The 72,089-nt window shown below is 38.9% G+C and overlaps 1 protein-coding gene and 1 pseudogene across 2 annotated transcripts; one reads left to right on the top strand and one right to left on the bottom strand.

Moving 5' to 3' along the window:
* Positions 1 to 18,161: 18,161 nt before the first annotated feature.
* Positions 18,162 to 61,342, bottom strand: ankrd24.L (ankyrin repeat domain 24 L homeolog). Of its 2 annotated transcripts, XM_041561163.1 has the most exons (19): positions 61,266 to 61,342; positions 59,889 to 60,019; positions 59,639 to 59,727; positions 42,274 to 42,338; positions 41,432 to 41,489; positions 39,594 to 39,664; positions 39,392 to 39,498; positions 38,984 to 39,284; positions 38,671 to 38,754; positions 37,681 to 37,863; positions 33,819 to 34,013; positions 31,204 to 31,401; positions 30,231 to 30,407; positions 29,710 to 29,764; positions 28,667 to 28,749; positions 27,086 to 28,579; positions 22,836 to 23,027; positions 22,676 to 22,741; positions 18,162 to 20,018 (listed from the first exon to the last, which is right to left on the bottom strand). In XM_041561163.1, exons 1-19 carry the CDS (start codon positions 61,299 to 61,301, stop codon positions 19,953 to 19,955), a joined length of 3,651 nt encoding a protein of 1,216 aa, XP_041417097.1. In that variant the 5' UTR covers positions 61,302 to 61,342; the 3' UTR covers positions 18,162 to 19,952. The 2 variants fall into 2 exon arrangements, with proteins under 2 accessions (XP_041417097.1, XP_041417101.1); XM_041561167.1 differs by lacking the exons at positions 59,639 to 59,727; positions 59,889 to 60,019; positions 61,266 to 61,342 and adding an exon at positions 48,776 to 48,834.
* Positions 61,343 to 61,498: 156 nt separating this feature from the next.
* LOC121401241 lies at positions 61,499 to 62,306 on the top strand (annotated as a pseudogene).
* Positions 62,307 to 72,089: the final 9,783 nt, after the last annotated feature.

Raw genomic sequence — 72,089 nt, 5'->3', positions numbered from 1 at the left:
TGTTCCTAACCTTTAAGACCATTATATGTGGCACTAAAAATCCCTGTGTCATTCTGACACGGCGCATGGGCCTTGTGAGCAAAAGGCCCTTTGATTTACTTTTCCACTTTGTCATGTTTGCCGCACTAGAGCTCAACTGCTCCTCTGTCATCCCGGTCATTCCTTGCAATGCAAAGCTTTTTATTAGCCCTTTGACATGTTCCCTCTACCTGGTAATCTCTGCACGGTGTTTACTCACTGCTATGGAGACAATAGTTCGAATAACACAGCTGCAGGGTACATAGTAAGGGGGCAGCACTGAGCCAGAGAATGAGTAAAGTTACTCAATGCTTTCCGTATACTCTGTCACAGAGCACTTCATTCCCTCCTTGCAGCGTACACATGTAAAGAGGGGGCAGCATTGAGCCACTAAGTGACTATGACCGAACACATTTTAGGACATCCTGCAGCGAAATACCTGTCCTTCATGCGATGTCCTATGCCTTCAAAATGGCATATCGGTTGCTTTTACAGTCACTCATCGTCCAAATCTGCAGTCACACCTCCGTTGTCTACCCCCTTCACAGCAGTCAGTCATACCAACTCCGCCCTCAGTCCTCCATTCTCAGCCCTCTGCCTTCCACCCTCCACCGTCTTTCCTCAGCACCAGGCTCGGACTGGCAATCTGTGTGGTCGGGCATTTGCCCTAAGGGCCGCTCTATATTTTGCTTAAGTGGGCCGCTCCTGAGAAATAATATTTATTAGACTTTACTGTACCTTTCAATGCATCTGGAGGGCTCTAGGACCGCTCCTCCGTCCTAGCTCCCACTGTGGCTCCGCCCCTCCCACGTCTCTCCGTTCTCTGCTGCTGCTGTTGCTGCGTTCACAGTGGAAGTCGGAGGAACAGGGCCTGCAGCATGGTCTGTCAGTCCTCTGTCTCAGCGCGCCCACATCAGCACAGACAGCTGCAGCACACTACTGTATAGGTGTGGAGAGGTGCGGATCATATTTATGCTGATTGCTGGCCTGCCTGTGCTGCGCCTGAATGCAATGCTCCCTGCCACAGTAAGAGGCAATTATCCATTTTTTTGGACTAAACAATTGAAAAAAAAGGAGAGGCTGATCTAATAAAAAATAATGGGGCAAAATAAATAGGAGTGAAGATGGGGAAGCAGAATAAGGAATTAAAGGAGAGAAATCTGGAAAAAAAAGTAAAGCTAAATGGTGAAGGGTGTAAAAATGAAGGGTTATGAGTGAGAATTTGAAAAAAGTAGAAAGTATCTCTCCTCTTTTCTTTCTGTAATTCTTCGGCAGTGGGCTGTGATAGTATGAAATAGTTGTGGGCCACTATGTTCCATTAAGTGCTAGGGCTAATGGAACAAGGAAGTGATACGGTACAAAGGCAGTAGTGACTGACCCTAACCCGCCCGCTCCCGCACCCGACCCTAACCCGCCCGCTCCCTACCCGCACCCAACCCGGGCCCGCTGCTCCCCTTTATTTATAGACCCGCCCTGCAGTAACGTCACAGGCGGGGCAGGGCAGGTGGAAGTCTATATATTCCGGCGCCTGAAGCCGGCAGTACTTGGTCGGCTGGGAGAGCAGCAGAAGAGCTCAACCCGCACCCGCCCGTGACCCGCGCATTTTGTCCAGGGGTCGGCCTGAACCCGCCCGACCTGCGGGTTCCGCGGGCCTCGGGTTGGCCCGCAACATCACTAAAAGGCAGGGTTACAGCAACAGTTAGCAGGAGAGAAGCAGAGACAGGCACTAGAGTCCCTGTGGTATGCCAGCTGGCAACTCAGTCTAACGGTCCCCACCAAAATAGCCCCACACTTGATAAGACCGGCCCTGCGGTGCTGCACTTAACTTGCGTACCTCTAGAACTGCTGCCGGCTGCGTTATACAGGGAACTCTTGAGTATCACTCATGTATACTCATGTACCCCCTACTGTAAATGATAAGGATATTAGAAGTCACTGAGGGGTTGTTCTGTGACCATATAAAGGCACAAGGCTGCAGGCTGAGTTATACAGGGAACTCTGAGTATCACTCATGTATTATAAGGGATAATGTACCCCCTACTGTAAATGATAAGGATATTAGAAGTCACCGAGGGGTTGTTCTGTGACCATATAAAGGCACAAGGCTGCAGGCTGAGTTATACAGGGAACTCTGAGTATCACTCATGTATTATAAGGGATAATGTACCCCCTACTGTAAATGATAAGGATATTAGAAGTCACTGAGGGGTTGTTGTGTGACCATATAAAGGCACAAGGCTGCAGGCTGAGTTATACAGGGAACTCTGAGTATCACTCATGTATTATAAGGGATAATGTACCCCCTACTATAAATGATAAGCAAACATAAATTTAAATGTCTATTGGTATGTATCTTATAGGATGCACTATTAGAAACTAAAATGTACTCCTTTTGTATTTATTTATATATATATAAAATATGCTCGTGTTTAAATTAAAGACCAGCACGCATTTCTGTGTGGGCTGCTTTGATTTTTTTTTGCCAGGGCTGCTTTTTACTCCCAGTCCGGCCCTGCTCAGCACTCCCTCCTCAGATCTCTCTTTCCAGCCGACAGTCTTATCCATAAGTTTCTAAAGTGGTGAGCGAGGGTGGAAGGAAGAGGACTGAAGGAAGAGGACTGAGGGCGGAAGGCAGAGGACTGAGGGAGGAGGATGGAGGGCTGAGGGCGCAAGACTGAGTGCGGAGAATAGAGGGCTGAGGGCGGAAGATTGAGTGCGGAAGGCTGAGGGCAGAAGGCTGATGGTGGAGTTCGAATGACTCACGGCTGAGAAGGGAGGGTAGAGGTCGGAGGTGTGATTGCAGATTTGAACGATGAGTGACGGTAAAAGCAACCTATGCGCCATTCCGAAGGCATAGGACATCGCATGAACGACAGGTATTTTGCTGCAAGATGTCCTAAAATGCATTCCATATACTATAGTTGATTTGCTTCTGAAAGACGCCAGTCTCGCGTGATGAGATTTGCGGCTTTGGGATTTTGTGTGAGACAGGTGGCTACGAGTCTCCAGTTAAGAGCTTTTCGGGAGGTGTAAGTATCGCTGTGGGACTGCGGGCTGGGTTGGGAAATACGGGACTGTTGGGCAGCATACACTTCCCTGTATTACCCGGACCCTCAGTGACCTGTAGACTTCGGAAGCGAGAGCGGGAGCTATGGTGCAGCCTTCATTTTCTTGCCCATACACGGCTTTTCGTTCTGTTCGTTTTTGTCACCGAGGTTTTAGCATCGGTAGAACTGAAAAAGGATTGGATAGGCGGGGGGATGAAATTTGAGCCCGCTCCGTCCAGTCTATCCAATTCTTACCCAAAGGCCCTGTGCTGCTGTCCCCGCTGCCCCTATCTAAAGGTCCTTCACAAATGTGTAAATATATAGAGAGAGAGATGTAAAACAATTAATTACCCATGGTTAATTGAAACATGAATCTCTAATTTAGAAGTGGTTACAGTTCCTTATTGCCCTTATTTTGCTTCATGGGGGAATGTATTTCATGGTGCGCATGCTCCTGTATCCTTCTTGCCAAAAAAATCCTCTAATTCCTTCCTGCCAAAAAAACTTCTAATTCCTTCCTGCCTAAAAACCTTATAATTTCTTCCTGCCAAAAAAAACCCTCTAATTCCTTCCTGTCAAAAAAACACTATACTGTAGAGATTGTATAGGCGGGTGGATGAAGTTTGATCCCTCCCTCGCTCTACTTTTTTTTATCACTTATTATCAGTGAGTCATGTGACAGAAATGACATCAGAAACTCACCGTTTATAACTGATGACATCAAAACTCAAAACTTATACATACATACAGCGCATAGTATTTGTTTTGTTTACAGCCTGTAAAAAGCATCCACAATGTAGTGAATGTTTAAAAACATAACCGTCTGCTTTTTGCTACTACAACCACTTCCCAGGGTTAATAATACTTTTAATTCTTTAAAGTATTCAAACCTGCCTGTATGTTTTGGAATATGGAAGAAAATCAAAGTACTTCAGTGCTGCAAGGCAGCAATACTAATCACATACACCAATGTGATGGTGTTAGCTGTTCAAGTACATTTAAAGGTGTAAAAATAAAAACTGTGTAAAATAAAAAATGTTTCTTATATAGTTAGTTAGGCACAAATGTAATGTGTAAAGGCTGGAGTGCCTGGATGTGAAACGTAATAGCCAGAACACTACTTCCTGCTTTTCAGCTATATTACTCTGAGCTAGTCAGCGACTTGAAGGGGGGCCACAGGGTACATATCTGTTCAGTGAGTTTGCAATTGATCCTCAGCATTCAGATCAGATTCAAAAGCAACAGATATGACCCATGTGGCCCCCCCTCAACTCTCTCATTGGTTACTGCCTGGTAACCAGGTTAACCAGTCAGTGGAAACCAAGAGAGCTGGAAAGCAGGAAGTAGTGTTCTGGCTATTATGTTACACACCCAGTCACTCCAGTCTTTATACATTACATTTTTGCCTACTAACTATATTAGACACATTTTCTATTTTGCACTGCCTAATCTATTTATCCAGTTTATATTTTTACACTGAACAATTCCTTTAAGAATGTCCCAAGTGCAAGGATACTGTGCCGATGAGGTGAGTTAACAGGGGTGGGGAAAAAAGCTGCTCCTGATAAGAGACATATTTTATTAAACTGGAAATTCGCTTTTCTAATGCAAGAGAGTGCGGCCGTGCTCTCTCCACTAGCGATTCGCCCAACCCCCGGACCCCCTCCTACATAGTAAAGGATACGGATACGGTACTTCCAGCCGCACGTGACTTTAGGTGTGGCTATCAGGGGTCACTACTAGTCTCTCACACCTTGCACACAGGTTTGACTAGCATAACAGCACCTTAAACACCAACCAGCACCCACAAAATTAATTTGCTGCCACCATCTATCATTAACTGGCGATAGAAACCTAATGTGAATATTCCCCTGTTCTCTCTAACAGGTAACAACTCACAATACACCAATGCATTAAACACTCTCTCACTATAGTCAGGGTAAGTTCCTACTGATTCAACAAGTTCTCCAGTACACCAAGGGTTAATCAGCATACAGACAGACTAGTGTTTCCATTTAGCATGCAGAGGGTTAAGGCTCACAGTTACAATATTTCAGGCTAGGTTTGTTAAGAACAACAAAGACAAACTTATTAAATTCTCTTTAATAATATAAAAGGTATAGCAGTGTATTTAACAAAAATATGTTACAAAAAGAGACATACATTCAATAATACAAACAGTTTATAAAATAAAAGGGAAAACATGGAAAACCTAAACTTAGCTTCAAAGGTATAGAATTCCTGGTCCTGGAGGCAAGGAGAAACGCATGGCATAACTTCCAATCGCAATTGGTCCTCCTAAGTAAATCCAATTCTTAGTCAGAAGAGCTGACTATTTATCAGTGATTTCAGGGGCATCAGAACAAAAACTGTGGTACCGTGTTAGCCAGTAGCAAAAATAACAAATAAAAAAACAAATACAAAAAGTATTGTAGAAGTGGTACCTATATGGGCTAGCAATAAAAAAAATACATTGCAAGCTTTCGGAGCACCAAGGCCCCTTCGTCAGGCAAAATACAAATGAAAGCTAGAAACACACAGCATACAGTATATTCTGTTAGATCAGTGAAAGGTATTCATGGGCAATAAATTAGGACGTTACAGATAGATAGAGATCAAATGTAGAGATAATACAATGAATTAGGGTGGGTTGTAAATAGTCTGGATTCAGTCAGGTCACATAGTGTGACATGAAACCTGACCCTAAATTAAGGCCCTGTCTTAATGTGTTAAATAACTCCATACATTTGAATTCGTAAATCTTCCTTTCCCATACAGTTTTAAAGTTCCCTTTTAGAATTAAGACCTGCATGTCCTGAAGACTGTGATTTTGACTGCAGAAATGTTGCCCCACTGGTGTATCACATGATTTGGTGTTGATTTTATGTCTGTGATGGTTCATCCTTGTGCTCAATTTTTGTCCTGTTTCACCAATGTATATGCCTCCTGTAGAGCACCTAGTACATGTAATTATGTATACCACATTGGATGAAGCACACAAATAGAGGTCCAGAATGGTGTAGACTTTTTGTGTATTCGGAATTGCAACTTGATCTGTGCACAGGATGTATTTGCAGGTTTCATATCTGTTGCTGTTGCAGGGAAATATAAGCTTGCAATGTATTTTTTTTTTGTTAGCCAATATAGGTATCACTTCTACAATACTTTTTGTATTTGTTTTTTTATTTGTTATCAGGGGCAACAGGTAACTGCACAATCCCCCTCCCTCAGGAATGCAAGGGGGAGTGGCCTAGCAGGACACAGATTAAGTTTTTATGACCTCCTGTGAGTAGGAACTGGACCAAGAATATAATGACCGTAGCTCCTTATAGGAACATAGGAGAGAGATATTCTATGCACTGGTTATTAATTCTCTCATGGATTCCATAGATATTAAACATCAATGCTGTGTGACCTGCCCCTGCCCAGATATTCACATCTGATATACCTAGTCATGTTTGGACTCTGAAAGCTAAATTTACCTTGAACCCATCACCAGATTTTTATACTGTTGGTACAGGTATGGGTTCTGTGAGGATGAATATGTTTGAGGATATGTTATGTGTGACCTTCACTGTGATTGGCCTTGCTGGGAACTTTAAGCTCTCTGGGCTTTCCTCCCTCCACATGGAATGGCTCTTATCAGTCAGGGCTTGGAAAGGATATGATAGGTTGTGACCCTGTTACAAATGACTCCAGACCTTAGTGAAGAGAGGCCTGTTAGGTGTCTTATTTAGGTACAGGCAGAAATATTTCTCATGGTACCTTGGCCTGTTTTATTAACTCTATCAAGCCTGTATAATGACAGGCTGCATTGCAGGAGCCACCTCAGATGGCCCTTCACTGAGAAATGGTGCTGTCCAAGTGATTAAAAAAATGCATGTCAAGGTGTCACTTGTATTAACTTGTATTCTATTACCATGATGTTAATACTTTTTATGCAGGCACTGATGTACATGTTGCAGTACAGGTAAGGGAATTCTTATCCAGAAACTCTGTATTCAAAACTGCATTTAGGTGAGATTTAGGGTCAGTGCTTATTTGCCATGTGACATATGTTGAATGAATTAAAAATGTTTTCTTGTATGTGTAACCTATTTATGAGTAAAGAGGGACTATGACAGAATGCGGTGCAGGTATGGGAATAGTTATCTGGAAATCCATTATCCAGAAAGCTCCAAATTACAGGAGGGCAATCTCCCACAGAATCCATTTAAATCAAATAATTCTAATTTCCTTTTTCTTCGTAATCATAGAATACTAGACTTAAAGGGGACCTGTCACCAACACATGAAAATCTGTATAATAAAAGTCCTTTTAAAATGAATTATGAAACCAAAATTCTTTTTTTATGAAACCAATCATACTGGTTATAAACTCATTTAAAACTTTCAGCTGTCAACCATATATTGCCTGCCCCTCCTCTATGCCTTAGGCATAAAGGGGGGGCAGGCATTTACTTTCACTTTCCATTCTACAATTCCTAGATGTCACTGCACTCCTTACATTCCCCCTCCGTCTCCAACATTTAATTTTGTAGCCAGTGTACGGGCATGGGCAGGTGGCCAGGTGCCCCATTATGGTGTATAAACAAGATTTTGGCAAGAATTGAGCTTACCTTAATAAGCGTCTACAAAATAGCTGCTACCTGCTTGATGTGATTGTGATTTACAAGACTAAAATAATGAAGATTGAAATCATGTATATAGTAGTGAAGTTTATTTTGCTTGACTAACATCATGAAACAGGATTTGGAATTCTTTTTTTAGGGTGACAGGCCCCCTTTAAGGTGTAGAGATCCAAATTACAAAAATACATTGGTGTATATTCATCAAAGAGTGAAGTTAGAGATTGCCCAGTCCGCTAGAGTGAAATACCGCCTCTCTCCATTCATTTGTATGGGATTTTTAAAAGAGTATTTATCAATGGGTGAAAGTTCATCCTTTGATAAATACGCCTTTCAAAATCCCATAGAAATGAATGGAGAGTGGCGGTATTTCACTCTAGAGGACTGGGCGATCTGTAACTAATATACCCCTTAGTATCTGGAAAACCGCAGATCCTGAGCATTCTGGATAACAGGTCCCATACATTTACTACAGGTACTTAAAGCTAAAAAGTTTGGAAGGGTAAAATATGGCTGTTTCTGTGATGGCCTGCAAAATATTTACAATATGCCAGTGACATCTCCTGCACTTATTATGTCCTCTAAATCCTGTAAGCAGCAAAAAGGACTTCAGGTGGATGTACAAAAGTGCGCTCTGCTGTAAACCTGTAAATGCATCATTATGTTGCACTGTCTTTATAGTGGGCATCACATAGGCCTTTCTATCACATGCCTTTCATTCTCATGCTATTAACGTGCAGTAACAGAACAAGGAAAAGCCATATGTGCACGCTACCCTGCTACTGACACTTCCAGATTAGAGGCAAATGTAAACATAATATTCCTCAGGTACATATTCTGTTTCATTATGTATGTGTAAAGTGATGGTTTGGTATGTATCAGTATTCAAAGGAGAACTAAAGCTTGAAAAATAAGTAGGCTATAAATGCTGCACATTACAAGTACAGGACCTGTTATCCAGAATGCTTGGGACCTGGGGTTTTCCAGATAATGGATCTTTCTGTAATTTGGATATTCATACCTTAATTCTACTAGAAAATAATTTAAACATTATATAAACCAAATAATCTGGTTTTGCTTCCAATAAGAATGAATTATATCTTAGTTGGGATCAAGTACAAGGTACTGTTTTATTATTACAGAGAAAAAGGAAATCATTTTTTAAAAATGTGGATTATTTGGATAAAAAGGAGTCCATGGGAAACGGTCTTTCCGTAATTCAAAGCTTTCTGGCTAATGGGTTTCCAGATAACGTATCCTATACCTGTATTATATTTTGGGGTGTTGTACTAGCCCAAGGTGATACAGACCATTGCAGATTCAGGCCCGGATTTGTGGCGAGGCAAATTTTTACATTCTCAGTCAGCACTGGGGAGCCTTAGCTCCCCAAGAAGCAGCAGGCGCGCACACTCGTCAGGGCCGGAACTAGGGGTAGGCAGAGTAGGCGGCTGCCTAGGGCACCATAATTGAGGGGGGCACTTTAAAAAGGATTTTTATTTTTTTAAGCGATTATTTAAATATTTATTTCAACAGTCATCATTGCGCGCCGGGCGGAACCTCCCACCTCGCATTACCCTTCCAGCTACCTTGTCCCTCTGTCTTGACGGCAACTTACTGCTGCTTAAGAACTGTCCGGTGGCGCATGTCAATGATGTCACTGTCATCACTAACGTTGTCACGGCAGAGAGTTGACCTGGCGCGTTGGTGTGGCTCCTGGCACAGATACAGGGGGGCAGTATGATGGATAGCTGCTGGAACAGGTACAGGGGGGGCAGTATGATGGATGGCTGTTGGCACAGGTAATGCTCTAAGGGGGGGTGCTAATTGATGCTCTTGCCTAGGGTGCCAAACTACCTTGGCCTGGCCCTGACACTCGTGCTAGGATCAGGGCTCTTGTGAAAAAAGCGGGGGCTAGAGGCACAGATATCAGTCCCTGTGCAGATCTGTGCCTCTGTATCTGAATGTATTCTTTCTCCTGATTCACACGTGCTCTGTGTTGCTGTTACCTACTGTAAGATTAGGGACCGGCTCAAAATATTTAGAACATGTGGCATGTACAAGTTACAAAAAAGGTCCATTAGTAAGTAATTTACAGTTATGCCCATAAATACTTGGACAGAGATAATTTTTTCTAATTTTGGTTCTGTACATTACCACAATACATTTTCACATTAAACAAATAAAATCAATATGACAGCAAATATTATGCAGATGAAGAAAATATGTTACATTCGACTCAATGGTATGTTATCGACAATACATTTTAAATGAAACACCTCAGATGTAGTTGAACTGCAGACTTTCAGTTTTAATTCAGTGGGTTGAACAAAAAGATTGCCTTTTTTAAACACAATCACTTCACTTGGAGTTGATTTGAGGTGCTTGTATGTGGAAGATTTTGCTGTGATAAACAACATGCGGTCAAAGAAGCTCTCCATGCAGGTGAAACAAGTCATCCTTAAGCTGCAAAAACAGAAAAAACCCATCCGAGAAATTGCTAAAATATTAGGAGTGGCAAAATCTACAGTTTGGTACATCCTGAGAAAGAAAGCACTGGTGAACTCAGCAATGCAAAAAGACCTGGACGCCCACAGAAGACAACAGTGGTGGATGATCTCAGAATCATTTCAATGGTGAAGAGAAACCACTTCACAACAGCCAAACGAGTGAACAACACTCTCCAGTAGGTAGGCGTATTGATATCCAAGTCTACCATAAAGAGAAGACTGCATGAAAGTAAATAAGCATCAAGAATAGAAAGGCTAGATTGGACTTTGCTAAAAAAAAATCTAAAAAGCCAGCACAGTTCTGGAAAAAAAGTTCTTTGGACAGATGAAACCAAGATCAACCTCTACCAGAATGATGGCAAGAAAAAAGTATGAAGATGGCGTAGAACAGCTACCACATAATCTGTAAAACGGTGGAGGCAGTGTGATGGCTTGAGCGTGCATGGCTGCCAGTGGCACTGGAAAACTAGTGTTTATCAATGATGTGACACAGGACAGAAGAAGCCGAATGAATTCTGAGGTGTTCAGAGACACTGTGTAACGACTTGCCCTGGTGGGATTCATGGGGGGGAAGCCCGCCGCGCAGCTCCTCTGCTGGTAACAGGCCGGTTCCTTAAGGCGCGCGCTGCGCTCACTTACTTCTTTCATAGGCACATTTTCCGCTTGTCATGACTTCAGCGTGCAATGGAGCCAAAATTCAAATATTTAAAGGGGACTTTGTGCTATTTTCATTGCCCGTTATAGGTTCATCTTGTGAGAGTTCCTGGTGCTATTCCTGAGTAAATCCTGTGTTCTGATACCTGTTTTGACCCTGCCTGCCTGACTTTTCCTGACTTCTGTGATTCTGACATCTGCCTGGTAACCGACTATTCTGATATCTGTATTCCGACCAGTGCCTGTCTCGACCATTCTGATTGATCTCCTGCTTTGATCCTTGCCTGTCTGACTCCGCTTGTATTCTGCCTGCCCCGACCCTGCCTGATTTGACACTTTCTGCCTACGCCTTGTACTGTGACCTTTTGCCCAAAAAACTTTTACTTTACCGTCGTGCCCCTTTGCTCGTCCAGAACCCTTCAATTGGCACCTCTCTTAATAAGACCTGGTGGCATCCGATTAGCCGAGGGCTCCTCCCAAGGTGAAAGACAGAAGCAAGAGCCGGGTGCTTAGCATTGATTCTGGATTTAGGGTGCCGACCGTGACACACTGTCTGCTCAAATCCAGCTAAATGGAGTCAAATTGATTGGGAGGCGTTTCATAATACATATGTACAATTACTCAAAACATACAGCTAAAGCAACCCAGGAGTTTATTAAAGCAAAGAAGTGGAATATTCTTGAATGGCCAAGTCAGTCACCTGATCTGATCCCAATTTAACATGCATTTCACTTGTTGAAGACTAAACTTTGGACAGAAAGGCCAACAAACAAACAGCAACTGAAAGCCGCTGCAGTAAAGGCCTGGCAGAACATTAAAAAGGAGGAAACCCAGAATCTGGTGATGTCCATGAGTTCAAGACTTCAGGCTGTCATTGCCAGCAAAGTATTAGAAATTAACATTTTATTTTCAGTTTTTTAATATATTAATTACTTTTGAGCCCCTGAAATGTAGTGATTGTGTTAAGAAAAAACCTTTAATTCCTCACATTTTTATGCAATTGTTTTGTTCAACCCACTGAATTAAAGCTGAAAGTCTGCAGTTAAACTGCATCTGAGTTGTTTCATTTAAAATTCATTGGGGTAATGTACAGAAACAAAATTAGAAAAAAAATTCTCTGTCCAAATATTTAAGGACCTAACTGTATATTCTTATTACATGGCAGCTCAGAAAACAATACCATTTGCATCAGAATTTAATAATCAGCCCTGTAGCATCAGCTTCTACAGACAAACCTTATTTTCATATTTTGTGACATTACCTAAAATTAGCTTCTGAACAGCTTTCCTGAGTAGACTGAGTACTTGCAGTGCCACTAACATTGCTGACTAATGGCAGTCTATTGTACACAACTTTGAAGCCCTGGATCTTTTCACAAATAATAACAAATTAAAGTGTCACAAAGAAGGATACATTGTAGCAACAATGTCCTCTCCGCAACACTCAAATTAACCAGTTCAGATGACAGACAAAATCAATACAGTAAAAATTTACTTTTATTAGAATTGCACTAAAAACACGCTACCGAGTACTATCATCTGTAAATGTTAATTGCTGTCATTGTCATACCTTACTATGAAGATGTACATGATTTCTGCTCAGGAAAATGTATGTGTAGTAACGGAAACTTTCTCTTGGAAATATTGCTCGAATAAAAAATGTTGTTTTAAAAAAAAAAAAAAATCGTTTCTATTAAAGATTCACTACTAATACATCTCAGAGTAGTGCTGGACGGTGTCCATAAAACCACACACACTAAAAACACATAGAGTGGATCGGTGGAATATCTATAACTTGATAAAGTATCCGGATAGATTCAATAAGTTAAATGGGGTGTAGATCGTACATCCCTCCCTTCTGTGTATTCCCCTTAGGGTCACCCCCCATCTAAGTTAGTAGGAGCATTGAAAACACGTTGGGCAGCATAGGGGGATGGTGGGTGACTAGCTCCCATTCGCTCCCTACATAGACAGGTAGAAAGCACGGGGAACGAATGGAAGGGAGGAGAAAGGTGGCATGGGGTATCTACTTAAAGAACTGAGCTAGTATGTAAACCTGGTGATCGGCATTTTACATAACCCCTACCACTGACTTACCTTGTGAGTATTAACTCATGGTGGATGTAGCAGCTCCTACTAATTTCCCGTCTTAGATGGGGCGTAACCCTAAGGGGAATACACAAAAGGGAGGGATGTATGATCTACACCCCATTTAACTTATTGAATCTATCCATAACTGAGACTTTATCAAGTTATAGATATTCCACCGATCCACTCTATGGGGCAAATTCAATAACCTCCGAAAATCCTCCAGTGAAGGCTTCGCTCACAACGCAACACTTTTCCAGGCGTAGATTTGCCAGGACAATTCACTAAAATCCGAAGTTGCGTCCAGGCCGCCAAACGCTGGCGAAGTTGCGCTAGCGTTACTACGGCAAGCAAAGCAAAGTTGCGCTAGTGTTGCCTAATTTGCATACGGCGGGAAGTTAAAGGGATCCTTTCATCGGAAAACATGTTTTTTTCAAAACGCATCAGTTAATAGTGCTACTCCAGCAGAATTCTGCACTGAAATCCATTTCTCAAAAGAGCAAACAGATTTTTTTATATTCAATTTTGAAATCTGACATGGGGCTAGACATTTTGTCAATTTCCCAGCTGCCCCCAGTCATGTGACTTGTGCCTGCACTTTAGGAGAGAAATGCTTTCTGGCAGGGTGCTGTTTTTCCTTCTCAATGTAACTGAATGTGTCTCAGTGGGACATGGGTTTTTACTATTGAGTGCTGTTCTTAGATCTACCATGTAGCTGTTATCTTGTGTTAGAGAGCTGCTTTCTGGTTACCTTCCCATTGTTCTTTTGTTTGGCTGCTGGGGGTGAAAAGGGAGGGGGTTGATATCACTCTAACTTGCAGTACAGCAGTAAAGAGTGATTGACGTTTATCAGAGCACAAGTCACATGACTTGGGGCAGCTGGGTAATTGACAATATGTCTAGCCCCATGTCAGATTTCAAAATTGAATATATAAAAATCTGTTTGCTATTTTGAGAAATGGATTTCAGTGCAGAATTCTGCTGGAGCATCACTATTAACTAATTCATTTGGAAAACAATTTTTATTCCCCATGACAGTATCCCTTTAAAGTTCAATGGACGTCTATGTTGCAGCAAATACATTACACTACACAAGCCCGGGTAACCATAATGAAATAAAATAGAGTTGTTATATTGCCCTAGAAGAAGAATCACACTCTTCCTGGTTAACAACTAAAGGAAATTTCATGTGTGGCGAAAAGAGGTGTGCGGTATGTCCATACATGAAAAGAAGTGATATTTTTTCGGACAACATAAACAGCAGAATACATAGAATTAAACATTATATTAACTGTAACACGAAAAATATGATTTATCTGATTACATGTACAAAATGCCAAAGTCAATACGTAGGGAAAACCTCACGTAAACTGAAAGAGAGAACTCGAGAACATATGTTGGATATTAGAATTGGAAAAGAAACTAACGTTTCAAAACATTTTCATTTATGTAACTCTGGGGATCTGAATTTTTTCAGTATTCAAGGTATAGAAAAGATAAATCTTAATTGTCGAGGTGGAGATATATCTATAATTCTGTCTAGGAGAGAAGTTTACTGGATTTTCTATCTTAAAACTAGAATACCTTTTGGTATGAATTCTGAATTTGATGTAACTTGCTACTACTCGTGAGAAACTGTCTATGATGTCCCTATTCAACCTAATATTTTGTCTGAACATGAGAGAATATGTTTTGTATATATGGGTATTTATATTTCTCCGTCTGATAGATTCTCTGTAAATACTATGTACGTATGTCAATATACTGTATATTCTTTGTATTTTTTCATATATGTTTTTATATATCTTTCTATTCTATATTTTTCTATATTTTTTTTCCATATACTTTTTATAGACATATAAAATGATTCTAGTACTCCTCTGTAATATCTAACTTTCTGGAGAAATTTAGAGGTTCTGTCTCTTTAAGGTTTTTTGTTCTGTTTTTTTCTTTCTTTTTTTGCAGCCCAGACCACATTGAGCATGTGCGTAGTCTTGGTCTTGCAAAGATGTTTAACAAAGTTACAAGATGGTGACCCCCTGTGGCCAACTTTGAAAGATTAAATAATTTGTTTTATTAGGCTTGTGTTTCAGTAATTTCATGTTTATGTTTAGTATACAAAATTCAGCATTGCTAGCCTTATTCTATATTATACTTTACTTGCCCTTTAATATGTTTTAGCGTTTCTCAAAGGCAGAACAGATAATCGTCTTTTTCTCTTTTGCGTTTTGCGTTTTTCTCACACATTTCTACTTTTCTAAATGTAGCTCTAATTTTAGTCATAAAACATTTAAGCATTGCTCGTCTTTGAACAGATTCCATTCCGGTGCAAGTACCATGATATTCACTCCTGCAAAAAGTGTAACAAAGTATATTTTTGTGCCTATATTGATAAATCAGGTGCAAGTTGTGCGGGAAGCACAATAATGCAGCATCAAGGTTAAACAAACCATAAAATAGCATTGTAAATGCTAACTTCATAAGCTAGCCCTTAAATATTTCTTAATAAAATTTTGTGTAGTAAAATGCAGAGAAGTTTTTAGTAAATATTTTCAGTTACTCTTTTGGCCGTGCTTTCTTTCTTTTGGTTGGGGCAAAAGACACTGACAATAAAAATGAATGAAACATAAGGTCCCCTGGTGGGAAACACATAATATGCAATATGTGACTCAATTCATAGGCTTACAAGGTATTGTAAAATGGGACACTATAATTAAGCAACATGATCCGCCTGGAAGTGAATATTTTCGATATTTCCAGATTCATCATTTTCTCACCAAAGTACTTAAAGGGTGCAACGATGTTCTCACTTTGACTGCGTGGGAACACATGTGTATTAAATATCCTTGTAGTAGAGGGATGATTTCCCTGTTATATAAAGAAATTTTAAATTCTTCTTTGCTCACCCCTCCGACTTATGTTCAGCAATGGGAGAAAGAGCTCAATATGACAATAGGACCCAATTTATGGCAACAATCTTGGGAGATTACACACAAAAGTTTGATTAATTTACTGGCACAAGAAACACAATATAAGGTGCTATCTGGTTGGTACATGGTGCCTACTAAACTGCTTTTTTTTCTAAACTGTGTTATCCTAATTTCAGTCCGTTATGTTTTCGGAATTGTGGACTGGAGGGTTCAATGTTACATGTGTGGTGGCACTGTAGAGAGGCATCTAGATTTTGGTCTAGGATATTCACTTTAATAGATTCTATTCTGGGAGTTAATCTTCGAAAAGATCCCCTGGTTGTGCTGTTGAATACAAAACTTCCAGTATCATGTAAATACACTCGAAAATTTATTCAGTTTATCTTCATAGCAGCAAAACAAACCATCGCTGCTTCGTGGAAAAAACGTTCCATTCCTATAATTATGTTTCGTCAAAGGATGAACTGGATAATGATTAATGAAAGATTGTTAGGTATCACGACTGACAAATATATTGTTTTTACCAAGATCTGGACGCCTTGGATGTCTTATACTAATATGTAATACTGTCACACTTTTGAGAAATTTTTCCCGCCAACTGTGTACCTTGTTTCCTACACTGCCTGGGTTATCAGGTCGAGTTGAAACCTCTATGACAATATTTTACTGTTCTTTAGCACTATTTTGGGAGTAAGTGATAAACAAATATGGAGAAATACTCAGCTGTAGACGGTTTTGTTTGTTAGTTAGAATTTTTATTGGTATGTAGTATAAAAATGGAATGTTATCTCTCCTTGTAACTGATTGTACTGCTGGTGATTCCCTCTGTGTAGGTGATCATCTGTTATCTGCGAAAAATCAGAAACATGGTTCCTTCATATCGTACATGGATGTAATATGGTAAACCAATAAAAAAGTTTTGAAAAGAAACATAAGGTCCCCACTGCTGTTAGATTGACCATACACAGAGGAACAAAAGCTGCCAAATTAGCCCATTCACACCGAGTAAGCAATTAAAATTGACTAGAAATTTATTGGGTAGGAAATCCCAGGAAATCCTGTCAAGCTTGGGCCACATTGGTTCATTGATGCGGTTCTTTCCCAATAGGTCTGTATTAGGATCTGATTATTTATCTAGGGACTATACAGTATAGGTATGGGACCTGTTATCCAGAATGCTTGGGACCTGGGGTTTTCCAGATAATGGACCTTTCTGTAATTTGGATCTTCATACCTTAAGTCTACTAGAAAATATTTTAAACATTAAATATACCCAATAGGCTGGTTCTGCTTTCAATAGGGATTATTTAAATCTTAGTTTGGATCTAGTACAAGGTAATGTTTTATTATTACAGAGAAAAAGGAAATCATTTTTAAAGATTTGGATAATTTGATTATAATGGAGTCTATAGGAGACAGCCTTTCCATAATTCAGAACTTTCTGGATAACGGGTTTCCGGACAAATACAAGAGGTCCTCTGCACTCAACCCATTATCAATATATTTAAGACATACATTTTGTGCATACTGCTACTGAAAAATGCCTTACCCGGATAACATATCCCATACCTGTACGTACAGATCTATTATTGTATCACAAGCTTTAGGCTACTTCATCTCTGCTTGTGTCCAGCACACTGCTGTGACACAAGAAAAGCACATCAATTGCATTTTCAAGGCCTATAAGTGGCTTAAAAAAGCAATTCTGTTTTAAAGGAGTGCTTGTTCAGTCTATTAATGATTAGGGTTAATATTGAAAATAGGGGAGGAAACATGACTTGTAACTGTGGCTGTAGCCTAAGGTAGTAGTTCCCAAACTGATGGACAAAAGGGTAAAACTGAGGGGAAATCTTTTTGATGAGATTAGTTGCCAGCAGAAGAGATTTGTCATGGGCAACTAATCTCCTCATCTACAATTACCCTTAAAGTTTATTTAAACTTGTGAATGCTCCCCTTATAGTGTCTTGGCTGGAAATAGCATACAGCCTGTATTTACAACAAATAAAGAGAAAAATTATAAAAATTTTATGTTAATATGGCAGGGTACATCATTACATTGGAGCAGTTTCACATTTGTCATTTGTAGCGATTTACAAATTGTGGGGGAAAAAATCTCTGAATTTTGTTTTCTGTTGCAGAGCACTGAAGCATGAGGCATGTTAAAAAAAATCTCTTACCATCCTATGAGATTTTAACAATATTTTTGTAACGAATCAGGTACTTCAGGGGAAACATTTCTGGAAGTGGCCAAGAATGAGGGGGGACCCATCTCAGGATGTCCCCAATAATCTTGGAAATCGTTACATTCTCAGGTGGATCTGAACATATTATGAGATGATGTAACAAAATACTATCAATATTTTGTTTAATTTTGTTATTAACGTATGCTTAATTTATATTCTTACACACATTTAGTTTACTGTTATCTCAAGTTTATACAAAATTGTCAAGAAATTGTAAAACAAGGGATAACTTGAAAACAGAAAAGTAGTTCACACAGTAATGAATTTGACAAATGTAATTTTTGTTTAACCTATGTTGATGAGTAAATGTTAATATATATAATAAAAGTTTATATTATATGAATGTATTTAAATAAATCTGGATAATAAAGCCTTGCCTTCTACTTACTGATATCTTCCACTACAAAAGGCAACAGGCGTGTGATGGACCCTCTCACACTGAGTAGATATGGAACCTCTGCGAACATCTGAAAGTCATTTATAATACAGCTTTTCGGATGCAGTTCAGATTGCACACACTCACTGTCCGGATCTGCTAAACCCAACCTACAGATTAGAGAATCCCTTCAATGCTTATTTAAAATAAATGGGTGTCTTAAGTAGGCAATCATCATACAATTATTGCCATGCTATAAATTATCACATTGTAAATGTCTGGTCACATTGAAAAAGGTTAAGCTACCTGTAATTTGTAATGAATATGGTATCAGTTATCAGGGAGATTCCATGAACATCGAAGCTTTTTGGGATAACTTGTAGCCCAACATTGGCTAGTCAAGTTCTCAGGAGGAATTAGGGCACAGCAAAACAAAGTTATAATATCCACTTGGCTCAGAACTGAGGCTAGTAATATCAATCATATATACTACACCAAATCTCAGTTTTACAAATGTTGCTTTCAATACTTCAGCTTCTGCTTACTAATTATGGAGCTGGAGATGTTGTGCCCTGTATGCAGTGTAAAATTAGTAAGCCTGCTTGTCAAACAAAGAATTTAATAATATATTTATCTCTAGTAAGAAAGGTGCATTTAAATCAGTACCTACTGATAATATGCTTAGCACAATACTTATCCTTATACTTATCCTAGAATCCACCAAACCCAGACCTACTCACTGGAATGTCAGTTGTGAGGCTCAATTCATAACTTCTGCAAGCACATGGCATTACTCATGCATCCAAGGTATTGTTCTTCTGTTCTTGTTCGTTGTCCGGCCAGGCTGGCTGGCTGGCGTCCTAGGCAACTTGGCTGGCTAAATCGCCCCCCAGTGCACAAACGAACATATGCACGTTTCACTTGGAGGATAGGAACTTACTCATCACTGGTTAGTGGGGGACATTGGCCCAGACTTGGGTTAGGCAAAAGAGAAGGTATGTTCCTGACAGTCTCAAGCTTTGTGCCCTAGGTTAATGCTTCTTCTTCTTCCTACCACTAGTTCTGGCCCTGCTCCTGTTGACACAGTTTGGAATTCAACAAAGAGTTAAAACAGAGCGGATACATTTTTTTAGAAGGAATGTCAGAATGAAACATCCTTATCTGGCCTGCCCCTTTTAGCACCAAAAATGGCGGCCCTGCCTTTTGGCTTCCATTCAGCTAAATATTCCAGCATATGCTGATTTATAGTATGTGACAAAGAGAAAGCACACCTCTTTATAATTTTATATTTATTTTATTGAGGTCATCTCTGCCTTTTTGTTATTGTCAGAAATCAAAGTTCATTTTGTACCCTTGTATATCTTCTTTTATCTTCTATGCTCCATGCAAAATGGAAAGGAGCACAGAGAGAGTACAATGTATTTATTTTTTTAACAGAATTTTCATTGTTTCACGACCAAATTTCACTGATCAAGCCTCATTTTTAGGATTTGTTGCAAAATTCTTAGGGCATCTTCATTCATCTGACCCTAGAATAGAAAAAGAGGTGAGATGTGCAAGCCAACAACTTATCACCCTTTTCATTTATCACCCTGCTTGACCCACTTAGACTGCTTAAAATAAGCATCAGTTCTCCTGCCAGTGGTGTTAACAAAGCCGTCATGCAAAAGAATTTCTGGAGGAGCATAAGATGCACAAACTCACTCTCTTTCCCTCCCATCCTTTCCAGCAGCTTGCATGTTTGAGACTAGTGGCCAAGCAAAAAGGCTAGGGAGAAGCCTACAGAAGACTGTATGGTAGTTATGTTACTGTTGCCTAAAATAGGAGTAGACCTTGGAAGTCCCTGCCCAGTCTTCTGTTCCTTGCTCACCCCCTAAAATGCCAGCCAGGCAGCAACCCTACTCAGTGTTAATGTGTGAAATATACAGGGTTTAACCTCATGAACAGGTACCACTCTGTAGACCCACTGCTCCCCAGTAATAAATGATCCTTTCATCAAAAAACTTGACTGAACTAATTAACACCCATCCATAAATAAACATATCAAACATTCACATATAAAAATAAAACTATATTTGTAATTTATTAGATTCATCATTAAAAATACACTATAAGTATATAGGTTAACCACAGGCATTCCAGTAGATAAAGGACAGGGAAAGTCTATATCACTGGGGGTGCCAAATTTTAGGCCCTCTCGGTGATTGCAATCACTTTCCTGATACCCCAATCAAATGCTCCTGTTAGCAGAAAACGGCACCATCCCAGACCATTTTTCAGCAAGCACCAGGGAGTGATTATCTTCTTCATGCTCCTTTTTTTTGCACGGGGATGCACAGTAAGGTGAAAAGCTGAACTTCAAGCAAAAAAAGCCAGCCTTTTCACTTTAATGAACATGCATTGGCTCAGGGGCATTAAAACCAGGGCTTTTTCAACGCTAGTGTCTACAAAATCCTTAGGTGAAAGTAGCATGACTTGTGGTAATGTTAACATCTACTATTTATATAACATGAGATTCCACAGCCAGCCAAAAGCCATAGATACTTACCACCGCTCTCATAGCTTATTCAGACATAAGTAACAGCAGTACACTTGATGAATTAGAGGGGGCCATAAATCACTTCAATGACAATTTCACCATTATAATGGCTTTCCTAAATGTCCCTCTAGCCATTGGTCTTGTGCGTTTTGTTCTAATAACCTGCTCCATTACACATAATAGGGCAGGATAAAGAGCCTAGACCCCTATACAAATATATGTATTATTTCCAAAAACACAGAATGGTTGAGTCCAAGGATTAAACCTGGTAGCTTGAGGTGGAAGAATGTGTGGAACACATTTTATTAGAGCTATCCTCTATTTCTTATAGTACACTGTTTCTTGTATGTGTTCAGGGCATATACTTTGTGTAGATGTGGGATTCTAATATTATTAAGGTGTTCTCCCATGACACAGTTATCAACATTTTGGAGAAAAAACAGCAGAAATATAAGATCTATAAGGCTGAAGTATGGACAAATGAGTCTTGAGAATTATCTCAAGTCAATGATTATATCAGAGAACTGAGAATTTATATGTCCCCTAGAAATAACTTGAGAGTTGGAACAGTGGAAAGATGAAAGGCTGACTAGAGTATTTCAGTTGGCAGAACACCCAAAATCAGTAAATGCCCCTTTTTATGTGTTTTCTGCCCTTCCAGTTGAAAGGTTAACTAAACAGCCCCCATCTATTTTGGTATGGTATGGAGATCCAAATTACAGAGAGATCCCTCATCCAGAAAACCCAAGGTCCTGTGGATTCTGGATAACAGGGCACATACCTGCACTTCTCGGTGACATCAAATATGTGCCTCTTCTCTTGTTTAACCAATGCCAACTTGGCCAACCTTACTTAACTATCTTAGTTGCCCTCCTTTAGACGCATTCTTACTCTATAATATCCTGTCTGAGCATCAGAGACCAAAACGTCATATTCTACAATAGGCCTTACCAATACCCTTTTCTCCCATGAATTTATACCCCTTCTAATACTGCTAAAAATGTATGTTGTTTGCCCTGGCAGATGATGTGTTTAATTGCATGCTACAGCCAAGTTTATCATCTACTAGTACCCCCAGGTCCGTTAATGCAGTCCCATTAAATGTTTAAGTGACTTGCCTATTTTTACATCTATGACGTATACTTAGCCGCCCAGATTGCTAGATGTATCCATATCCTTCTGCAAAGATTTCAAATCCTCCATAAAATAAATTGTCAATTCGGCAAATGCTAATATTACTTACTAAATAAATTAATGTGCACAAAACTGCTGCAGTTGGATATTTATGATGTATATGTATTGATGGGTAATAATAAAAACAGCAAATGCTTAGATTTGCTCTGATTTCTATGAAGTACTTTGTTAAAAACAATGGGCAAAAGTAAGTGTGTCCTTCTTCATATCATTCAGAAATATACATAGCAGTCTGTACTGCTGATAAATAGAAATGTTTCTAATGATTGCACCCAGCTTATGCTTTTCATATATATTTGACAGAGAATGGAAATGTAAAGTGTTTGTTGTTTCAGAGTGTGGCCTGAAATAAATATGAAAGATTAGGTCATTGGAGTTTGGACAAACCTATTTATCTTTTTTATTATTTGTTCATAAATGCTGTTCAAACATAACAAATCATTTTTTTCTCACCTGCACTGCACAAAGTAGGTGCGTCCTGTATGTATCAATAACTGATTTGTGATATACCTCAGATTCCTAAAAAGTATAAATTAACATCATAGTTACAGGAGCAAAAAAGAAGTACATACTGTATATATGTCATACCGTACCTTATTAACTGGGAACTTACTTTATGTTTTTGTTCCATGGTATTAAGTTTGTGCTGCAAACTCGTTATTTCCTTTTGCATTCTATGCTGGTCTTGTTGCTCACCCTTTCTTTGATCTCTGAGTCTCTTCAGTTCATGTTCCAGGCTGGTCTGTTCTCCTTGTCTGTTCAAAGATTCTTTCAAGACAAGAACTTCTTGGGATAATTCTGAGATCTAGAAACATTTAAACAAGTGTCTTAAGTATAAATGTACCTAAAGCATCTTGCCAGGTCAGATCTGCCGAGAGAATACTTATACAATGCTTCTTTTTGAAACACAGCAGAAAAAGCAATGCTCTACAATGGGGTACAAACTGATAGCTAAATTGCTTCCAACAAATTTACTAGCTTTAACAACATATTTAATTTTCTTCCTTAGATTCACTTAAAGAATCACTCTCATATAAAATCTTTCCTATAAAGACATAAGAAAAAGAATGGCAACCCGCCTCTTGAAGTAAAAATAACTGTTTATTCGACCATTAAAAAAATAGTTGGTAGCTTGAGTGCATAAGACGCCTAATGCGTTTCAGGAACACCCCTTAATCATAGGCTTAAACGAGGTGGCTGTGAGCTACCCTTTAATACATTCAATAACACCGCCATCTATAGGACAAATAACAAAATACATTTAAAACTGGTATCATAAAACCAAATCAAAAATTTAATGGCAGAGGGAACCCCCGACGGTAGGGTCGGACCGGGGGGCCAGGGGCCCACTGGGACTGTTGACCAGGGCCCCCCCTCCTGTGAATGTTCTGTGCATACTCAAATGGCGCCCCTTCTGCGCGCATGTGCATATGGTGCTGCACGCCGCCGAAGATACTTTTTTTTTAAAAAAAAACTGAGCATCTGGAGAGGGGGTCTGGCCTGGCGGCATCAACATCCATAAAAATTAGCCTGTTGAATTTAAACAGGACTGAAAAAGTAGAGGAAAAATGAGGATGAATATTAAGAAGCAGATTCACTAGCATAAGTTAAAAAATCTAGTATAAGGGCCAAATACTATAATATAGTATGACCAGCTCCATGTTGTAGCTCCCACCCTTCCCAACTACAGTCAGGCGATCCCACTGGTGTCTAGCGAAAATTCACCAGGCGTACCCTTACGAAGTAACACTAGCGAATTTACGCCAGCGTTCATTAGTGAATTTGCGAAGTAACGAAAATGCCCAACGCTAGCGAATTGACGCTAGCGTTTGGCGCTTCGGCACTTAGTGAATTTGCCCCTTAGTCCCTTTGTAAAATGTATAATGAAGCAATAGAATTCTTAATGAATCAGATGAAAATTGAGCATAGGACTGGCCAGATATGGGATGACTTTGACGTTGTTGGCCAGCTTAAATATATTGCAATATATGGACAAACAATCCCTGTTTTGTTTAAAGGGTAAGGCATTTTTCAGTAGCAGTATGCACAAAATGTCTCTGTCTTAAATATATTGATAATGGGTTGAGTGCAGAGGACTCTTGTGTTTGACTATATGTATTTTGTGGTCACAGCCTCATTGCACCCCCGCCTAATGGTTTTAAAAATTAGTGGTGAGCACAGCTTTCCCTTGTTTGTTATAGTTATACAGGAGCAGTGACCAGCTCCTTGTTGTAGCTCCCACCCTTCCCAGCTATAGTCAGGTGATCCCACTGGTGTCTAATAAAAGGGCAGCCAAGTTTGGGAGTTTTACTTTGAAAGCAGCAAGTAAGTTGCAGGTAAAACCTAGTCCCTTTGTAAAATGTATAATGAAGCAATAGAATTCTTAATGAATCAGATGAAAATTGAGCATAGGACTGGCCAGATATGGGATGACTTTGACGTAGTTGGCCAGCTTAAATATATTGCCAGCAGTATAAGAGGATACTGAACTGGACATAAAACCTGATTTGCGATGGTAGAAAAATATTCTGTAGAATACAATGGAACAGTGAATTCATGCAGATTAAGGATGCGGGGGGATCCAATAGGAGCGGGTTACGTCACTATGCGACATGGAGTTGTAATTTCGCGCCTTTTTACTATGTATATAATGGTGGTTTATACTTGTATTTGTGACTTTGACAAAGGCTGGGACGCTGCCGAAACGTTAGTTTTCTAGAATAAAATACTTAATATTTTCATAAGCCCTGTGAGTGCGGTCTCTGCTTTGGAAGATTATATATATATATTTTTTTTATATATATATATTACTATAATGCAAATATATATCAAATTATGTATGAGACATCCCACCTCGAGTTCAGGCCCATAGTGGCACATGTATTTAGTTTTAATATCCAGAAGGCTTCCCTGGAGTTTAAGGTTCTTAAAAGATCGCCTCCTCTAGCCAGGGTCATGACTTTCTCTATAACTTGTACTTTTAAGTCGTTAGAACCCCTGTTTGTACAGTCTTTAAAATGTCTACCGAGTGGGGAGTTAGTAGTTTCTTTTTCAATAGAGTAGATATGTTTTCTGATCCTACTCTTGAGGGAATGAAAGGTGTGGGCCAACAGATTGTTTATGGTAATTTAAACATTCCACTAAATAAACTACACCCTTGGAATTACAGTTGCCATAATGTCTCATCTTATATTCTTTCTGTGTGACATTTGATTTAAAAGTGACACTTTTGGTTATAACTTCAAGTTTTACATGTATTTGCTCCACATGGGTAAGTACCATCCGTATGAAGCCAATTAGATTGAGAGGTAGACTTGGAAGAGAAGGTTATCATACTAGGAGCCAATTTGTTGGCTAGAGTGGATACTTTCCAGGAAACAAGATTGATGGGATGGATTCGCAGTATGTCATTTAACTTCAGGTCAGTATATAGGATTGGAAGAAATTGTTTGACAATATAACAAATTTTATTAAATTCCAGGGAATATTCAGTAAAGAAATACATTTTATAATTCAAATCTTGCTGACGCTTATCTTTTCTAGTGTGAGATGAATTTGGTAATAGATGTGCTTGATGCATTGTGTTTTTGGATTAGCCTCTGGCCTTTAGTCTCTTTTTCCATTGTGTAGATTGTTCTTTAAATAACTCTATGTAAGAACAATTTGCGATACCTAATGAACTGTCCATATGGGATGCTGTTAATAGTGTGTTTAGGATGGCAACTGCTAGCTCTCAATACCATGTTTCCTGCCATTGGTTTTATAAAAACTTTGGAGGTAATAGTGCCAGTGACTGGGTTACCTTGGAGTGTGACATCCTGAGAGTCAATTACAGTTTTATGATGTGACATGGAAAATTGCAAATTAAGATCATTGGAATTAATAAGGTGAAAAAAAAAATGTTGGAGTGATTCAATGGGCCCCCTCCAAATCATAATCAGGTCGTCTATATAGCAACCGTACCAAATAATATTATCCCGGTAATGGTTCAGAATCCAGATCCCCAAAGACGTTGAATCACTCCCACCAACTCATATAGAGATTGGCATAGGAGGGGCAAAGGATCGCCCCATCGCAGTTCCACGTCTTTGGAGAAAGAACTGATGGTCAAACAAAAAAAAAGTTGTGGTTGAGTAAAAAACCTAATGCTAGATTTGTAAAGTTATTGGCAAAAGTGTCACTTTTAAATCAAATGTCACACAGAAAGAATATACGATGAGACATTATGGCAACTGTAATTCCAATGGTGTAGTTTATTTATTGGAATGTTTAAATTGCCATAAACAATATGTTGGCCTCAGATTTCGTTCCCGTTTTAACTTATGCTTGTGAATCTGCTTCTTAATATTCATACCTATTTTTCCTTTTTCAGTCTTGGTTAAATTCAACAGGCATTGATATACAATTAATAATCATTTTACAGATGATGATGTAGTTGGGGGTTCCCTCTGTCACTAAATTTTTTATTTGGTTTTATGACACCAGTTTTTAAATGTATTTTGTAATTTGTCCTATAGATGGAGATTTCTGGATAATGTATCCCATATCTGTATTTGTAGTTTATACTTAGTTTATACTATATTTATAAACTTCTAACAGGTGCATTTAGGGAAACTAATAATAAAAGAAAATAGAAATGGAAAATACAGTCAACAGAGGAGCTGACTACACAAGACATAATTTTCTGAATATCTGACTGATTGGCCTGTAGCCATTTTGACTTATTAAACATGAGAACTGGAACAGAGGTTCTGGCTCCAAAGTTCTGATTTGCTTACTCCTCATACAAAACAACTTTTTGTATTTTATAAAAAACATAGTTGCGTGTGCTTGGTTTAGGTACATTATATTGGTCCTACATACCCTTTGTTCCTTTTCCCCAGGAAGCTCTGACATCACATGGCCTTTCTCCTGTATGTGTTGCATCTGCCCTGTCACAATTTCCAGCTGTTTCTGCACTTTCTCCAGTTGCTCCTCAGCTGCTTGTTTCTCACTTTTCATAAAAAGAGCCTCCCTCTGAACCTGAAACACTTCTACACTTGTTCGCTCATGGCGTTTGCTTAGTTCACTCAGTTTCTGTGTCAAAGATGTCACCTCATTCTTCAATGCTTCTGTTGTTTGATCTGCAGCCTGTACAGCATCTAATTCATGTTGCAACTTCTCTGTTTCCCGTTCCCTGCTCTGTAGTTTTTGCTCTAGTTGTCTCACTTTAATCTTCAGGTCCTGCATCTCACAAGTTAGCGATTCTTGCTCTTGACGATGCACCTGTATGGGTACTGCATTCTCACGAAGGGTTTTCAGTTCCTGCAGAGCATTAGAGAGATGTTCCTGTGTCTGTTCCAACAATTCTTGTGTTTGATGCAAGGATCCTTTACCTGCATTTTGAGTCTTAGATTTTTCTAATTGATCCCGTAACTCTTGTGCTTCTTTCTGCAAAATATCTTTCTGTTCACACAAGTATTGCATCTCTTTGTTCTCTTCTACTTGCCTGTCTTCTCTCAACTTTTTTAGTTCATCCTCTCTTTGTTTGCAAAGAGCTTCCAGAGTTTCTCTTCTTTTCTTTTCACTCTGAACTAAACCCACTGCATCTTCAAACTCCTCTTTTAGTTGCTGAATCTGTTGGTCCCTTTGAAATAATATCTCCAAAAGCTCTTTCTGCTGCTCTTGGTCCTCAGCAATGTCTCTACATTCCTTATACTTTTGGTTCTCATCACCTTTTACTATGCCTTTATTTGCATCTTCTGTGCTAAGAATTCCCATTTCAATTTGTTCCTTAAGTCCCCTTACTTCTTCTTGCAATGTTCTACATTGTTCCTCCTTTTCCAGCAGTTTTTCCAAAACCTCGTCATTTTGTTTGTACTGCTTTTTATTTTCACAAAGTATTTGAACTTCTTCTTGTAGCTGCTTGCACCTCTCTTCACTCTCCTGTAGCTTTTTCAGGTCTTTCTGCATATCTTTGCATTGACTTTTATAGTCCTGCAGCTTCTTTAATTTCTCCTCCAATTCATTACATCTTTTCTCACTCTGTAGCAGCATATTTGCTTCCACCATATTTTGCAGTTCCTCCTCATTCTCAAAATGCTCAAGATCCTTTGTGTTCTCCTGCTTCTTAAATGATTGTTTCAAAGCTTCTTGTTCAATTTGGAGCTGTTCATAAGCCTCAAAAGGAATCAGTTTGCAAGACGGAGATGACAGTTGCTCTGTGGAACTTTGCAAAAGATGCAATTCGTTCTGGGTTTCTTTGAGCTGCTCTTGCAGAAGCATATATTGACTCTGAAGGGAGTCATACAAGATGAGTGGAATAAAGTCTGCAGAACTTTCCATATCACTTTCATCGCGCTCATAATTCTCAAGTATCTGAAAGGACAAAATTAGCTATCTATTGAATTTCAGTCCATTTTGTTAAAAAAGCTTACCTTTTTTTTTTTTTTATCATGTACTCACCTGTATTTTATCTTGCAACTCCTGATTTTCTGCCCTCAGCTTCTGCATTTCTTTCTTTAGGTTGCCTATTTCCTGTACAGACCCTGCATAAATATCAAATATATATTTTATATAAATACTGTAGCTGAAGACATAAAACAGTCAAAATATTTTACATGTAAAAAAACTACAAGTTATATTTTGAGGTCTGTAATAGTTTCATTCATTGTTTACTCTATGCAAGTGTGGTATCATTTTTGTTCATGTACCTAAGCTGATTTTTGGACATTTGGTAAAAAATATTAAATGAAGTAAAGATTTGTGCTTTGATAATTGTGTGTACTAAATTTCTACCTTCAGAATAACTAATGCAATTGTTAAGCCAATTGATGAAAATGTAACCATTGTGAACTCCTAACATAGAAGGCTGGCAAGCCTGGTATGAACTTTTTCTATATTTTAGACATTTGTGATTTTAAAGGAAGTCCAACATTTAAGAAAAAAGGTAGAACTACTAGAAACCCCTGTACTGGACTGACATATAATTTTCCCACACTTGAAGGTGTAAAACTAGTTCTGGCCTTAAGTAAAATGTCTACCACATGGCCCCAAAAGATGTTGGGCCTTCAATCCATCAAATAAAGAACAACTGGGCCGTGCATCTGCCCTAAGAAACAAGAAAAAATCTTTAAAAAAACAGTTGGTGCCCAGGATACTTGCTTTACGATATAAGATAGGCAGGGACTCCAAACAAATAAGATATCTTTAAAAATTATCCCTTGTTTTTCTTTTGAAAAATTGCTTTCTGTACCCACTTAGGGAAAATTGACACTTGAAGGATTAAATAATTCTGACAATTACGCTACTATATTCACAGCTTGTTATAATATAATATATTTTCACCTATAAGAACTTTATAGATATGTCTTGTTATTTTTCATTTATGATTGCTGTTTGAATAGTATTTATTTGTTTGGGACGTTAGCATCTATACCTAGAATTTGTATATCAAACTAAAATTGTGAGACATGGTTCTAAATTGCAGTAGAGAGAGAGACACATACCGTTTTCATAATCTGTTTGTATAGCAGTATCATCCTCTGATAACTCTGTAACATCCTAGGATAAAAAAAAATCTGTCAGTAAATGTTATACCCCAATTTACTAGTAGGGTGAAAATATATTTCCTAGGTCCCAAAGGGGTATAGAATGATTAAAGGGGTAGTTCACGTTTACATGAGAGGGAAACTATAACCCTAAATAAATGAGAGTTTCTACAAACAAAAAATCACCATACATATGTTAAACACTGTTTCATAGACATAAAGCTTTTTCATGAAATATATTTTTTTTGTAGTACCGTTACAGTATATGCCATTATATAATATATAATCATATGAGCACTGTGCTTACACACAAACCAAGACAATGCATGCATGATGTGTTACATCAGCCAATAAATAGGCAAAGTTCTGTCCTTTACTCACACACTTCTTTCTGTTACAGTTAGAGCCTTCTATATTTTATGTTAGGGTAGCATACAGAGCATCAGAAAAAGGAGAGCTGATACCTTCCTTTAACTGACCTGTTGGAAATGCATTTGATCTTGGCAAGAATCAGGTTCCAAGGTAATATAATGTTCCTGCAGGGAGTCAGCATCAGGCGCAATATTAGTTTGGAAGTTCAGTATTTCAGTAAGTTCACTGTGATCAGAGATGATATCTTCCTGGGCAAGTGAAGCATTCTGCTCAGCGCATGGATCCTGCAGAAAAGGAAAATGGTTGTAGTAAACTTAAAGAGCGACCGGTTCAAAAGAGGTATTAACGGAAATATATGGAAAAACTGAAAAACCAAGTTTGAATGGGGGGGGGGGGGAATTCCAACATCTATTGTCTGCCACATACAATGATGTTTTAGCACCTCTCCCTGAAAAGGTTTAATAACACATCAAAACTCCAGTCTTGCTAATACAATCAACACCTAATTTAATGATATCATTGTGGATTATGATAAACAGATTATGCTGATTGGAGCAACATTCCAGAGGATATATATTCTCGAAGGAAGATTTACAAGTTATTCTGAATTGAGAAAGCCAGTAGGACGACTGGTGAACGATCTTCAAGGAGAAAGCACAGCAAGTCCAGTTGATTTGACTTATTTCTACAGATATACCGTGACCTGGATGATTGAGAAACTTCACAATCAAATGTATCCACCATATATCTACAGTATAATTCAGTGTCTGAATGTTTGCATTGTACTGCCAAATGCTTACAGCAAATAACTGCTACCATATGCATATGTTATCTGATACACTAGAAAATATAATTTTGGTCACACTTACAATATTCACAGTTCTGATAAGATGTGAGAGAGAAAAAAAATGTTGCATGAGGGTGGGAAAAAAATGTTGCATGAGATCTGCAGGATCCAGTGGCTTTCTCTTACACTGAAGTGTACAACATGAAAAACTTAAAATGAGAGGAGAATGGGGAGCAGCATAAGTTAGTGAGACTGGAAAAGAAGTCATGGTTAGCTGAAAGTTTATTACTGACCTGTAAAATTGTTTTGTCATCTTTGTATTCATCAGTTTCATATGTGACCTGGAGTTTCTGCTCCTCAGAACAAGGGACACTTTCATCTTCAAGCAAATCTTTACCCTGTTTCTTATCATGTAACGTTTTATTTATCTCAGGATCAGAAACACTTCCATCTTCCTTGTCTGGTGGATCAATTTGCTCACTATTGGCACCCTGTAACAATGGTGCAGTCAGTTTGAGATTAATAACAGGGCAACAATAAGGCTCATTTACTAATATAAGTATGTGTCTTAATATCATATACCTATTCAACCCAGGCAAGGTGCATATATAATTCGATACAGCAGCTAATTACTAGCCAGCATTAATGGAGGTGTCCACACTTGTTTTAATTTGCCATATATACCCATACCAATATGGGACTTAACCTCCAAATGCAATTCAAGCAATATTAGATAACCAATGGCCATGCAAAAGTAAGTGAATTAAAAAGCAATATTTATTTTCACCATGCCAGAAATACTAAAACCATTTAAAATAAGCAGCGCTGCTTAGGGGGTAGGGATCCCAATACCCCGAGTAATTCTCACTATTAAATACAATTGAATAAAGGGAACTGCGTGCACGCTGTTGGTAGAAACCGCCAAATTGTTCCCAATTATAACGAATTTTTGGGCGGTACACAGTGCATCAATCTAGGTAAATCCATGAATGGATGTTCATGTAGGGAGGATAGCGATGTGCCGTCACATCTGACATCTAAATGTGAAGATATCCGAAGTGGTATGTGTCGCCAATAAGGTGCTTAATTCTGTGGCGAGAGAGATAGTTGGACCCACAGGGTTAATCAATAGTATGCTTTGCAGTATGTGGGAGCGGAGCCGGTGTGGGGTTGAATATTTAATGCCCGATGTAGTTCGTGCTGTATTATATAAACGTTCAGCACTGGAAGTGATTATCAGTAATGTGCATCCAATGGGCATCAAAGTCTCACAGCCTTGGTGATGTAGCAATCGCTACACAATCATGTTCATCCGACCATGCTGTGGCAGACTGCTGTTTGAATAAGAAAATGTACTGACCGTGGCTGATCACATCCCACACCGGATACTCAATGCTCGATGCTCACATCTGGACCCCAAATCCACTTGTTCCACTGTTGCGCATCGTCCTCAGGAGAAGAGGGATTCCAATATTCCCCGTGCTGCGCTGTACCTCGACAGCTGTTTGGCCACTAACTGCGGCTTTGTCAAGAGGGTCTTGACAAAGCCGAAGTTTGATTCACTGTGTACCGCCCAAAAATTCGTTATAATTGGGAACAATTTGGCGGTTTCTACCAACAGCGTGCACGCAGTTCCCTTTATTCAATTGTATTTAATAGTGAGAATTAATCGGGGTATTGGGATCCCTACCCCCTAAGCAGCGCTGCTTATTTTAAATGGTTTTAGTATTTCTGGCATGGTGAAAATAAATATTGCTTTTTAATTCAATTACTTTTGCATGGCCATTGGTTATCTAATATTGCTTGAATTGCATTTGGAGGTTAAGTCCCATATTGGTGTGGGTATATATGTGTCTTAATAGCTGGAGTTTGCAAATTAGCATTTGTACAAATGCTAGTAGCAATTTATGCAAATGCCTATAAAATATTACCATGTGAATTACATTAATGAACACTATTTTTAAATGCCCTATGTGCAAATCATGGGTTAAGCTATAGTAAAATATGCATGTGACACTTATCTATATATTTTAAAAAACCTTGTAAAGCGCTAGTAAAGAGCAACCATATTACAATAGGATGTACACTTTAGGGGTGATTTATTATGTGCAGAACCATATCTAATGTGCAAAAAACAGATGCAATCCACCACATTTTTTGTTTTTTGTATCCTGCAAGGGAACCCTGAAAAGTAGCTGCTGGTCACTTTGCCAGAATGGCACACACATAAATACAGTGCTGCCTGCATTCAGCACTGTATTCAGGACATGCTCTATGACTGGAGAAAATTAGATTGCAGCAATAAAAGGAACACCATACTGCTTAGTTAACATTGCTGCTCCTTATATTTGGAATGCCATTCCTGAATCTCTCCAGAGAGAATGTTTTCAGAACTAAACTCAAAGACTACCTCTTGGAGCACTTGCATAACACCTGAACTGGGAACTGGCACATATGGCAGTGTCACACACTGTAACCTACAGCACTTAATATCCCTCTGAATTGTGTATGTAAGTTACCCTCCCATTTAGACTGTAAGATCTACGGGCTGGGACCTCCATCCTTTTATCTCCTTGACAGTAAGCACATAATCTGTATTGTAACTATATTTGATATTCATGTGTATTGTATTTATTATTACAATGACCTCCTGTTTGTTCTACTAAATTATTATTCTGCTATACAGGGCTTTGCCCTCAAGGAACACTATGCAAATAAAATTATACATATGTATGTACAGTATATACTACATGTTAAAAAATAATTAAAACCTTATTGGTTGTTATTGGCAAACACACATTTCACACCTCTTTCCTTACCTAATCACTACTGAGTTTAACAGATAGATTACTCAAGAAAGGATATGATGCAAAACCCACTTCAAGTATTTAAATATATGTTGTGGCACCTTCATCTGCTGGTCATCTTCTTCTGCTGCCTCCTGTTCCTCATGGAAATGTATGTTTTCTTTTTGAGAGACATTTTTCACAATATTCTGATGACTTCTATTGCTTTCTTTATGAATGGTATGTAAACTTTGTTTCTCAGATATACTGATGTTCTCCTCAGTGGTCACTATAACACTTTCTTCCAGTTTGATACCCTGTGAGAGAGAACCATAGAAGATTAACAGAGGAAATATATCAGCATTGTAAATGAAAATATCACAGTTACTAATTCATATTTTCATTTATAAAGGAGTAAACTCTCACTTTAGCCCTTTGATAAATATGCATATATACATAACATAATGTGAATTATAGCAATCTATGTTTTTATATGCTTCTAAGTGACTAAAGTAATTTATAAAGTAGGCATTATCAGTACACAATGCCTTGCATAAGACTTCAGGTCATTGATTCAAACTCTCATTTCATAATATAGCAAATTATACAATTACATTTTCTTCTGTGATCATTTTACTGAAACTCAAAGAAAAGGGAAATGTTCTGTTTGTAAAAGTATTAATAAAGAAGTAATAATAAAACAATATATTATTATTATTATAATTATTACTGTATTAAAATTACTTCTAAAGCAAAAATAGCTTTAATTGTAAAGTCAATTCACCTCCGCCCTACTGCTTAGAAGTGATTTTGTCCTATTGTTTCATATACGTTGTTCAGTTTAGCAGTTTATGTTAGTCATAAGGGGCATGTGTTCAGCAACATAAACTAAGTATAGCATAGGTATAATGGCCCCTCTAGGGGTTTGTTACATTTTTTTATGAAATATGTCATGTTGTAAGGCTCTTCTAGTCCTAGATCCTAGATCAGTGCTATCCAACTCTTTCCATGTAGTGGGCTAAGTAGTTTATAACTACATGTTTGTGGGCTGGATTATACCAAATTAAAGTCAGACACAGCAAAACCCATTGTAGTCAGGGGGGCCATAGAGGGTCATATCTAGCCAGTAGGCCTTCAGCTAAATAGCCCTATTAGAAACTTATAAAATAAAGGTAGGAGTAAGCTCCAGTGAGCTCTATGGGAAAACAATGGTCAGTGGACTTTCAAGTACTTTTGAATGAATCATCTCCTTCGTTTAAGTCCTCTATTTGTATTATACACACATGCACAACATACAAATAAATAAATGCAAATAAACAAGTTTCAGTTCATGTCAAATGGAAAGGGTATTTTTCTTAGTTTTCCCGACATTTTTTCCGTGAATAGAACATTTCTTTTAAAACGTAGTTCACCTCCTAAACACTTTTTTCAGTTCACTAGTTTTCAGATAGTACAAATGAAAATTGCTTTGTATTTTTTTATTTTTAACTGCTTTTCTAAAATTTCAGTTAATGTTCATTTCTCTGGGATTTCAAGCAGATGGCTCAGTAATCCAGATGCACACTCTGTACAATTACAATCAGCTGCATTATTTGATACATTTCTCAGCAGCGCCTGATTTTGGGCTGAAGATAATAAATGTCAAATTAATGTATCAAATTATTACAGTTTTCTTAATGCGTGACCATCCTCCTCCCAGAGCGGCTCCCGGAAGATATAAGAAGGTGAAAAAATTGAATATAAGGAAAAAGGTTCAAAATAAAAAGATACTGAGAACATTTTATTTTGTACTTCCAAAAATGGAAATGTTTATGCACTCTGAAAGCTCCATAGCTTGCTAAGAATCTTTTCTGCCCATAATTCAATTTTGTCCCTTTTAATGTAACATTTTATAATTTTTTTACATAACACATTGCTATCCACAGTATGTATTACAAATTTCTTGAGTTAAATATAACTATATTATACATAACTGGTGAGCTTTAAACTGGTACGGTATACAAACTAACCATGTTTCCTGCCTGCCTTTATGCACTTTATTAACTACATGGAGTGAAGTTTGGACTTCATTATCGATTCTAAAATAAACCATACTTTGACTGAAACTTGCATTGAAAAATAGATTTTATTTATATCAGATTTTATTCGATGGTCAAGTTCCATTACCCCACATGTAATAAAAGGCACAAATCTAACCCAGGTGCAGCAACCAATAAGATGTTTGCTTTTAAGCAGGTGACCAGTAAATGCCATGTTCCGATTGTTTGCTATACATAGGTGATTAGACATGTACATTAGCCTTTACTTTATTCTCAAAAGGAGTCTGATTTATCAAAAATCCATTTTCAAGGTTGTAATGTTTATATTATGGGCCAGATTCGATTTGGTGAGAAAAAGTTTATCATGTGATTCAATTCAAGGAAAAAAAAAATTTCTCCTAATTCAATTCCAGTTTTTTTCCCCCATGCACTTCAATAGAGTTTTCAAGTGATAAACAGGGAGAAACATTTTTCTGAATTTGCATCACAAATTGAATCTCATCCATGATTTTTCACAAGATAAACCCTTTTCTCACTGAACTGAATCTAAATCTGGCCCAATGTGTGTTCATATACTAATAAACATGCTCAGGTAAAAATGTGAAAAAACAACTTGAATGCTGTAAAATCACATTCTACCCATCAATGAGTGCCAAATTGTAAATTACTTTCAAAGCCTGAATTGAAAAATAGCTTTAATTTTGCTAATACAACTCCCATTGACTTCTACATGAACCTGGCAGCTTTTAGATGCCAAATGTTAAAGTTCAAGTTTTCAAATTTTTTGCATTTAAAAATGTAAGTTTCAGAAACTCGAATTAGAATTCACAGTTTTTGCTGTAAAAAATACGTGAATTGCAGTGAAATGTTGAATTCAAATGTTTAGAAATCTGCTCCATAGTAAAATATTTTTCTTTAACCAGAACAATACTTATATGTTATTATAAGTTACTTTGAATATACAGGTATGGGATCCGTTATCTGGAAACCTGTTATCCAGAAAGCTCCAAACTATGGAAAGGCCGTCTCCCATAGACTCCATTTTATCCAAATATTCCAAAGTTTTAAAAATGATTTCCTTTTTCTCTGTAATAATAAATCAGTACCTTGTACTTGACCCAAACTAAGACATAATTAATCCTCATTGGAAGCAAAACCAGCCTATTTGGGTTTATTTAATGTTTATATGATTTTCTAGTAGACTTAAGGTATGAAGATCCAAATTATTGAAAGATCCATTATTCGGAATACCAAGGTCCCGAGCATTCTGGATAACAGGTCCCATACCTGTATTTGTATTGCCAGAGGACCTAAAGAAGGTCAGCTATGCATTTGCCAGACGTAGTAGAATTAATCAAGTTAAAATGGTCTCTACACATTTTAAAGCATGCACTATAGATGTTTGCTTAGCTTTCATTGTGCTCTTTTGGCTACTAGCTGACTCATCATAGTCATTACTGGTACATTTTTCACTTACTGTTAGCTGTTTCCCACATGATTTCTTATAACTGTATCTATTTATATATGCCTTTTTTGCATTACATTTTTATGGATAACATTGACTTTGCTTTTTATGTGTTTCTAAGGTTTTTATATTTCAGTAACCCAAAAACTAAAAGCCAGGTGGAGGAGATATTATTAGGATAATATCTACTCTACCAAATCACCTACTGTAAAAACTATAAGTCCATTCAAGCTTTCTAAAAATGGTGGTTTTCAAAAGATGAGCTTAAGTAAGCATTATATATGTCATTTTAAGGCAGTTTCCTTTCTTGATGTTACTGACCTTTCACTAAACAATTGTTATTCTTAATGGATTTTCTTTGTATTTTGTATAGTGCATTGCACTTGTCCTTTCTGTCTGTACAAACTGTCAATGACTTGTGTTTGTTACAAAGCCCTGATGCAGAATAAATTACTACAGCGATAAAATCTTGCAACTTGCCTCATCTCGTCCTTCAGAAATGACTGCTAGGTCCTGTCCTACAGAGTCAGGGACACATTGTTCTTGAGCTGTGGATGTGATTGGCTCTTGGTTGTTTGAGTTGAGCTGTTTTTTGAGTGCAACAGTTTCCACTTGTAAAACAGGAGTACCTGCCTTGTGGGTAGAGGGTTTTGGCTCTTTACTCTGTAAACATATGAACACAACATAATAAGAGATCAGTATATGATAAATGTGGAGTCAAGTTTAATTAATAAATTACATCATTATATATAAAAACACCCAATTTTGACATATAGTTTATTTTTATTGTGAGTTTCAAACACAATTTTTTGCTACAAATATTAAGGGGGAAATGTATTAAGTCCAAAAGAATTTGCACAAATGAGAATAAAAAGTTGCATTTTGCAATGCAATATTCTTCATTTGTTTGTTTCATTACATACACTGCGCACTGACCCAACTATAAAATTAACAATCTTTCTTACAGTTAGAAATGGTTGTTAAACATTTTCCAGGTTCGTAAAAAATTATTTTAAATTCATGCAAAGGAAAATTTGTTCCTGCAGATGAATACATTTTCACATTGCGACTATTTTTCCCTTTGCCTACTTTTATTACATTACTCCACATATGAGATAATATAAGATCATTAATACCCAGGCATTCTAGTACATGTACATTTGTAATTCATTCTAGGTTGTTAGAGAAGACTAGATAAAATAAAGCATTATTCCTAGTTGGGGTCTCAATAATTTATGACATAAGATTGCAACTCAGAGCATTTACTTGTTTCCATTAACTGTCCTGGCAGTATTATTGCTTTAGCCAATATCTGGGGGCAATTCCCCATCAATAAAACGTGTCCCAGTGTTGCAGCATATGCTTTTCTTAAAGATAATATGACACTAGTTAGTTATTAGCTTTATTGGTCTTTAACAAGTGTATAACTCCATTTAACATAGAGGATGCTTTAAGAGTCATGTTGTATACCTTTCTTTCTGGTTTCACCCGACTTTTCTCTCTTCCTCTTTCACTCTTTTTTTCTTTGGAATCCTGGGTAAGAGGCATTGGAGGCTAAAGCAAAATGTAATTTTAACACAGAAATAGAGACTCTGCATTAGCAAAACTGTACAAGTTAGTAATAAGGAATATTATGTTTTATTGAAATGCGGTGCTAAAACATAACATGTATAATATTATTTATGGTATAATGTAGAGTAGTCATTTAGTGACTGTTTCATGAAAAGACTGAAAAATATAGGCATGGACTACGCAGTTAAATTGATGGACTTGGCATAGTTACCTGCTTAGATGCAGTAGGTGGTGCAGGAGCTTTCCTCTTCTTAGCAATACAATTTGTATTCTTACTTTGTGACTCGTTGGAATTTCCCTTAATTTGTTTGGTGATAAGTTCCTGATGCACATCACTTTTGACCTGTGAGGTACCTTGTAGGATTTTCTGCATATGGCTAGTTCCTCTAGCTTTGCTATAATGCAGAGCATCATGCCCCATTGAATCCAGTAGGCTGATCTCTGCCCCAGCCCTTAGAAGAAGCTGAGCAGTGTGAGTGCTGCCCGCTTCACAACACAGCATTAGGGGTGTCCTACAGAACAGAAGTAAATCTGTATATATTATCACTCAGGATAATTAAGTGATTAAACAATGATGAAGTGATGTAGAAAGTATCTCAACTTACTAAATATAACTTACCGACCTTGAAGGTCCCTACTGTTAACGTCAGCTCCTCTCCGCAAAAGTAGCTGGCACATATCCCCATAGCTCATTTGGGCAGCCAAAGAGAGGGCAGATAAGCCATCCTGCACATATAGAAAAGGCACAGGAGTGATAAACTGGTAGCAATCAGCCAGTTTTGAAATATAGATTTAGACTTGACTTTTCCATTGTAACTTACTTCATCTATCTTGTTGATGGGAACCTGAAAGTCACACAGGATTTCAGCACAGGTAAGATTTCCACTGACAGCTAAACGTGGAAGTAAAAAAATAATACATGAGAATAATTCATTAGCTATTTAAAAAGGTAACTTGTTACTGTTGCAAAAAATATATGCATGTGGTTTGTCAGCATCCACCTTACTTTAGTATGCAGAACAATTTTGAGTGTCAGCTCAAAGAAAGATTATCAGTAAGCTGGAGAAGATGCAAAGATGCACATCATGTGGGAAAAATGAAGGGGACAATTAAGTTATAATGAAATACTGTCAAAGTTAAGTTGTTTTATCTCCTTAAGGGGCACTTGCAAAATTACTTTGTAGTTGTGCAAATATGTTAGCGAGTATTTCAGATAATGGACAATCTTTTTTTTTTCTCAACAAACTGCATATATTGTATATCCCCCCCTTAACACTAAATACCACACACAGCATTTTCTTCACCAGTGGTTTTCCACCCTTGTGCTCATTGACAGGTATGGAATCCACCTATAATTTTGCACATATTACAGATCCAACCAGTAAATGTACATGTGAGCATTTCTGGGCAAAATGTGCCCTGGCAGTGACTAAAGACATGAGGTGGATACAGGGCCGGCCTTAGGCCTATTGGACCAATTGGGCCCAATAGGGCCCCGCACCTCTGGGGGCCCCGCACCACAGGGCAGCACAGATAATATTTCCCTCAGCGCATGATGCTGCCTGGTCTGCCCCCAACTTTTGAGTCCAGCCCATCCCCAAATCCATAGGTCCAGTCCACCCCCAACTCTGATAAGCCAGCCTATCCCCCAACTCCATAGGTCTAGCCTGCCCCCAACTCTCATAGGCCCAGCTTTCCTCCAACCTTGATAGGCCCTGCCTGCCCCCAATCCAACCAAGCCTGCTCCCAAGCTGAATCGGCCCAGCCTGCCCCAAACTAATTGGCCCAGTCCACTCTCCTATTTCCTCCCTCTCTCTCTTACCCTGTGTGCCCCTATTTCATCCCTCTCACTCTTTTACCTTGTCTGCCCCTTTCCTTTCTATTTTGTGCCTGTATGCCCTTATTTTCCTAAATACTTGGTGTGTCAGTAGCCAGCAACACTTTGTCTAGGGGCCCCGCCAACATGGTCCCAATTGGGCCCCACATTTGATAAGATCAGCCCTGGGTGGATAGTAATTTTTTCTATCTGTGCGACCTTAGCATTAGATAGCAAAGGCACTTATATGTTAAGCAGCTTAAAAGTTTCTTCACTTTGCAAGTGGCAAATCTGCCAACAGGGGGGCTATTATGAATAAACAAGACCTATATATAGGCCAACTGAATGATTCATAGCACAAAAAATATTAACTGGATACACTTTATATTCAATAACTACTGTTTTCATTCAGTAATTAATGAAAGTTACAATTTCCCTTTCTTTTTTAAAAGGTGGATGGGTGTGAAAAGAATAGAAATTTTTTTTTTGGAAATCAGTAAAACCAAATATAAACAGCAGTTCTTACTAAATAGGTAAAAACTATTTTAAACCAAAACAAAGCACTATTGGTTTATCAACCCCTCAACAGAGAATGTACTCAGTGTTCACAAAATCACACTTCATGTTATGTAAAACAAATAGACCATCAATTATAAATATAAGTATAAGTTAAGCTAGTTATTCATGGTAGGACCATTATTTTACAATTCTTAGTATATGTAGCAATTTATATATAATAAAAATACATTCATGTAATGAAAAAAATAGACAAGTATAGAGGTACACACAGTAAATACCGTGTACAACATTTCTGATGGTGTTTGGCCTTTAAATATCACTCACCTGCATGGTGGAGTGATGTTCTGCCATGACTATCAGATAGATCCACTGGACAGTCTTTCTGTATAGTAAAAAAATGGCATTATGGAGCAAACTTTAGTAGAAAGCACATGCACATGTAGAGTTAGGATGTCAACAGATAAGTGAGATCAATCAACATATAAAGCTTTCATCCACTCAGTTTTCAGTCATGTTATCAGGGCCCTGCACTTTTTACTGTTTGTAATTGTAACAGAAAAGGCAGCTTAAAGTGAAAAAAAACTTCTGATGTGTCCCCAGAACAGCATGTGCACTGGAAAAAATCTTGCACTTTACAAAAAGTGGTATTAACCTCAATTTTAGATCTGTGGCATCATTGTTAACCTCCAAAGACATTAACTCTATCCTAGAAACTGATCTGTCAAAAATGACAAGAATGAGTAATATGGCTCAAAACTAGAAAGACACCATATGTGGAATATGGATCAGTCCAAATACACAATAGCTAAAACTATTCCCAAAGAAAGTGTTCAATTATCTTTTAAACGTGTGTATTATAAACAAACTGGTCAAACATAAGGAATAGCCCAGATGTAAAAACCACAGGCTTTTGTGATTAAACCCTCTCTTTATTCTGCCCATTAAAAATAATAGGACTGCCTGCCCTTGTGTATCCTCGCATTTAAACATAGGGTGACTATGATTACACATTAAGGCACGCACAATAAAAAGTGGTTTTATCTAATACCCTTAGATAAAACTGCCCAGTGGTCCGCGTTTCTCATTATTGTTTAATTTTGGATCTCTGTATGCAATACTAACTCTACAGCAATGTTATATAATGACGTTGCTTTTGATTTACTAACCTGTAGAATCTTAACAACACACTCTATATGTCCATTCTGTGCAGCAAGATGCAGAGCAGGCTGGCCTGCAAAAATAAAAATATTATTTCTAGTGCATTCTATTAATTAATTTGTAAATATATTTGTATACACAAAATGATAATATAATGATAATACATTGGATAGATGTTGCTGAAAATACACAGAGTTATCCAGACATATTGCAACACATATTTGTAACACCTCATAATCACTATCCAGCCCAATTAATTCCATCCAGGATGTGGCATCCTTGCAACAGGATCTTGACAAACTGGCAATCTGGGCAGCTAAGTGACAAATGAGATTCAATGTTGATGAAAGTAAATTCATGCACCTGGGATGTAAAATATCCAAGCCACTTATACCATTAATGGTACTGCACTAGGCAAATACATTATGGAAAAGGACCTTGGAGTCCTTGTAGATGATAAACTTGGCTGTAGCAAGCAATGCCAGTCAGCAGCATCAAGGGCAAATAAGGCATTGAGCTGTAAAAAAGGGGCATTGATTCACGTCAGGAAGCGGTCAATCTTCCACTTTAAATAGCACTGTTAAGGCCCCATCTACAATATGCTGTACAGTTTTGGTCTCCATCTCTCAAACAGGACATTATTGTATTAGAGAAGGTCCAGAGAAGGGCAACTAAGCTGGTAAAAGGTATTGAATATCTTAGCTATGAAGAAAGACTGGCCAAATTGGGGATGTTCACGCTGGAGAAGAGGTGCTTAAGGGGTGATATGATGACTATGTATAAATATATAAAGGGATCATATAATAATCTCTCTAATGCTTTATTTACCAGTAGGTCTTTCCAGCTGACACAAGGTCACCCATTCCGATTAGAAGAAAAGAGGTTCCGCATAAATATTTGGAAGGGGTTTTTTACAGTGAGAGCTGTGAAGATGTTGAATTCTCTCCCTAAATCAGTGGTACAGGCTGATACATTAGATAGAATATGCCGTACAGTTTTGGTCTCCATCTCTCAAACAGGACATTATTGTATTAGAGAAGGTCCAGAGAAGGGCAACTAAGCTGGTAAAAGGTATGGAAAATCTTAGCTATGAGGAAAGACTGGCCAAATTGGGGATGTTCACGCTGGAGAAGAGGTGCTAAAGGGGTGATATTATAACTATGTATAAATATATAAGGGGATCATATAATAATCTCTCTAATGCTTTATTTACCTGTAGGTCTTTCCAGCTGACACAAGATCAACCATTCCGATTAGAAGAAAAGAGGTTCCGCATAAATATTCGGAAGGGTTTATTTACAGTGAGAGCTGTGAAGATGTAGAATTCTCTCCCTAAATCAGTGGTACAGGCTGATACATTAGATAGCTTTAAGAAGGGGTTGGATGGCTTTTTAGCAAGTGAGGGAATACAGGGTTATGGAAGATAGCTCATAGTACAAGTTGATCCAGGAACTAGTTTGATTTTGGAATCAGGAAGGAATTTTTCCCCCTCTGAGGCAAATTGGAGAGCCTCCAGATGGGTTTTTTTTGCCTTCCTCTGGATCAACTGGCAGTTAGGCAAGTTAAAAAAAAAGTCAAAAGGTTGAACTTGATGTAAGTGTGTCTTTTTTCATCCTAACTTACTATGTTACTATAAGTAGGTAAGAAATAACTGGCACTCAAAGGGCAGGTGCAAGCAGGGACAGTCCCTTGCATTTTTGCCTTCCTCTGGATCAACTGGCAGTTAGGCAGGTTAAAAAAAAAGTCAAAAGGTTGAACTTGATGGACGTGTGTCTTTTTTCATCCTAATTTACTATGTTACTATAAGTAGGTAAGAAATAACTGGCACTCAAAGGGCAGGTGCAAGCAGGGACAGTCCCTTGCATTTTATTAGCAGAAAATGCAACGTTTCAGGGTCAGAACCCTTTATCAAGCATGCTTGATAAAGGGGCCTTACCGCGAAACGACGCGTTTTCTGCTAATAAAATGCAAGAGACTGTCCCTGCTTGCAAGGGACTTTCCCTGCTTGCATCTGCCATTTGAGTGCCAGTGATTTCTTACCTACTTGCAGTTGGATCCCTTCGTCACCGTGCACCGGGCAATCAACACGTAGGCCAGGGAGTGCGAGCGGAGCTTCTATTCGACTATGTTACTATACATATAGGCCAAGTTCCTCGAACAGGGGAAATATTCAGCTAATCCACTGTTGCAGAACTACAACCCCCAAACAAAAATTACATAATTGAACAAAACTGGAACAGTCAGTTAAAAATGGAAAACAAGGAACTGAAAATAGCTTGGTCAATTTAATTTTGTATTCAGCAGATGACATTTGGGACATTTGTAAAATACCCTAAAATTTGACATTACACTGATATTATGCAGCATTTGATGACAGTGATACTTAAAGAAACCCATTAAAAATCCATAAAAAGCCTGTTAATAAAAGTTATCAATTTATATGATCTGTTGGAAAACTGCAAGAAATCGTGTCGATTACTATCTTTTCCAAGAGATTACCTATTAACTATCTTTCTCCCCTTCAGAAAAAGACAGTTGCTAGTTTTAATTAATGAAAAGGCCCCCAGATATTATGTTTGGTTCCAGTTTATTTTGCTTTCATCGGTCAATGTGTCATCTTAAAAAAACATTAGGGCTCATTTAGAAAGGGCTAGGTACAAGAGCAGGAGCTCTAAGCTGCAAAGTTACAGCCCTTAAAGGAATTGTTCAGTGTAAAAATAAAAACTGGGTAAATAGATAGGCTGTGCAGCATAAACACTGTTTCTAATATAGTTAGTTAGCCAAAAATGTAATGTATAAAGGCTGGAGTGATTTGATGTATAACAAGTCAGTCTGAACACTACTTACTGCTTTTCAGCTCTCTTGGTTTACACTGACTGGTTACCGTGGTTACCAGGCAGTAACCAATCAGAGACATGAGGGGGGGCCACGTGGGTCATATCTGTTGCTTTTGAATCTGAGCTAAATGCTGAGGATCAATTACAAACTCACTGAACAGAAATGTACCATGTGGCCCCCCTTCAAGTCGCTGACTAGCTCAGAGTTATAGAACTGAAAAGCAGGAAGTTGGATTCTGGCTGTTTTATTAGACATCTGTTCACTCCAGCCTTTATTTATTACATTTTTGGCTTACTAACTAAATTAGAAACATTTTTTATTTTGCACAGCCTATCTATTTACACAGTTTTTATTTTCACACTGAACTATTCCTTTAATGCTCCTTTAATAACAGTACCAGTATGGTTGTAACAGATACAGAAAAGGCATATGTGCTAAATCAGTTATTTTTTGCAGTGTATACAATAGAGGAGTCGGTATTCCCATGCTCACTTCATAGCTGCACTATTGGCTAAGCTCAATCTAGTCAGTGGCTGACTCAGGATATGATTCATAAAGCTTTAATAAAAATAACGTAAACAAAGCGCCAGATGGCATACACCCCGGTGTTCTAAGACAGCTTAGTTCAGTTTTAGACCGGTCCCTATTTCTGATTTTCTCAGATTCGCTTTCATCTGGTATGATACCAATGGACTGGAGAAAAGCTGATGTCATTCCAATATTTAAAAAGGTATTATGATCTCAGCCTGGCAATTATAGGCCAGTAAGTTTGACATCTGTGGTGGGCAAATTATTTGAAGGCTTGTTAAGGTGGTCACATTCAAAATTTTGTCCTAGTGAATGGCACTTTGAGCAGCAATCAGCATGGCTTTATGAAGGATAGGTCATGCCAGACAAATTTGATTGCTTTTTATGATAATAAACTTGGCTGTAGCAGGCAAAGCAAGTCAGCAGAATCAAGGGCAAATAAGGTGTTGAGCTGAATTAAAGGGGGCATTGATTCACAGGAGGAGGGGGTCATTCTTCCACTGTATAGAGCACTGGTAAGGCCCCATCTTGAATATGCCGTACAGTTTTGGTCTCCAGTGCTCAAACAGGGCATTATTGAATAAGAGAGGGTACAGAGAAGGACAAATAAGCTGGTAAAAGGTATGGAAAATCTTAGCTATGAGGAAAGACTTGCCAAGGGGTGATGTGATAAATATGTATAAATATATAAGGGGATCATATAATAATCTCTGTAATGCTTTTTTTCCAGTAGGTCTTTCCAGCTGACAAGAGGGCACACATTTCATTTTGAAGAAAGAAGGTTCTGTCTAAATATTTGGAAGGGTTTTGTTGTGAGAGCTGTGAAGATGTGGAATTTTCTCCCTGAATCAGTCATACTGGCTGATACGTTGTATGGCCTTTTAGCAAGTGAGGGAATACAGGGCTATGGAAGATAGCTCATACGAACAAGTTGATCCAGGGACTAGTCCGATTGCCATCTTGGAGTCAGGAAGAAATTTTTCCCCCTCCTAGGCAAATTGGAGAGGCTTCAGATTGGGGTTTTTTTTTTTGCCTTCCTCTGGATAAACTAGCAGTTAGGCAGGACATATATTGATTTAAAAGGTTGAACTTAACGGATGTGTCTTTTTTTAACCAAACCTTCAATGTCACTATGTAGTTATTAGTTAATTTTTTTTTTTTTTTTTTATTAACTACCTATCTGCCAGTTGATCCAGAGGAAGGCAAAAAAAACCCATCTGAAGCCTCTCCAATTTGCCTTAGAGGGGGAAAAATTCCTTCCTGACTCCAAAATGGCAATCGGACTAGTGCCTGGATCAACTTGGACTATGAGCTATTTCCCATAACCCTGTATTCCCTTACTTGCTAAAAAGCCATCCAACCCCTTCTTAAAGCTATCTAATGTATCAGCCTGTACAACTGATTCTGGGAGAGAATTCCACATCTTCACAGCTCTCACTGTAAAAAACCCCTTCCGAATATTTAGGCGGAACCTCTTTTCTTCTAATCGGAATGGGTGACCTCGCGTCAGCTGGAAAGACCTACTGGTAAATAAAGCATTAGAGAGATTATTATATGATCCCCTTATATATTTATACATAGTCATCATATCAGTGGACTAGCTAGCTATTATTTTTATTTAAAAAAAAAACTTTAACATTTGTACTCCAGTGAATTCTTGTTGAGATATAAATGTATGTATTTTCTTATTGGATATATATGTACATAAGTCTGAATATAAGTCTGAATACTTATTTTCAGACCTATGTCTGAATACTTAGTTAGATAGTATAGCCATCATCAAAAGTGTACAAAAATAAGTTCAGGTTTGTTCATAAGACCACTTACAGAACTCGTTTTACTTTTACCTCCTGAGGAGTGATCTTCACGTTTAGATTAAACTGTGGTATCTCTGAAGATACCAGGCGGGGAGTGTGCTGCCACAGCAATAGTTCTGTCTGTATTTCACAAATAATGATTCTTTAAGTGCTGTAAATGTCTCCATATGTAATGATTTGTTACATGTGTGTGTATTGAGCATCCAGGGTACCCTCTCTGCTGGTCGTTTCTAGCACTGCAGCCTTGCAGCTGTTTATTATTTATTCTGAAATTCTCTCTGTAACATCTGATTACATCACTTCCTGGTGCAGAGAGGAATTTTTTACCAATCATGATTGGTTAAACTTAAAGGAAAACTATACCCCCAAATTGAACACTTAAGCAACAGATAGTTCATATCATATTAAGTGGCATATTAACCCTTTAAGTGCCAGCAGAATTTCCCATTTTGGTTACGCGAAATGCCAGCCGTTTTTAAGCATTTTGTACTTGTTCAGTTTAACAAGGTTTTATTGTAGAAAAACCTCCATGAAACTAGGAAAATTATATATTGTTTTTTTCGTTTTAAAATGGGCTTTGACGTGCAAGCGGAATTTTGCTACTTTTCTGGGGATTTAATGTGAATTTTGGGTGAAATATGTAAAAAAAAAATAAAATTGTTAAAAAATTATGTATATCTTGAGTTTTTTTTCCACAGAAAAGTTAATTTTACATGAATTTTTTTTGTGTTTGTAAAAGCCCTAATCCTGCCAAGTCCAACGATAACCAATATGTATCAGTAACCCACTTTTTTTGTCCAGGAGTAACCCCCAAACTAAAACAGCATTTTGTAGAATTTTATACCAGAACAAATTGGATAAGCACACGTGACAGTTGATGCAGCATAACTTATATGTAAATCTAAATTATCCCTTCAAGTTTGGTATTTTTAGAAACTACAGACCTTCAGGTTTCTAGGGGTGCTGTAGTTTTCACTCAAAATTCAAATACATTTTACCAGTGCGTTGTGATATTTAGAGCTTTTTTGTTGCATTTTTAGTTTTTTTTCTAAAATGCTAACTTAGACGCAGGAATAAATGTAAATCTGACAAAATAACACCGTTATAAATGCTATAATTACAGACAATTTGAAAGACAAACTTCTCCTGAACAAAATGATACCCCATATGTATGGATACACATAGAGACGCAGCCAACAAACACCCCAAAACAGGAGCAACGCATAAGGGCAATTGCAGTTGAAAATCTGGGGGCTGCGCTCTATGTGTACTACTTGCAGTTTTTCAGTCTAAACACCCCCCAAACTGTGAAATAACCCCCACAAACCTTATATGCCCGAAAAGTACACTTCTTTAGCTATTCAAAGATGCCATTCTTGCTTTTCTACACGGAGAATTGTGGCCGCAGTCATTCTTAGAAGTCAGCGATTTGGTCTAAAATAAAGGAACAAAGAGTTCCAAAGTTAGATTTCTCCCACAGTTTCCATGGCAACTAACAAAAACCTGCTCAACAACAATCTGCAAGTTCCCCTGAATAGAACAATACCCCATATGTATGGATACACATAGAGACGCAGCCACCAAACACCCCAAAACAGGAGCAACGCATAAGGCCAATTGCAGTTGAAAATCTGGGGGCTGCGCTCTATGTGTACTACTTGCAGTTTTTCAGTCTAAACACCCCCCAAACTGTGAAATAACCCCCACAAACCTTATATGTCCGAAAAGTACACTTCTTCAGGTATTCAAAGATGCCATTCTGGCTTTTCTACACGGAGAATTGTGGCCACAGTCATTCTTAGAAGTCAGCGATTTGGTCTGAAATAAAGGAAAAAAGAGTTCCAAAGTTAGATTTCTCCCAAAGTTTCCATGGCAACTAACAAAAACCTGCTCAACAACAATCTGCAAGTTCCCCTGAATAGGACAATACCCCATATGTATGGATACACATAGAGACGCAGCCACCAAACACCCCAAAACAGGAGCAACGCATAAGGGCAATTGCAGCTGAAAATCTGGGGGCTGCGCTCTATGTGTACTACTTGCAGTTTTTCAGTCTAAACACCCCCCAAACTGTGAAATAACCCCCACAAACCTTATATGCCCGAAAAGTACACTTCTTCAGCTATTCAAAGATGCCATTCTAGCTTTTCTACATGGAGAATTGTGGCCGCAGTCATTCTTAGAAGTCAGCAATTTGGTCTAAAACAAAGGAAAAAAGAGTTCCAAAGTTAGATTTCTCCCAAAGTTTCCATGGCAACTAACAAAAACCTGCTCAACAACAATCTGCAAGTTCCCCTGAATAGAACAATACCCCATATGTATGGATACACATAGAGACGCAGCCACCAAACACCCCAAAACAGGAGCAACGCATAAGGGCAATTGCAGTTGAAAATCTGGGGGCTGCGCTCTATGTGTACTACTTGCAGTTTTTCAGTCTAAACACCCCGCAAACTGTGAAATAACCCCCACAAACCTTATATTCCCCAAAAAGTACACTTCTTCAGCTATTCAAAGATGCCATTCTTGCTTTTCTACACGGAGAATTGTGGCCGCAGTCATTCTTAGAAGTCAGCAATTTGGTCTAAAATAAAGGAAAAAAGAGTTCCAAAGTTAGATTTCTCCCACAGTTTCCATGGCAACTAACAAAAACCTGCTCAACAACAATCTGCAAGTTCCCCTGAATAGAACAATACCCCATATGTATGGATACACATAGAGACGCAGCCACCAAACACCCCAAAACAGGAGCAACGCATAAGGGCAATTGCAGTTGAAAATCTGGGGGTTGCGCTCTATGTGTACTACTTGCAGTTTTTCAGTCTAAACACCCCCCAAACTGTGAAATAACCCCCACAAACCTTATATGCCCGAAAAGTACACTTCTTCAGCTATTCAAAGATGCCATTCTTGCTTTTCTACACGGAGAATTGTGGCCGCAGTCATTCTTAGAAGTCAGCAATTTGGTCTAAAAAAAAGGAAAAAAGAGTTCCAAAGTTAGATTTCTCCCAAAGTTTCCATGGCAACTAACAAAAACCTGCTCAACAACAATCTGCAAGTTCCCCTGAATAGAACAATACCCCATATGTATGGATACACATAGAGACGCAGCCACCAAACACCCCAAAACAGGAGCAACGCATAAGGGCAATTGCAGTTGAAAATCTGGGGGCTGCGCTCTATGTGTACTACTTGCAGTTTTTCAGTCTAAACACCCCCCAAACTGTGAAATAACCCCCACAAACCTTATATGCCCGAAAAGTACACTTCTTCAGCTATTCAAAGATGCCATTCTAGCTTTTCTACACGGAGAATTGTGGCCGCAGTCATTCTTAGAAGTCAGCAATTTGGTCTAAAACAAAGGAAAAAGAGTTCCAAAGTTAGATTTCTCCCAAAGTTTCCATGGCAACTAACAAAAACCTGCTCAACAACAATCTGCAAGTTCCCCTGAATAGAACAATACCCCATATGTATGGATACACATAGAGACGCAGCCACCAAACACCCCAAAACAGGAGCAACGCATAAGGGCAATTGCAGTTGAAAATCTGGGGGCTGCGCTCTATGTGTACTACTTGCAGTTTTTCAGTCTAAACACCCCGCAAACTGTGAAATAACCCCCACAAACCTTATATGCCCGAAAAGTACACTTCTTCAGCTATTCAAAGATGCCATTCTTGCTTTTCTACACAGAGAATTGTGGCCGCAGTCATTCTTAGAAGTCAGCAATTTGGTCTAAAACAAAGGAAAAAAGAGTTCCAAAGTTAGATTTCTCCCAAAGTTTCCATGGCAACTAACAAAAACCTGCTCAACAACAATCTGCAAGTTCCCCTGAATAGAACAATACCCCATATGTATGGATACACATAGAGACGCAGCCACCAAACACCCCAAAACAGGAGCAACGCATAAGGGCAATTGCAGTTGAAAATCTGGGGGCTTGCGCTCTATGTGTACTACTTGCAGTTTTTCAGTCTAAACACCCCCCAAACTGTGAAATAACCCCCACAAACCTTATATGCCCGAAAAGTACACTTCTTCAGCTATTCAAAGATGCCATTCTTGCTTTTCTACACGGAGAATTGTGGCCGCAGTCATTCTTAGAAGTCAGCAATTTGGTCTAAAACAAAGGAAAAAAGAGTTCCAAAGTTAGATTTCTCCCAAAGTTTCCATGGCAACTAACAAAAACCTGCTCAACAACAATCTGCAAGTTCCCCTGAATAGAACAATACCCCATATGTATGGATACACATAGAGACGCAGCCACCAAACACCCCAAAACAGGAGCAACGCATAAGGGCAATTGCAGTTGAAAATCTGGGGGCTGCGCTCTATGTGTACTACTTGCAGTTTTTCAGTCTAAACACCCCCCAAACTGTAAAATAACCCCCACAAACCTTATATGCCCGAAAAGTACACTTCTTCAGCTATTCAAAGATGCCATTCTTCCTTTTCTACACGGAGAATTGTGGCCGCAGTCATTCTTAGAAGTCAGCGATTTGGTCTGAAATAAAGGAAAAAAGAGTTCCAAAGTTAGATTTCTCCCAAAGTTTCCATGGCAACTAACAAAAACCTGCTCAACAACAATCTGCAAGTTCCCCTGAATAGAACAATACCCCATATGGATGGATACACATAGAGACACAGCCCCCAAACACCCCAAAACAGGCACAATGCGTAATATTGGGGCTGCAAATTTATGTACAGTTCTCAAGTTTTTCATCATAAACTGCCCCTTACCTGTAAAATAACCCCCATAAACCATATATATCCGAAAAGTACACTTCTTCAGCTATTCAAAGATGCCATTCTCGCTTTTCTACACAGAGAATTGTGGCTGCAGTCATTCATAGAAGTCAGCAATTTGGTCTGAAATAAAGGAAAAAGATATAAAAAGTTATATTTTTCTCTAAGTTTCCATGGCAACTGAGAAAAACCTGCTCAATAACAATCTGCACGTTCCCCTGAATAAAATGATACCCCATATGTATAAATAGACATAGATACGCAGCCACCAAACACCCCAAAACAGGCACAATGTCTAATATTGGTTCTGTGAATTTATGTGCAAGTATCCATATTTCATCCTAAACTGTCCCCTTACCAATGAAATAACCCCCAAAAACTATAGATTTCTTGAAAATAAACACCTTCAACTATTCAGAGATGCCATTCTTGCTTTACTATGTGGAGAATTGTGGTTGTATTCCATTGTAAAACTCTGTGCTTTGGTCTGAAATAAAGGAAAATACAATGTACAAAGTTAGATTTATCCCCAAGAATTCTCCTAGAGAATTTTGGGGCTACTCTGTGGATCTGTATATGGTTGCTACTACCCCATATTAACCCCAAAACATATTTCACTCACCATTTTGGATTCAGTGGAGCGTCTTTGAGTTTCATCTGTCCTGTGGTGTTACAATACCAATTTGTTTGCTTCTTCCTACACTATTTCAGCAATGACAAAATCTGTACCACATTTGCAGATATATTTACCAACAAAATCCATAGTAAATTTGGCCCATAAATTATGCAAGTGTCCTAAGAAGTTTAGGAATTTAGGTGGCAACAATAAGGATTGGGGCATTAGCAGCGGAGATAAAATTATGCCCAGCAGCAGAAGTTTGTAGAAAGCTGGTGCCCCACTGGTAACAGGTATGGCAAAGTGCTATTAGGGCTGGGACACACTGGGCGATTTGGGGAGATTTAGTCACCTGGCGACTAATCGCCGCGACTTTTCTCCCCGAATGCCTCCCTTCGCTATGCGCCTGTCTAAAATGAAAAATCGCCTGCGCTAATCACACGCGGCGATTCATTTTCCGAAGTCGCCCGAAGTTGCCTCAGGAAACTTCGGGCGACTTCGGAAAACGAATCGCCACGTGTGATTAGCGCAGGCGATTTTTCATTTTAGCCAGGCGCAGAGCGAGGGGAGGCATTCGGGGAGAAAAGTCGCGGAGATTAGTCGCCAGGCGACTAAATCTCCCCAAATCGCCCAGTGTGTCCCAGCCCTTAGTATTCAGAGAGCACTGCAACTTAGTCTAACCTAAACACTGCTTATATATTCACTTTGTGCTATAAGTACAAAAAAAATGGATTATTCCAACCACAACTTATCAGGAAAAATATGCTGAATGCATACACTAAGAACAAATCTAAACGATAGACCATAGTGTTTCGGTCACCCTGTGCTCAAAAACCTTTGCTATTCAAGAAAACTGAAGACATACTACCCACAAATCCAGAGATGCCTAAATCTACAAAAACAAATGCAAATGTTGCCCAGAAATACAGACAAAACTATAGATAACTGCGCTGATAGATGAGCTTTTGAGGTGCCAGTAAAAAAAAAAGACTTGTGGCATCAGCATTAGAGATGCACATCATCCCACGTATTCATCACGCACCACAAGTTCTATCGTGCGCCCTCTCGACCAACCAGCACCTCAGTTCGCTATGGCACCTGCGCAATACAAATGCTATCCATAACACTACAACTGGCCTAAAGCACCGTAGCTCAACACAAAAGCTGAATGCATAGACTAATAACAAACCTATATACACACACAACTGTTTTTACTGCTACACAGCACAAAAAAATTGCACACCCTGTGCCAAATCCTACACCATAAATCAAAGATCATTACTATACAGAAAAAAAACTGCCAACTTTTATTTTGTCAAACTTTTTTTTTCATTACCAATATCTATAACCTATTTATAAATGAAGAAGGGACCTGCCAAAATGATCTCAATTGGGGGCTTGAATCTAAAAAACCACTGCACAAAAAATGCTTCACTTTGACAGCACAAAAAAAGCTTCACTTTGACAGCACACCTAACCAATTACTGCTAGTGTGTGCACAAAAACCTAGAGCGTGAAATGTTAGATCTCAATGGGGGGCTTGAATCTGAAAAAAACACTGCACAAAACACAAAAAAAACAGTGCATGAATCTGAAAAACCACTGCACAAAACACAAAAAAAAGTGCATGAATCTGAAAAACCACTGCACAAAACACAAAAAAAGTGCATGAATCTGAAAAACCACTGCACAAAACACAAAAAAAAGTGCATGAATCTGAAAAACCACTGCACAAAACACAAAAAAAAGTGCATGAATCTGAAAAACCACTGCACAAAACACAAAAAAAAGTGCATGAATCTGAAAAACCACTGCACAAAACAAAAGTGCATGAATCTGAAAAACCACTGCACAAAACACAAAAAAAAAAGTGCATCACTTTGCCAGCACACCTAACCACCTAAACAGAGAATGCCAAGCTTACTATACAGATTTACTAAATCCTTTTACCACCAACAAACCCAGAGAGCCCTAACCTACCAACACAACACAGAATTCAAGCCCTCTCGTAGTGTACCACAGTGTGGTACACCTCAAAACAGGGTTGGAAACACAAAGCAGGCTTGCTAGGACACTTGGGACAAAAATACCGCACATCTTTTCTAACACCCCTGGAACGACAAACCTTACAAGCTCTCTGGGCATATCTTTTATTAGGTGTTGGTGGAATTTGGGCAATGAAATGCTTACCCACCATTCGGGCAACATTGTCATTGCCAGGCACATCTGGAACCTCCTGTACATCTCCAAACAAAAGGGCAGGGAGCAGTTGCAGCAGAAAATTGTAATAAGACAATTTGGGGCCTGGTACTGCCGCCTTGTAAACGACATAAGAATTATAGAGGGCCATTTGAATCATGTAAATTGCTGCTTTTTTGTACCAGGCCCTGGTTTTTCTGGTGGCGTCATAGTAAGTTTGAATTTGGTCTGTTTTATCGACGCCACCCATATGCTTACTATAATCTTTACAACAGAGTGGCTTTGATTTTGCGGGCCTGCCACGTCTGTGTTGGACAACTACACTCTCATTGTGGATAGTAGTAAGCATAAAACATTTTTTGTGTCTGCAAATTTTAGGGCCAGGAGCTCATCGGTTCTTAGAGCATTTACTTCTCCACGTTTCAATTTCTTGTCCACCAGTTCCTTAGGCAGTCCTTTGCGGTTTTGCCTAACGGTGCCACAGGCAAGGGTGTCCAAGCAATAAAGGGTCCTAAATAAGAGGATGCTCGTGTAAAAGTTATCCACGTATAAGTGGTAACCTCGGCCCAACAGTGGAGTTATGAGCTCCCAGACAATTTTACCACTGGCAGTCAAATCAAGGGGACAACCGGGGGGGTCCAAATTAGAGTCCTTTCCTTCATAGAACATGAAAAAACTAGTATAGCCCGTGCTGCTTTCGCAGAGTTTGTAAAATTTCATCCCATAGCGAGCCCGCTTACTAGGGATGTATTGGCGAAATCTAAGGCGCCCTTTGAAGAGCAAAAGGGACTCGTCCACACAAATATTTTGGGAGGGGGTGTAGACCTCTGCGAAGCGCTGAGACAGGCTATCTATAAGGGGCCTCAATTTGTAAAGCCTGTCGTGACTGGGCTCATTAGGGGGAACAGCCGCTGCGTTGTCGTTAAAGTGAAGAAACCGCAGTAAAATTTGGTAACGGTTTCTTGGCATAACGGCTGAAAAAAGAGGGATGGAAAGGACTGTAGTGGTATCCCAGTATGAGGCTAAGGTGTTACGTTCTACGAGTCCCATTGCCAATGTGAGTGCCAGGAATCTTTTGATTTCACCGACATTAGTGGGATACCACGCATGGGCTCTTGAATACCCTGGTAAAGGGTGGCTGGCAAGATACTGCTCAGCGTATAAATTTGTAAAATGGACCATGTCCTGTAGGATGGCCTCTGTAATAAATTGATTGAAGAAATCTATGATTTGAAAGTTAGTGGTGTCCACCTTGACGCCCGCGACTGCAGTGAATGGGGGAATTTCTGGGGCATAATTACAGGGAGGCCCCCACGCAGGCGCTCCAACTGCTGCATCACCACTACCCTCACCCTCTTCAACCTCCATGGGTGCATCTGGCACACTGCCACCAGCCTCTGACTCGTCAGCAGTAAGTGTGCCGCCACTACTAGCCTCTGCGCTAATAGTGCTGCTATCACCTACCTCTGATTCCTCAGTAGAGGCATCAGATGGGACATACTCAGAATCTGAATCGCTGAATTCCTCTGAGCTGGAGTCCATGCAAAACCTAGCCGCTTCCTCAGCGGTATAAAACCGTTTGGCCATTGTGCCAGAAATATACAGACAATTGCAAAACTATGAATCAATAGGCAGTCAAACAAATGAGAAAGCAAGACAGCTCCTACTTGAAATATGAGAATAATAAAAAGCCAGCAAAATATGACCAAGCACTGCTAATACAAACAAACAGAACAAAAAAAAAAAAAACACAAGCTAGCAAGATGACCAAAAGTTAACCCCTCCCAATATAAACAACCAGAACAAAAAAAAAAAACCAAGCCAGCAAGATGACCAAGAATTAACCCCTGCTAATATAAACAACCAGAATAAAAAAAAAAACCAAGCCAGCAAGATGACCAAGAATTAACCCCTGCTAATATAAACAACCAGAATAAAAAAAAAAAACCAAGCCAGCAAGATGACCAAGAATTAACCCCTGCTAATATAAACCACCAGAACAAAACAAAAAAACACAAGCCAGCAAATTTCTGGGACAATCAGCTGAATCAAGCAGAATAAGACCACTAAAACTAAGTCACAGCAAAGGGAACGTTTTTTAGGGGCACTAAACAAGCAATAAAGAACAGTGCAAAGAAAACTCTTGAATACAATCACTAAAATGCAATAACACTACCCAAAGCAATAAAACAACAACGATTGCACTGAAATCAGTGGTCAAGGGTCCTAGATGCACTAGTGTCCCTGCAAAGAAAACCTTTTTTGGGGAGCTAAGCAAGTAGTAAAAAATGCAAGGGAAAAACTGAATATAATCAACAAGATGCAGCAAAATTACTGTTATTGGAGTGAAACTGGTGGTCAGAACTATAGATCCACCAGCGTCACTGCAAAGGGAAACTTTTCTAGGGAACTAAATCAGCAGTAAAGGACAATGCAAAGAATAAACTAAAAAATCACCAAAAGCAATGAAAATTACTGTTATTGGAGTGAAATCAGTGGTCTGGACTATAGATCCACCAGCGTCACTGCAAAGGGAAACTTTTCTAGGGAACTAAATCAGCAGTAAAGGACAATGCAAAGGGGAAACCAGCAGTAAAGACCAATGCAAAGAATAAACTAAAAAAATCACCAAAAGCAATGAAAATGAACAGTTATTGGAGTGAAATCAGTGGTCTGGACTATAGATCCACCAGCGTCACTGCAAAGGGAAACTTTTCTAGGGAACTAAATCAGCAGTAAAGGACAATGCAAAGGGGAAACCAGCAGTAAAGACCAATGCAAAGAATAAACTAAAAAAATCACCAAAAGCAATGAAAATGAACAGTTATTGGAGTGAAATCAGTGGTCTGGACTATAGATCCACCAGCGTCACTGCAAAGGGAAACTTTTCTAGGGAACTAAATCAGCAGTAAAGGACAATGCAAAGGGGAAACCAGCAGTAAAGAACAATGCAAAGAATAAACTAATAAAATCACCAAAAGCAATAAAAATTAAGTTTTTGGGGTGAAATCGGTAGTCTGAACTATAGATCCACCAGTATTACGGCAAAGGGAAACCAGTAGTAAAGAACAATGCAAAGGGGAACTAAACCAGCAGTAAAGAACAATGCAAAGGGGAAATAAACCAATAAGAGCAATAAAAAACACAAACCAATGATAAAATGGCAAAAAACAGTAAAAAGCAATCAAATAATTGTAATACAAGATCAGAAATAAAGTTTGAACAACAAATAAAGAAAAACTACTAAAGAAAGCAAAGAAAAAAAAGTAAAGAAAAAAAGTATAGAGAAAAAGTAAGAGTAAGTGTGAGTGTGAGTGTGAGTGTGTGCTTGGCAAAGTTGCCTGTAAGTGTGTTTTAGTGCAAAAGTGTACTAAGGCCAAAGAGAGAAGAAAAAAAAAAAAAAGAAAAAAATTTTTTTTAGACAGTTATAAACAGAAATAAACAGAAATAAAGGGTGTAGAGAGGTGTAGTTGAGCTCACTCAGTCGAATCCAGGCAATCAAAGCGACCAACTCGGCAGGAAACCAGCAGAATGGCAGCAGGGGGGCTCCAACTGTAGCAGATGCGCAGCAGGAGTGGAAGGGGCGGCGCTTTCCGGGTGTAATTTATGGGGGGAGCAGTGGAGACGTCATCACTGTGCTCCTTGCGTCTCCACTGCTCCTATTGGCTGCCCAAAACCGATCGCTTACCGGATCGGTAAGTATAACCTTATTTGCTCGTTGCCTAGGGGGTTCTGAACGGAACAGAAGCGGTGCGCAGCTTTTAAATGCGCACCGCTTTCTGCAGGGAGGGAAATGCTGCAGAACGTAGAATCTACGTTCTGTGGCATTTCAAGTACCTTTGCCACAGAACGTAGATTCTACGATCTGTGGCATTTAAAGGGTTAAAGAATCTTACCAAACTGGAATATATATTTAAGTAAATATTGCCCTTTTACATCTCTTGCCTTGAGCCACCATTTCGTGATGGTCTCTGTGCTGTCTCAGAGATCACCTGACCAGAAATACTTCAACTCTAACTGTAACAGGAAGAAGTGTGGAAGCAAAAGACACAACTCTTTCTGTTAATTGGCTCATGTGACCTAACATGTATGGTTTGTTGGTATATTTGTGAGTACAGTGAATCCTACGATCCCAGGGGGCGGCCCTTATTTTTTAAAATGGCAATTTTCTATTTATGATTACCCAATGGCACATACTACTAGAAAAGTATATTATTATGAAAATGGTTTATTTACATGAAGCAGGGTTTTACATATGAGCTGTTTTATGCAATATCTTTCTATAGAGACCTACATTGTTTGGGGGGTATAGTTTTCCTTTAATAGTCAACAAGTAGCACTGGTGCAAACTTGCTTCTGTGTCAGTAAACTTTGCCATGTGGTAACATAATAAGTTTGAAATAAGGTTGAAAAAAGACACACAAGTTCAAACTTTTAACCTGCCTAACTGCTAGTTGATCCAGAGGAGGGCAAAAAACCTTATTTGACCAAACCTTCAAACTAAAACTCATTGTAAATGTTATTGAATAAGATAATAACATTTGATAATAAAATTTCATCAATGTGTTCTCCACTGTGAGTGTAAAGGCCATAGTGCATGATGAATTAAAAGGGTATATAATTTACCTTCCTGGTCTCGAACCAGCAATTGGGGTTGGTGAGCCAAAATGACATCTAGACATTCCACATGTCCAAGAGCTGCAGCTGTGTGAAGGCTAAAACAAAGAGGAATAACACCAAACAAAAGTGAAGGTAAGTGTACAGGTAAGTATACTTAATGGTTTATATTGCTTTTTCACATGTGGAAGGTGACAAACTACTGCTTGTGAGTTAAATAGTCAGTTCTGACTGTGGAATAATTCAAACTGAAACTTACGCTGATCTGCCTGATGGGCCAAGTTTGTGGGGCATTAGCCTCTTCTTTGTTAGCAAGGATTCCACTTTGTCTGACTCATTGCAGGTTACAGCAGACATCAATTTGTCATCCAGACGACCCCACTCAGGACTCTAAGAAATCATTAACAGATTAATTTTAACATTTGCACTTGATCAGTGTTACTTGCAAAAAGTTACAAAAATTATACAATTTTCTTAATAGGGAAGTGAAGTAATTTCTAGGTGGTAAGATTAGTTCAGTTGGGAGGTAGATTTTGCCAACAAAGAGCCACTTAAAGGGGTGGTTCACCTTTAAGTAAACTTTTAGTATGTTATAGAATGCCCAATTCTAAGCAACCTTTTCATTTGTTTTCATTATTTATTTTTGATTTTATAATTATTTGCCTTTTTCTTCTGACAGTTTCCAGCTTTCCGATGGGCGTCGCTGGCCCCATCTAAAAAGCAAAATGCTCTGTAAGCCTACACTCTAATTATTACTGCTACTTTTTATTTCTCATCTTTATAGTAAGGTCCTCTCCTATTCATATTCCAGTCTCTTATTCAAATCAATGCATGGTTGCTAGGGTCATTTGGACCCTAGCTACCAGATTGTTTATAATGCAAATTGAAGAGCTGCTGAATAAAAAGCAAAATAACTCAAAAAACACAAATAATATAAAGCGATTGCAAATTTTCTCAGAATATCACTCTCTACATCATACTAAAAGTTAACTCAAAGGTGAACAACCCCTTTAATATCTGGGGATAGGCTATATGTGAGGATATCCAGGTGAAGACAAGGAATTGTCTGGTGGCATAGGAGTGCCATGGAAGGAGCGATAAGGTGCCTACAAAACTGAGGGCAGGAAATCTAAAACTACCATGTAGAGATTCAAATAATTAGGGAAGAGACTAGACGTTCTGCATGGAGATGTAGGAAAATGGTTGAGGGAAGTGGAATATACAGGAGGAACATCTGTCTTGCTAGGACCATGGTAAAGAATGGTTAGGTACATTGCCAGAATAATCATAGAGGTAAATTGGACTGTGATTGAAGTACACTCCTTGCAAAAAATGTAGAAGGTACAGGAATGAGGACTTTGTTCACAGTGTTTACACACCAAATGGCTATCATTCATTTTCTACCCTATAAAGTTTTTTATTCAATGTATATCCCAAGAGAATAGTAGATGCTGCAGGATGAATGTGTAATGTAGGCATGCACTTGCAGCATTGTACAGTTTATAAATTTAGGTCAGACAGGAGCTCACTTGTGCTGAAGAGATGGTATGTAATCAAGAAATGCAGTGGGAAAATGGGGAGGACTGGGGAAATGGTAATAGTCATATTAGATCAGAAATAAACTGATTTGTCTTACCTCACTCCTCTTAAATTTGGCCTTCAGACTCTTCATTGTGTCATACCTAACAGAAAAAATGTTTATTCTTTGTTTCTGCAAGGTGTAGCAAACTAGTACTAATATCCTTAACTTTTGAGTGAAATAGGGGCTTCCTGTTTGCAGGTTGGGCATTCTTTATATACTGAAAATATTTAACAATATTATATTGTGTAACTTTTAACTAACTCATATTGTGTATACTTTTTACTATACTCTTCTCCATGCCACCGGCTCTATATCACCATCCTATATAATAAAATCCAAGTGTCTCTGCGTCCAGTCCGTCCCTGTGTCCGTGGAAATGCGCTACTGCGCATGTGCAGCACGGACCGTCTCCTAGCAACATAGCAACAGTTCTAGCGCCGCGCAGCCAATAGGAAGCGAGTCGGTTCTAGGCTAATCCAGTGCTCAGCGCAGGCAGGAGCCGGAGGGAAATGCCTTGGGACGAAATGAGCTCTCTCGCACAGAAGGTGGCCCGGCAGAGTTTTCACAGCAGCGGAGGGGTCGGTCTGTGCCTGTCGGAGGAGAACTTGGGACAGCTGTGGAAAATGAGCCAGGTGCGGGGCGGAAGATGTGGGTCTGGGTCCTGGGAGGGACTCGGCGAGTCGGCTCGGGAGGGAAGGGCCCGCGGCTGCCCATGACTTACATGCACATCTGTGAGACTTCGTGCTTCGGCATGGGAGTGTTCCTGCTGCGCCCCGGGGACTGTATCAGCTTAACGTGCTCTACGGCAAGTTCCACATTAACGGCTTTGATCGGCTGGAAGCGGCCGGTGCAGCAGGAAAGGAGCCCCTCGAAATTCTCACTTTCACCCCTCCGCTGCTCCCCTTCCAGTGCGGCTCTGTGCGCCTGGTAGCGATGCGCTCCGTGCGAGAGTTCGGGATAACAGCCCGTCCTGCCTGCTAGCTCCACACAGGGGGAACCTGCATCACATCAGCGCATTGGATGGGCCCGCTGCCTTCCTGGTCATCCTGGCATCCCCTACGACACCCAGCGGATGACAGGTATTGTCACTACTACAGCTCGATGATGTCTGGTGTGGGGGGAGCCGGGGGGGGGAGCCTGGGCACAGGTACAGATTTGGGGCCATATTTAAGGCTGACTGCTGGCACAATTACAGATTTGGGGGCATATTTATGGCTGACTGCTGGCACAACAGGTACAGATTTGGGGGCATATTTATGGCTGACTGCTAGCACAGGTACAGATTTGGGGGCATATTTAAGGCTGACTGCTAGCACAGGTACAGATTTGGGGGCATATTTAAGGCTGACTGCTGGCACAATTACAGATTTGGGGGCATATTTATGGCTGACTGCTGGCACAGGTACAGATTTAGGGGCATATTTATGGCTGACTGCTGGCACAACAGGTACAGATTTGGGGGCATATTTATGGCTGACTGCTGGCACAGGTACAGATTTGGGGGCATATTTATGGCTGACTGCTAGCACAATTACAGATTTGGGGGCATATTTATGGCTGACTGCTGGCACAATTACAGATTTGGGGGCATATTTATGGCTGACTGCTGGCACAAGTACAGATTTGGGGGCAATATTTATATAAATGAAAAGTTTCATCAATGTTTTGTAAGGTTTGTTTATTAAAAAAACTGTAATGGTAAGGTGGGAAATGGTAATACAAGATAAGGGGGGCGCTAATTGAAGTCCTTGCCTAGGGTGCCAAACTACCTTGGCCCGGCCCTGCCCACGGATATGTTCTAGCGCCCGTTAATTTAAAGGGCTTAATGTCTAGTATGTTATAAAAGGCACTAAGTTTGCCCAGGTGCAATAACCTATAGCAACCAAGAAGATGTTTGCATCTACACAAGTGACCAGTAAATGCTGCCTGCTGATTTGATCATTAGGGGGACTGCACATGGGCAAACTTAGTGCCTTTTATTACATAACCCCATAAATCTAATTATGAAACTTTTGTAAAAATGTATTTTGGAAATAAATACATAAACTTTCAAAGAAACTTGTGTGAAAACGTATATAGTTTTGCATAACTTCCTTAACTTAGTCCTTATTTAAGTAACTTACCTAGAAACATTTATAACTAAGCAAAGACAACTCATCAGCTTGACAGGCAGTAAATAGTGGTAGTGACTAGTTATTGGGCCCCACATCAAGATCATATGGCATCTAAACATGAACAAGACAGTTTCCATTTATATAAACATACTGTATATTGCAGCTGCAGCTACAATCATTGAAAGCTCCACTGCCCCCCCCCCCTTCATAGTTTACCAGGGAGCTTCAGGAGCTGTAGCTGTAAAGATACATCCATGCTTTTTCACTATAATGATCTGTAGGTTTAGATTATGTGGTTAAAAAATGCACATCCATAATTTTCTACCATTTTTATCTAGCAAAACCTACCTGTTAGAGTCAAACAAAGTGGTTCTATAAGCTTATGCTCATGGGGGTCAGACAAATGAATTGCAAAGGGCCCTAACTTTTTTTGATGGCAGCTCTACTTTCTTGATGTTATCTTGAACACATTGAAGGATAATTTTTCTCATTTAACCAAACACAATTAAAAGTCTAACATTTTAGTCTATAAAAGTACTGCCATTAAATAATGCTTCAGAATCTATAAAGCTCAGAAGGCTGTCTGTGGCTTTGAACGTCCTATACAGGTATGGGATCTATTATCCATAATACTGGGGCCAAATAAGGATTATTTTTCATAATTTGGATCACAATACCTTAAGTCTTATACCCTTAATGGGAGCACACAAGGCAATTCATAATGGAAAAGGACCTTGGAGTCCTTATAGAGAATAAACTTGGCTGTAGCAAACAATGCCAGTCAGCAGCTTCAAAGGCAAACAAGGTCATGAGCTGTATTAAAAAGGGCAGGAGGAGGGGCACTGGTGAGGCCCCATCTAGAATATGCTGTACAGTTTTTTACAATCTCCAGTGCTCAAAGGGGACATTATTGAATTAGAGAAGGTCCAGAGAAGGGCAACTAAGTTGGTAAAATGTATGGAATATCTCAACTATGAGGAAAGACTGGCCAAATTGGGATTATTCATGCTGGAGAAGAGGCGCTTGAGGGGTGATATAATAACTATGTATCAATAAATAAGGGGATCATACAATAACCTCTCTAATACTTTATTTACCAGTAGGTCCTTCAGCTGACACATGGGCAGCCATTTCAATTAGAAGAAAGGAGGTTCCGGCTAAATATTCGGAAGAGGTTTTTTACAGTAAGAGCTGCGATGTGGAATTCTATCCCTGAATCAGTCGTGATGGTTGGATGACTTTTTAGCATATGTGGGAATACAGGGTTATGTAAGACAGATCACATTACAAGTTGATCCAGGGACTAGGTTTTGGAGTCAGGAAGGAATTTTTTCCCCCTCTGATGCAAATTGGAGAGGCTTTTAATGGGGTCTTTTGCCTTCCTCTGGATCAACTAGCAGTTAGGCAGATTAAAATGGAGTTAAAAGGTTGAACTTGATGGACCTGTGTCTTTTTTCAACCTAACTCACTGTTACTATGTATCATATAATAATTACCATCAGCCTCTCTTCATCTTTTGATACATGAAATCAACTTTTTCCCTAAATGCAAAAACTCGCACTGGTCACTTGACTTCCTCCTTGCCCAGTTAGCATGAGCCAACATGTTCAAATAATTTAACTAGCTCTTAATGACCATTGCAACATTTGTTTGTTTGCTGTTTTTTTTATATTCTATAAATCTGAAACCTTGTTTTGCTTAAAGGGGACCCTGAACAAATTGCACTGAAAAAATGTTTATTTCATAATAACTTTGCTGCACTTCAAAAAGAAATAATGGAAGACAGTGTTGTTTTACGCTGCTATTTATATATGGACCTAAATAAAAACTGTACCTTCAAAACAAATGTTTAACCATCAGATAGCTTATAATAAATGTATTTTTAAATAATTATACCTAAAAGGCAAATACATATCAGTTAGTATTGCCCTTTTGCATAAATTCCCTTTTATTCACTATTTTGTTATGTTATTTGTAGTCCCTAAGAGATGCAACTCTAACTATTACAGGAAAATGTATTATTGTAAAAGAAATGACTTGTATCATTGGTTGATATAACCTAGAATTGATATGTGCCCTTAGTTTTTGTAAGCATTGTGGCTCATACAAGCTAAAGGTTCAAGCTTAGTAGGTAAAATGGTTGTTTTTTTTTTATTTGGGATAATTTCATGATGCATACTATTTAAGTATATTTTTATATGAAAGCTTTATTTATATTAAACAGTCCTTTACATAGGGGGGTTTCAGGGTCCTCTGCCGCCCCGAGGTAGCCAAAACTATTCTGCATCACTAATTTCAGCTGTAGTCCATCTATCATGCAGTGCAGCAGGTTTGATCAGTTCCAGCAAGCACATATCAGGTTTTCTACATTGATATTCTTGCACAGTTGATGCTGATCCAGACCTGGCTTCAACTGTACATACTCCATGTCAGAGATTGCAGTAAAGACATGCAAGAAATACTTTTTAATGTGCCTGCACCCAGAGCCATTTCCTCGACCAGGTGCAAGCAGACGGAGTGGATTTCAGCCTGAAAATGCATACTCAAGTGTTTCCTGATCAAAAAACCACTCCATGTGCCTGCACCTGGTCCAAACAAGGGTGCCGAGTGCAAGCACATCAAGAAGCTTTTTTAAAACATAGGGGCCGATTCTCGTTTATCCGTTGGCCGAGAGTCCACTATGTGTGAAACTAGCCTAAAGCACTCAATTTTAAGTACCAGTAACACCACAAAAATGGAAGGGTTTGTATGGATTTAATTTTGATGTACAACTTGCAGACAAAAAATAGTTTGCTTTAGGGTAGGGGCACACTGGGCGATTCGGGGAGATTTAGTCGCCTGGTGACCAATTGCCTTGTCTTTCCCCGAACGCCTTACCACTCTCTTGCACTGGCTAAAATGAAAAATCGACTGCGCTAAAGCATATGCGGCGATTCGTTTCCCAAAGTCGCCCGAAGTTGCCTCATGTGGCTGCACCTGGTCCAAGCAAGAGTGCCGAGTGCAGGCACATCAAGAAGCTTTTTTAAAACATAGGGGCCGACTAAATCTCCCCGAACCGCCCAATGTGCCCCTACCCTTAGAGCAGTGATCCCCAGTAGCTCGTGAGCAACATGTTGCTCTCCAACCCCTTGGATGTTGCTCTCAGTGGCCTTATTTGGCACCCCAAGAACATTTTTCATGCTGTGTGTTGCTCCCCAACTCCTTTTTATTCTGAATGTTGCTCATGGGTTCTAAAGGTTGGGGATCCCTGCCTTAGAGTAACTGCTGGTTTATATAAATAATTATTGCCATGGGGGGCAGCCATTCATGGTAAAACTGCTATATACATAGCAGATAAGACAACTTAATGTAATACAGTGGATTTTAGTTATTTCACATGAAGATAAACAAGGGTCAAATTTCAGTCATAGCTCTCTTGAGAACTATAGAATGAAAAAAGTTATTTGTTTCCACATAATAGTTTATATGTAGATGCTAGATGAACAAATACATTTTTTTTGCATTACTGGTCCTGAAGTCTGGAAAGTTCCTATTTTCTTTTAACATAAACACAGTTCACAGAATGCATATACAAGTCTGGTATCTATTAACTGCTATGCTTTGGGCCTGGAGCTTTTTTCTAGTTTGGAACATAATGCCTGAAGTCTAATAAAACACTTTTAAAAGACTTTTTCGAAGGAAAGCTATAATCACTGGGGGATGCCAAATGTTACCCCCAACCCAGTGATTATAACCTCTTACCTGAAACTTGGGGTGGTGTTACCATTAGCTAAACAAAATTCGGCCTAGGGTACCTCTGTACAACAGTGTATCACATTTTCTTAAGCTTCTCCATTTTTTTTCTACATTGAGTGCACATTTGCAGAGAGTAAAAAGTCAAACTATAAGCAACAAGCCAGCACATGTGATGACCTGGAGCCACTTAAGAAGAAAAAACACTATTTGGGACATGGTACTAGTACTAGAAATCCCCTCTAGATGCCTTAGACACTTGCCTAGTCTTAGGGGCCCAGTTTAGCTGGCAATCTGGCCCTGGGTCATGTGCCTCCACTCCCCCTTCCTGATTGAGGGGAAACCAGCTGCTGTGCTGGCTACCCCTTCTTGCTCTGAGGCCAGCCACTACAAACCATATGCACACAGGGGAGGTGCAGACACAGCAGACCAAATAAAAGACATGGGTGCCACACGCAGTCAGAGCTACAGGTGATTTACATTCTTGGTTTTTCACTGAAATGTCCTGAGATTCTCTTTGATTTCCTGCACTGACGCCAGAAAAGATACAATTCTAAGGGTAGGACTTCATGGCCGATTTCTGTGCGATCCAACACGCTGCGCAAAAATGCAGGCTTCAAATCGTATGCGACGGAAATAAGGTAAGTGAATACATTGTCGGATGGGGTTGCAGCGTTGATCTGACGCGACACGACTGTCGGATGCAGACGTGTTGTGTCGGATCAACGCTGCGACTTCAACCGAATTTTCCATTACTTACCTTATTTCTGTTGCATCCGACTTGACGCCTGCGTTTTTGTGCAGCGTGTTGGATCACGCCGAAATCGTCCATGAAGTCCTATCCTAAAACTTAATGAAACAAGAGGCTTTTGCCAGAGAGCCCAGAAAACACAGCACCTGCACCTAGATACAATTGTAAACAGCATCTGCGCCTAGATACAATTGTAACTAATAAGATAAGCGTGTCTCTTAGGAGAATTGAAACTTGCAGCATAAAGAGCAATTTCACCTTCATTAGCAAACCTTTAATAGCACATAGAACATGGCCCTAAAATACACAGAAATAACTTGCTAAATTTTGTAAAATGTACATGGTATTTAGGGGAAAAAAAATTAAAAATTTGACATGCTCCACGCAGCAGTACTTTTTGCTCATCGTTCCATTTTTGCAGATGTTGGGATACAGCTGAGCAAAACAGTCACTACCACTCTCTTGTCATCTAATCAAGCTGCAAAATAAGGGTCATCTGAAAGTATCTGACTGGGTCTGGGATGAAGTGAGTGCAGGCTGATGGACAGAGGCTACAGCGGAGCTGAGCAACACAGTCTCTACTACCCTCTAGTCATCACACAATTTCTGCAGTGATCTTACTGGCAAGTCTGAGGTCCTGTGAGTATTTAACATAAACAACATGTTGCTTTAGCATTATTCTACTTAATGGAAATAACTGAAATTTTTCTTTCTCTGTCACTGAGCACCTGCACCATCACAACAGTCTTGTTTCTAGAGTTGCCATCTGTCCGGTTTTCAGCCAGACGGTTTTAGAAAGGCTGCTTGTGTGAAAACTGCCTGTCTGGATTTCCAAATTAGGATATCTGGATAGGACATGAAGTGAACGATATTGCATCAGTCAATCACCAATCATGGCATCATAGCCTCACCCCCTGATGTCACTGACCAGCTAACAGACTGTGATCCATCCCGCCCCTGACGTAACACTCTGACATCACTGAGCCACGCCCCCAAATCTAGACTTTAACGATCTATAATGAGTAACAGGAGAAACAGAATATACGTTTCAATTAAGCTTTGTTTATTTTATCAGTATTTCATTTTGTATCATATACATGGATCTACAGTATTATCCAGAATGCTCGGGACCTGGGGTTACCGGGGTCTTTCCATAATGTGGCACACTGTGTCTAAAGCACACTCCTTAGTGCTTAGTAACCCAACAGTAAAGCAACAATGTATTCTATGCACCTTGGTGCTCACTATCTTGCAAGCATAACATCGGTCATTCACCACATATGGGCCAGAAACACCCCTGTTTTACCCCCAATAATGCATTATTTCACTAAATATTTTTAGCCATCAGTCATGTAGCATATTCTGCAACCATTTAAAAGGTTTCAGTCACATTTTGTTTGCACATACCATTTCCATATGTTCCATATGGAGCCAGAAACAACATTAGTGTGCTATTCATTAGGTGCAAGTCAGTTGCCTGTATTGATGCAACTTGTAAAGTGAGCTCCATGCATCTGTGCACCCTGTTTATTGTACCTTGCATCTAATACACAACTGACACATATGTGCAATATATGGACCTAAGCAGGCCCGGACTGGCAATCTGTGGGTTCTGGCAAATGCCAGAGGGGCTGCTGTATGGTTCCATAGAAAGTTACCATATAGTGGGCTGGTACCTTTGTGGATAAAATTTTGAGGCATGTCATTTTGCATCCATTTTTAAACATTCAGTTTGCCTTCCAAAAGTAAATGTGCTCTCTTGGAAGTCTAGCACCATCATTTCAATGCATATGCATTAGAATGTATCATTTCCCTAGACTACTTTTGTTGTGATATTTAAATTGTATAGGGCAATGTCTCTGAAAGGGTTGGTTCACTTTTAGTATGTTATACTATTGCTAAGTCTAAGCAATATTTCTATATGTTTAAATTTTTCTCATTTTATAGTTTTTGGATTTTATACCTTCTTCTGACTATTTTCAGCTTGCAAATGAGTGTCACCAACCCCATCTAATAACAAATGCTCTGTAATGGGTACAAATGTATTGTTATTGCTACTTTAACTTATCTTTCTATTAAGGCCTCTCCTATTCACATTTGAGTCTATTATTCAAATTAGTACACAATTGCTAGGGTAATTGGGATCCTAGCAACAGATTGCTGAAATTGCAAAGTGGAGAGATGCTGAATAAAAAGCTAATAAACAAATAATAAAAAATTAAAACCAATTGTAAATTGTATCACTCTCTGCATCATACTAAAACTTATTTTAAGATGAAAAACCTCTTTACAACTAAGCACTTAATGTTGTATATTTGTTGTTATTATTATTGTTTTAACCATTGTCTATTTTATTAATGTATTCTATGAATGTAATGTAGCACAATGCAATTAAAAGAAATATGCATACATTCCTCTGTACCTCATGAAAAAAATCAACATAAATGATCCCTCTAGCATACTCATCAGCCACCACTGCTGTGTTACTGCTAGTAATAAAGCACACTTTAAACAAGCTATTTAATTTTTTTTTTACACTAATGGCAGCCTCCATCCTCCAAATATCATTTCCACCCCAGCTCTAGATTTTTCCACATGTAAAAGTCTGGAAAAGCTAAATGATACATTAAAAAAACTTGAGAAAAATGTGATAAAAACAAAATTCCATGTGTTACTCGAAGAACGCTTTTTTAATACCATTGTTCCTATATTTCTACTCTGTAGATAAATATGTGCTATGTACTATATAATATTAATGTGAAACAGATAAAATATTACATACCTTCGCTGGGAATAAGCAAAAATAGATATCCACTTTTAAGTTAATAAACAGGTAGGAGTGTTGCACAGGCAGAAAATAAATAAGAATGAAACCTTAATGCTGAAACACAGAGCTCCAGTTACAAAGTGACACAGGATCCTTGCACACCTGTCTGCTGATCCTTGCTTTGTGCTCATGTCATTACATCGTCATCGAAAAGTTAATTTTGGTGGCTATGTACCATTTTACATTAATATGTGTGTGTATGGATGAATAAATAACAAGTTTAGTAAATACAGAAACTATACTTTGTTTCAGAGAGACATGGGAAATAGAAATCTAGGAGAGGTATGTGTTTATGTTAAATGCTCAGCTCTAATTGCAGACAGAATAGGCTACTAGTTTAGGGCAAGAGTTAATTAACCAGATATTGACTTTAGCAACAGTAGTGGCAGGAAACTTGTTACATGACAATTTTATGTTACAAATTGTTGAGGACCCAACCAGAATCATGCCACACAGGGAAAATGTAAGTGTTAGGTAATTCAATGTCTGTTGCAGGGATCCCCAACCTTTTGAACCCATGAGCAACATTCAGAAATAAAAGGAGTTGGGGAGCAATACAAGCATAAAACATTTTATTGGGGTGCCAAATAAGTGATGTGATTGGCTATTTGGTAGCCCCTGTGCGGATTGTCAACCTACATTGAGGTTCAGTTTGGCAGTACATCTGTTTTTTTATATAACCAAAACTTGCCTCCAAGCCTGGAATTCAAAAATAAGCTCCTGCTTTGAGACCACTGAGAGCAACATCCAAGGGGTTGTAGAGCAACATGTTGATTACGCGCTACTGGTTGGGGATCACTGGTCTGTTGTAAAAAGTAAATAGGCACTTGGACAAAACACTGTTAATTACAGGAAAGTAAAGTTTAGCACCTTAAGATCAGTACTTCATTAGATTGGACATTGGAACAGAAATGTTCAGTACAGTTGTTTTCAGATAGTTCATCAGAAATAAAGACTTTTTTCAATCACTATTTTCTACATGTGACTGTTTTCTAATATTGACGTTTAAAGTTTCATTTTTCACCTTCTTATGTCTAAAGCAGCTCTGGAAGTAGGAGGTGGGTCTGCTGAATCTGTAAGCTGTTCTGATATATAAGTTGATACATTTCTTTTACAATAATACAATAGATACAATAGTTGCCAATATTCCACAAATGCTGCTGAAAAAATGTAATGTATTACTGAGCTGCTAGGCTAAAACACAAGAGACAGGGTTGTTGACCTTTACATTAACTTTTAGTATGATGTAGGGAGTGATATTCTGAGGCCATTTGTTGTTTTATTATTTGTGGTTTTTGAGTTATTTGGCTTTTTATTCAGCAGTTCTCCAGTTTGCACTTTCAGCAATCTGGTTACTAGGGTCCAAATTTCCCTAGCAATCAAGCACTGATTTGAATAAGAGCCTGGACTATGAATAGGAGAGGTCTTGGATAGAAAGATGAGTATATTAAGTA

Source organism: Xenopus laevis, chromosome 1L, assembly GCF_017654675.1.
Source record: "Xenopus laevis strain J_2021 chromosome 1L, Xenopus_laevis_v10.1, whole genome shotgun sequence".
Classification (NCBI taxonomy): Eukaryota; Metazoa; Chordata; class Amphibia; order Anura; family Pipidae; genus Xenopus; species Xenopus laevis.
This window is presented reverse-complemented; position numbering and strand designations above follow the sequence as displayed.

Excerpts from the sequence above, each read along its gene's own strand:
- ankrd24.L (XM_041561163.1), bottom strand. The coding sequence starts at position 61,301 with ATGAAGAGTCTGAAGGCCAAATTTAAGAGGAGTGAG. Across the intron at positions 39,285-39,391 it reads AGTAGGGACCTTCAAGGTCG|GACACCCCTAATGCTGTGTT; the intron begins GTAAGTTATATT and ends TCTGTTCTGTAG. Across the intron at positions 28,750-29,709 it reads ACAAACAGATTATGAAAACG|GGTCTGTACAGGAAATAGGC; the intron begins GTATGTGTCTCT and ends ATATTTATGCAG.